This window comes from Cyphomyrmex costatus, unplaced genomic scaffold (assembly GCF_001594065.2).
Source record: "Cyphomyrmex costatus isolate MS0001 unplaced genomic scaffold, Ccosl1.0 scaffold441, whole genome shotgun sequence".
Classification (NCBI taxonomy): Eukaryota; Metazoa; Arthropoda; class Insecta; order Hymenoptera; family Formicidae; genus Cyphomyrmex; species Cyphomyrmex costatus.
The window spans coordinates 1,211,598-1,283,686 of record NW_017278652.1 but is presented as its reverse complement, the minus strand read 5'-3'; the positions used below and the strand labels follow the sequence as shown (position 1 = coordinate 1,283,686).

At 33.9% G+C, this 72,089-nt stretch overlaps 4 protein-coding genes across 7 annotated transcripts in view; 3 read left to right on the top strand and 1 right to left on the bottom strand.

Annotated features, from left to right (window-relative positions):
- stai (stathmin) overlaps nt 1-11,193 on the top strand; it is a 17,805-nt gene extending 6,612 nt beyond the window's left edge. The window contains exons 1-7 of one of the 3 annotated variants that reach the window (XM_018544465.1): nt 1,030-1,289; nt 4,130-4,219; nt 7,496-7,851; nt 7,988-8,128; nt 8,467-8,607; nt 9,202-9,348; nt 10,655-11,193. In XM_018544465.1, coding sequence (XP_018399967.1) covers nt 1,214-1,289; nt 4,130-4,219; nt 7,496-7,851; nt 7,988-8,128; nt 8,467-8,607; nt 9,202-9,348; nt 10,655-10,765 — 1,062 coding nt within the window. In that variant the 5' untranslated portion in view covers nt 1,030-1,213 and the 3' untranslated portion in view covers nt 10,766-11,193. Of the gene's footprint in view, nt 1-1,029; nt 1,290-4,129; nt 4,220-7,495; nt 7,852-7,987; nt 8,129-8,466; nt 8,608-9,201; nt 9,349-10,654 lie in introns of those variants that run through there. The other 2 variants (XM_018544467.1, XM_018544466.1) reach the window with 2 other exon arrangements.
- Nucleotides 11,194-34,778: 23,585 nt separating this feature from the next.
- On the top strand, nt 34,779-54,796 carry NFAT (nuclear factor of activated T cells 3). Its single transcript, XM_018544417.1, has 10 exons — nt 34,779-34,914; nt 45,425-45,738; nt 46,829-47,132; nt 48,672-49,184; nt 50,445-50,906; nt 51,189-51,767; nt 51,919-52,296; nt 52,512-52,879; nt 53,072-53,446; nt 54,194-54,796. The coding sequence occupies exons 1-10, from the start codon at nt 34,779-34,781 to the stop codon at nt 54,794-54,796; spliced, it is 4,032 nt and encodes a 1,343-aa protein (XP_018399919.1).
- A 4,078-nt stretch (nt 54,797-58,874) lies between these two features.
- LOC108777547 (endoribonuclease LACTB2) lies at nt 58,875-62,193 on the bottom strand. Of its 2 annotated transcripts, XM_018544469.1 has the most exons (4): nt 62,163-62,193; nt 60,950-61,156; nt 59,175-59,814; nt 58,875-59,099 (listed from the first exon to the last, which is right to left on the bottom strand). In XM_018544469.1, exons 2-4 carry the CDS (start codon nt 61,075-61,077, stop codon nt 58,974-58,976), a joined length of 894 nt encoding a protein of 297 aa, XP_018399971.1. In that variant the 5' UTR covers nt 61,078-61,156; nt 62,163-62,193; the 3' UTR covers nt 58,875-58,973. The 2 variants fall into 2 exon arrangements, with proteins under 2 accessions (XP_018399971.1, XP_018399970.1); XM_018544468.1 differs by lacking the exon at nt 62,163-62,193 and having other exon boundaries at nt 60,950-61,400.
- A 7,150-nt stretch (nt 62,194-69,343) lies between these two features.
- LOC108777545 (Krueppel-like factor 3) overlaps nt 69,344-72,089 on the top strand; it is a 3,516-nt gene continuing 770 nt past the window's right edge. Inside the window, exons 1-3 of the mRNA XM_018544464.1 lie at nt 69,344-69,622; nt 70,389-70,586; nt 71,863-72,089. The exon at nt 71,863-72,089 is cut by the window's right edge and continues 770 nt beyond it. Coding sequence (XP_018399966.1) covers nt 69,569-69,622; nt 70,389-70,586; nt 71,863-72,089 — 479 coding nt within the window. The 5' untranslated portion in view covers nt 69,344-69,568. The remainder of the gene's footprint in view (nt 69,623-70,388; nt 70,587-71,862) is intronic.

The window sequence follows — 72,089 nt, the reverse complement described above, 5'->3', positions numbered from 1 at the left end:
ATTTATTCGCTTATAAGTCCTTTTAATAAAATAATGTTGGTATTCTAGTGTTAATTGAAGATACGGGGATCGGAGGAAAACTTGAGAGCGCAAAATCAATTCGAATCCATCATGATACTTCGCGAAGTTCCGTGTCACTCATGTGGACTTTATTTAGACGGATTTTTTTGTCAATTGTTTTGGAAATTGAAATCAGTCCTTCCTTAACGGTAGATCGGAGGATTCTGCAGAGTGGTACATCTTCGATGAATCGCGATGATTCAGGAAGAGTGGAGAAGAATGGAAAATAGACAGATGGTACTTTACGCTTGCACATAGGCTTCCGCACGCGTGCCTAGCGACTGGCTCCGAGCTGTACCGAGTGTTCAGAAAAAAAAAACAAAGGGATCTTGAAGTCAAATCTTTCAAGAATGTAGAATTTCTGAAGAATAAAGAAGTCTTAACATCCTGGAAACTTGAGAATCAGAAATTCTCGATGTCCAAGCATTAGGTTTTTAGGAAATACAGAAGTCATGGAACTTTCTAAAGAAAAGATCTCAGCTTCCCCAAATATCTCAGATTCCTGAGAAAGTTTCATTAAAATACAATTGCATAAAAGATGTCTCCGTAACGAAGCACCCTCGAAAAAAGAATCTCAACATCCAAAGCTCGTAAAATATCTAACTCCAAACTACCTCCAATTAAGTTCCCCTTTTTAATCCCACGACTTTGACCATCCCTCTGTTTGACGTTTTTTCCCCTCTTGCGCGTCCATTAAGTCCTCTTCCACACGTCTGACGCAGTCTTCTTGCGGGACACCCCGTATAGCCAATAACATCCCTCTGACGGCTGTTCTAGTAGTAGTGGCAATAGCAGGTTGGAGTTTGCTAGCTGGAAGGGTAGCTTGTCGTCGGATAGGCTGTTGGTTGCATGATGCGGGGAAAAGCGAGGAAAAGAGGAGGAGAAGGAAAAGGAGGAGGAGAGTGGTCGAATATTGAGCGACGCCGGGCGTCGCGGCGCAGTGTGCGGGCCAGTCGCCCTCCAGCCACCGCCCCAGTTACGACTTGAGCGACATTTCCGGCGTGCCTAACTCTTCTCTTTTCTGGTCTAGTCCTCTTCTTTTCCCTTCCAGCCACCCGCGACTCAGTCTCGCGCGACCGATCCCATCGTCGAGATCACCTGTCCCGAGACATCCTCCGCGAAACAACCTCCTCTTACGAATCGAAACGACAATATGCTGATCGGTCTCGTGCGCGACTCGGTGCTCCAGTGCTTCTGTCACAGCTGCAAGGCCCCGTTGGGCGTCGTAGGTGAGTGAGTCCCTGTCGTGCGAGGACCACTACCCCTATCTACCACTATCTGAAGTCTTCCTTCCGGTTTTTCAAAATTCATAAAGTTTGGATGATAAAATGAGCAGCTGCTTTTAATACTCGATCTTGAAGTATTTGAAAATCACTATTCAATTTTTCATGATCTTAAGTAATCATATTTCTTAATGAGCTTAATAATGTCAGTCTTTTTGAAAAATGGGAGAAATATAGACTTTGTATTTTCAAATTATAAGATATTTAGGAACTTATAAAGGAGTTAAAAATGTTACAATTCACGGTAGAAATTTCAGCACTAATTTGTCACAGAGCTTTCTCAGGGTGGAGCTCTATAGAAGTAGTCCTTCATAAAAAATCGGTGGTCTTTGCAAAAGATTTTAAAATTGTTTTAAAGTTTCACGAATATATATAATTTCTTATTTCTGAATAATTTTCTGAAAAGCAGTTTTATGATGGTCTTCTTGACAGCGCCAATCTTTGTACAGCAATTTATTTTTTTCTATATAAGATTAAGTCACGTAAAACAAAATTCGGTTTTAGAGAGAATTTATCCACTTATCCAGTAAACAGAGTATAGTAATGGTTCTTCACAGAGCAGTCGTGAATTAATCTAACATTTATTGAGCCAAATTTGCTCAGGTAGCTTTTATGTTATTTATAGAATAATATTGAATCGCAGTACGTAACTTTTCAAAGATCACAGCATCTTTATTAAAACTTCTTATAAATCAATTTTGAAGTTAGACACTATTGTGAACTATTTATGGTTTTAAAGTGCATTCTTTTTCTTTAAATTTAAATGGTATTGCTTTTTTTTCGGTGGTTTCGTATTCTTTTTATACATTACTTCTACTTGCATTTTTTAGAACAAAAATGTAAAAGTACTGAGTATTTTTTCATGATTACTTTAAATTTGAGATGATTAAAGAGTAAAATTTAAGGGTCGGAAACCGGAAGAAAGTAAATGTGATCTTCAAGCACCAACTACTGGACATATTCTCAGAAAAAGTTCCTAATACACAAATTATCCTATTTCATCTTGCTTTATCCTTTGAGAAAGAAACTTACGGAATGAAAGTGTCAAATGCTTGGAAATACATGCGACCGTTTTTTATCGATAGGAAATTTCCGCGGAAAAATATACTTTGATCTCTTGATTATTAAATTGTGAATCAAAATTGGTATTACTTTTACTATATATTTTATAAATATTTTATTTAATCAATACAATTTAATTGTATGCTATTATTCATTCATTTTTAGTTATATTCTTTTTATGTCATCTTTCACTTTAATGATTTATGAAGTTCTCTTGTTTATTTAACATTCTTACTAATCATTCTGATGAAATTACTTTATGTATTTTATTTTATGAGATATTCAATTCTGGCTATGTATGTAATTATTCATGATCGATAAAGAGACATTTAAGAACTTTGTTGAATTTTACCAATTTTTTCGGAGAAGAAATTATGCTTTTCGTGCCCTCTGCACGCGAAGAGCACTGTCCTTACCGCAGTGCACGACGGTCGACGTCACGGTGGTATCGTGACATTATCCTGGGGCACCTGCAGTTCGATCAATTTCTCAGACCGTCCGAATCGATACTTACGGTCTACCATTTTTCTCTACGGGGTGTCGCAAAACATCATTTCTTCGTAAAGATCGAGACAGTTTTTCGTTGACATGACTTAAGATAATAAAATTATCTCTGTGTGAAAAAGATCGATGCAACGACCATGGAAAATAGCTTTAGAAATAGATACTTTATATACTTGAAACAAATTATGAAACAAGTTATTTTCAGTGACAAAGTATTTTGTAAAAAAACATTTTTTATTTTTTTTTAGCTTGCAATTTTATCAAATTCAATGTAACGTTTACTTGGTTCAATAAATTAATACAAGACATTTTTATCTTATAAGTACCAAAAGAAAAATTAATATTTATGTTTTTATATAGATAATGTGTTGCGTTTTTACATTTTCCAATAATATATTTATAATATTAATGGGCAATATCTACCGTCTAGCTTGCGCATTTTATTAATAACGTTGACACTAATATTAAGAAATAAACTAACGATACATCTTCTTTCATATTTTTTTTTATTTTTGAAGAATTATTGGTGAATTGAATTATCTTTGACGAATTATCTTCGACGCAGCGATGTGTGCAATGCTAACGCGACAACTGTTGGTTAACTGGTTTTTTTGTTAATCACTCTAACAATATCCTGAATTTTATCACCGATACGCACGTGCTCGGTTCACCGAAACGATCAGGGTGCGGTCCAATATGGCTACGCGAAACGGTCGCATCAATTTTCCGATAATTAACCCATTGAGATACCAATCGATCTCTCAGTCGGACAATGACATACACGGTGCTAATTTCGTCCCCTTTATAACTCCTACGTTTTTAAAATACTTATGCTTTGATTGAAATACGAGCGAAGTTGTTATGTCATGCAAAACACGATCCGTAGACGTTTCCTTTCCGTTTTATGATTATTGCGTCATAAAACCTCCATAAATTTTACACGATCAATATTTACATTGCAAACAAGAGATAAAGAAGCAAGTAAAATCGATATTTGTTACTGTCATATTTATGGTATTTTGAATTGTCGCAAAAATGTTATGACTCTTAAAAGTTTTTATAATTGCGGCGTTTATCTTATGCAATAATAATTGCATAAACGAGTGAGATGATCTCTCAGTGGGTCAAAGCGCAATTCCGGCTCTATTTCTTCCTTCTTCCTCATTAATCTGTCTCGAAAACTCTTTACGAGTGCTTTGACCGTGTCTGAATTTCCGAAGCGGGACAGAGGAGGAATAATGCGCCGTTTAAGAAGCCGAGCGGCAAGGGAAAGCCGCGGACCAAGCAGCCGAAAAAGGTGAAGTTCATCAGTGAGTATCTGGATAATTGAACGAGCTTTGGATGACGTCAAAGAAACGTATTTGATGCATCTATATCCCTCCGATCGAATTGCATCGATTTCCTTAGAATTCTAGGATCTTTTCGCTAAATATCACAGAGAAAAAATTTCAAGATACTTGACAACAAAATTTCAACAACAATTCCAAAATAAACTTGACAAACATTTTGTGTCATCGATTATTACTATTTGTTATTATTATTATGTGTGAAGATATATATTTTTTATTACGAGAAATTATTTCTCTGGGATGTTTTGTTTGTGTGAGAAATTTTATTTTGTTTTTAATCGAATAGTTATGTTGATGACGATTTGATTGATAATACCAAAAGTTGATGCATCAGGGAACATCTTGTTTCTTTTTCCCTCTTTTTAGCCGAGTCCTATTCTTTAATTGTACCTTAAACGATTTTATTTACGTGATCGCCGCGTCATTGCACCTGCGTCGTGTAGTTTAATTCGCGTAATATGAGAATTCCTGCGTCTGAGAGTTAAAAGGGAGCACCTTTGCTGTGTTAAAGATCGGTGCAATGCCCTCGGCAAGAATGGTCGCGCCAATGTGTCGCCGCTGAATTATAAATCGAATGCGGGGAACATTTGCAAACTTGTATTATGCTGTACTACGTGGAGATATACGGCGATATCGATAACTTTTCATAGTAATGACATTGCAATTCTATCTAATACGCTGTCCTGATCTATCAAGTAGAAGAATATTAGAGGCGCGAAGTCAAAATTTCATTCGGTTATAAATTATATTAAAATGTGATAAAACAATTATAAACGACGATTATGCCAGAAGGTTTGCGGGTTATTTGAATTAAATTAAAAATGAAGAAAGACACGGCGATAACCCGCAAACCTTCTGGCATAATCGAAGAAAATACCCGTGAAAGCCTCAAAAGTGTAATCAATTATAAACGACGTTCAAACGATCAAACGTTCGTTTGAACGTCAATAATTTATGTTTTGTCCATACCTGAGACACGAAGTGGCGAAAAGATAGAGCAAAGAAAGGAGGTACTTAATATAACGGATTACGAATCACTTTTCACAATTAAATAATTACTAGAATTTCCAAAAATTGCCATGGCAAGAAAATTAATGCAACACGCTATGATATACCGTAATCACGATATGGCTGGCAACAGCAAGGTGTATATAGTGCGACGAGATGAGAAGGGAGGTATAGAAGAGGTGCGTGCGACGACGCTAGACGTCGCGGCGCCTACGGCCGATCGTTCTCTCTGATCGATCTCTCCTTGCTGCGCCGCTCTCGTGTCTCTGAGTCATGCTTCCGCAACCAGCCGGCGCCGGAAATCGTGAAATTGTGAATCTCGCCAATGGGACTGTTGCACCGAAACGTGACGTCGATACCAATCATTCGAAGATTGAGATATCTGAAAGTTCTAACATTCAAAGAGTACTTTTCAGCAAGAGACACAGCGTAATACAGTGAATCATTATATGTCCTTGTTGTTTGCCAATGTTAATAAAATGAAATGATTCACTGTGTTACACTGTGTCATCTGTATTTTTTTTTTTTACTGAAAAGCATTTAAAACTAGATAAAAATCTTAGAAAAAGATATTAGGACCTTAGAATTTACTCCTTATCTCTTTTCAATTCTAGAATTGAAGAGATGAGAAATAAATTGATCCTCGGTCAAACTGTGAGTTGTAAAAGTGGACCTAAATATATTTGGATTTTTTTATCAAACAACAGAGGAATTCTATTTTGCAAGATAAAACAAAAATTATTAGAACTAAATACCGATGAGAACATGCCGTAAAAAATTATTATATTTTCATTACTTATAATTAATATATAATGTTATTATTGATAATTATCTGTTTTTTTCTGAAAAACATCTAAAATTAAAAAATATCGATCTTGAGCATATAAGTATGTTCGGATATTTTTGCCACACGACAGAGGAATTCTATTTTAGAATAAAACAGATAAGATAAAAATTATTATATTTTTATAATTTACTATTATAGTATTATTGTTAATAATTATTTTATGATTGTATGTAATTTAATAAATTGTATAGAATGTCACAGAAACGTCACTATTTTTAATGTAAAATAGCAATATAAAATATAACTAAAATGTTAATTTTTTGTTATATAACAAAATATAGGAAATAGAATGCTATTTGAGTTTATCTCTGATTGTGAGTATATTTAAGTAATGACTGCATTCAATAGACAAAGCGGTTCCGACAAGAACCAGTCATATTGAAGAAAGAATCAGGAACGCTTACTGAGTTACTTTGTCACAGTCTATATTCAAAGTCTCTGTGAAGTTAGCAACCTCAACTTTAAAAATCGGAAATTTTAATAACAGTACTGCTTGCACTCGCAATAGTTCTAGAGTTCCTGATAGGTTTCATCAATACTGTTGATTTAGGCCAAAAATTCTAAAAAATAAAAATATGCGGTGCTAACTTCGCGTGGCACCGCAAGATTTGAAAAAACCGATTTTTATGACGGAATCTCACAGTACTTCGAAGAGTACTACAGTTTCTGATCGATTATAACAATAGTACCGGCCATTAAATATTTTTAAATAAATTTTTAAAAAAAGGAGCTCGCACCTCAACTTTCAAAAAAATTATTTTTTTTTGCGCCATTTTGTAGTACTCGAAGAGTACTACAGTTCCTGATCGGTTTTAGTGACACTACCCACCTTTTTAATATGTTTAAACAATTTTTCGATTCGCGCGCTGACACCACACATCAAGAGTAAAGTGCCTCCAAACAGTCAGTACTGGCTTCAATTTCAATAAAGGATTTATTATATCACACACCAACACCTTGTGCAGACCCGAATGACATTACACCTCATATTTTAGATTATTAGTAGAATTATTGATATATAATATTACTAATAGTTATTGATATATATAATACCATTAATAATTCAATATATAGGAAGTGCTAATAAGAGTCGACAGTTGGTGTTGATATGTTTAATTTTATTCAAATGTAATTATCTATGTATATGAATATAATTTTCCAGCAAATGTCTTATCGATGTTTACTGGCACTTCTCATTTATTTTGTCAGAACCTATAATCTCTTAACTATTAATAATTATATAATAATTAATGATAGATATTAGTCATTGATGAGAATGCACGCTTCACTGAAAATAAGAATAATGTTCATTATATTTCGATATGTAAGATCATTATGTTACATCGAACACTCGTTACATTGCATTGATGGAAATTTTACAGCGACCGAGATTCGATGCCAAGAAAAATCCAAGGGCGGGCTGTGCTATGAAGTGATCCTGGCAGAGCCGACGGTGCCTAAGAGAGCGCCTTCGCCGCCGCAACCGAGTCCAACGCAGCAGACCGCGATTGAGGACAAGTTGAAGGCCGCCGAAGAACGAAGACTATCCATCGAGGCGCATAAGCTCGCCGCCCTCGCTGCTAAGCTCAGCAAGATCGAGGAAGCATCCCGCAAGAAGGACGAGCTCAGTGCGGCCTTCATCACCGCCACCCGCGAGTCCTTGGACGCGAAAATGAATAATACGGAGGAGAAGCGGGAGGCCCATATCGCTGAGCTGAAGAACAAACTGAAGGATCATGTGAGTAGAGTTGTAGACGAGATCTAGATCTTTTTAATTGATTATTAAATTTCGCTTGATTGTACAGATGATTAAACAATTATTCAACAAACCTTCAGATGACTGTTGCGGTAGTTAATTTGACTTTCCGTTGCAGTTGGAGAGTGTTGAGAAGACTCGCCTGAATCTCGAGCAACAAACTGAGGAAGTGCGATCCGCTGTCGAGGAGAAACTGAAAACTGTCGCGGCTCAGCGTGATGAAAATATCAAGAGGATGTTGGATCGTCTCAAGGAACACGTTAGTACAAAATCAAAATGAACGGTGTTGTAAACGTGAGGATTAAATAACTAAATTATAAGCTGTAGGCCAATTTTGCTATATGCGAAGAATTTAATTTTTTAAGATTCATAATTATTTATTTAACACACGATATTTTTTATTTATATAACACTCATTATATTTGAAGTGATTGAGGTAACAATAAAACGCTTTTAAATTTGTATTTGTAACTATCATTGTTTTTTTCTTTTTTGCAAAACTTCGTTTTGCATATTTTAATATGCATAAGAGTATATAGGTAGATAATAGATTCAGCAAGAATAGACTTAAGTTATTGATTCGCGGCCTCTTTGTAGGAAGAGCAAGTTGCTCGTGTACGTCAAGGTATGTCAGAACGCGTGCAGCAGTTGGAGTCCCAAATCCAGGACAAGTTGGAGCAAGCACGCGAACGTCGCGAGAGCATCGAGCGCGAGCAGATTGAGAAGCTGCGCAATCATGTAAGTTCCCGGCCGAATGTAACCTTCGGAGTTGATGTAGTAGCTTTAGGCAGTACGTCAGTTTCTATCAGGTTGTTACGAAACATCGTCGATTTTCAGATCGATAAAAAAAAATTAAATCAGTCTATGTTATATTGCAAAGCTTTGCGAAACTTCGTGTACTTTAATTTTTTTTATTTAGTTGATATTGTTGAGATTTATGACTTCTAAAAAAATCGAATAAGTTTGAGGATCCGAGAATCACCAAAGTTTCAAAAGTTAACTAAAATGTATTTATAAAGAATTCGTAAATTAAATGAATATAAAATCATTAAAATTACACATGAAGTATAAACCTGAAATTTAATTAATTTATAAATTTGTGAAATGTCGATATATTTAATACTAACAAAAGTTTTCCGGTAAATGATTGTAAAAAAAAGCGACGAAAAGTTGCGTGACAACCTAAAATTTTTAACCAAAGCATTGTATTCCTGTGCTTTTAAAAAATAGATAGAAAAATATAAAAAGCGAATCGGATTACCTCGGATTGCGAGGTTTTTCTACGTAAGAAAGCACTGATCGAACGTAGGCGTTTGTGCGATGGTGGTTTAGAACACGGTGAAGATAGCGAAAATGCGTCAGATGGCGGCGCGCGAGCTCCTGATGAAAAAGTGCGAGTTTGACAAGAGGGTGTCGACCGCGGAGATGAATCGACAGCGAGAGATCCAGCATCGCGTGCAGGCGATTCGCCGCCACCATGTAATTTCGTCCCCACACGTATTTTTAACCGCAGTCGCACCCCTGCAAATAATTTGTCGTACAAATCGATGCTTGCAATAAAAAAGATTGCTAGAAACATTTCTGAAAAAGATTGCTAATTTCCTAGAATTTTCGTTTCTTTTATTTAGTATATTTATTAATTTATTAGTAATATATTCATTTATTATTTATCAATATTAAATAATATAGTCTAAAGAAAAAAAATTTATTTTATAAATAAAAATTTTTATATAATTATGTAACGTCATAGAAGCTTTAGAAATTAAAATTTTTATTAGATACCATGACAATAACATGTTTATTTTCCAAATGATAAAATCAGATATTAAATTATAAATATTAGAGGAGGCATATTTAATTCGCAGATATTTCAGAGATATTATTTTAAAGATATATTATTTCAATCGTTATTTCTAAATGGTTAAAATTAAAATCAGAAATTAAATTTGATCTTTCTCTACAGATATTATTTTAGAGATTATTAAATATTTATTTTTTTACAGAGATATTTTTTATCAAATATAAACAAACGAATAACAAAAATGGAAAAAGTAACTTGTGTTTTGCACTTGTATTTATACATTTTATTTCGTATATTTATTATATATTTATATTTTATTTATAAATTTATAATGTATGTACATGTTATATACAAAGATAGTGATTTTAGAATTGTGATTAAAATTAATATGACGAAGAGAATAAAATAGTACGACAAATTGTAATGCGTGGGTCGCATTAAATTACGTATCAATTATTTTTCTTAGTTTTATATACCTTCTTCCCTTCCACCGTCGCGACAAATAGCTTGTTATATTTTATATAGAATCACGAAGTCATCGATAGTTGCATTTGTAAAAGGAATGCTGTTGTCGTGCTTTCGCTGGATTATGTTGGATTATGTGCAGCCTTCATTTCATATCAGTTATCTTTCTTTCAGCATGTAATCATTTATAACTCATACGTGACCATTTTACGTACAGGATATGCCGCAGAAGACTTGGTGCTAAAATTTTATCTGTCACGTAACTTACATGAAAGATTTATTAACAATTAAACTTCACTGTCTGCAATAAAACCAGAATTAATTTAAATTGAAAATTAACGATCATATAATATTAAAATGACTAAGTTTGAGAAATTCCAAAATATTCTTCTTCGACTCATCCTGTGTAAACAACTCGTCAGCTTGTTAGAAAGCATGGCGTACTTTTTGACCTTTGTCTTTAATAGGACCAAAGAATATTATTTTAATTCTGTAAATCCTTTTTTTTTCTTTTTGTAGGAGAGGCGCGCCGAGATGGTGAGACAGAATAAGAAGGACCGCCAGGATAATATAATGAACATAGCGAATCCGATCTTACCGGTAGAGAACGAGACCGCCAGTTCCGGTTAAGTATCCGGAAATTCTTTTCAAGGCCGCTCGAATGCCCCGCAAAGCTCCGTTTCGCTTTGTTTTTTGACTCGAAGTAAAACGGGAGGTCGATCGCCGCGCATCAGACGTGTTCGTATTTCGAGCAAAAGAGGTATGCGGAGCCGAATCGTTTCTCCTTGTGCGGTTACTGGATGTCGTATGGACAATACTGCCTTCATCATATTCTCACTTCGGTAACGATAGAAAGAACGCTTCTTGAATTTTGAAGGGAAAGAATGAGGATAGTTTTGAGATTGCTGCGAAAGTTTAATTTTAACTGACATACGACAGAATTGTAGGCGTTAAAAAATATGGGGCACAAAGACATAAGAATGAAGTTCTATGAATTGTGTGAAAAAAAATGTAAGAATTTTTAAAAGAATTATTACAAGATCGAAATATTTAAAGATTTAGAAGAGTTCAAAGTTTTCAAAATCTAAGAACTTTCTTATATTTTTTTATTCATTATAATTGTAAAAATTGCAAGAAGCTATTGTAATATCGATATATTTCAAAATAAGAATATCGAGAATGTTTAGAAACTAGAAATTTTTTTACAAGAATGTTATAAGAGCTTATGACAGATCCAAAGAACTTTTGCAGCAACCTGAAAATATATGTTTCAAAGAAATACGCATTTTTTACATAAAAAATAATTCAAATTGAAATTGAAATTAAAATCACATTTTAAAGCATATTTAATTTTGATTTTTAATTATTTTTATTAATTTGTAAAATACAACGTACTAAAACATTTTTATTGTGATTAATTTGATTTGATTGAAAACATTTTTCATTTTGATTAATTGACGAAAAGTATGTCCACAGGCTCCAGAGAAAAATGAAAAAGAATCCAAAAATACAAAAATGATCTTTTTAATTGTTTATAGATTTATGTATATATCGAATAATTGTGTCTTTGTAATATTTTTTTTTATTCACATATGTATTACTATCTACAATTTTGTTCACAATGAAAACAGTATAAAGTCTACGAAAAGATCTCTATGATGGCTAACGATCGATTAACCGTTATTACCGTTTGGTCTTTTTGAATCGCAACACAATGCATCATTTCCTAAGAAAGAAAGAAGAGAATTCGATTTGATAGAGATTAAAACTGATTATTATAAATCACTATCGCTACAAGTTAGGTACTAAGTGGTGCGACTGCAGCTTTGTGTGCATGTGCACACACAAGAGGATATGATGTGTGCGCGATGTGTGCCAGCGTGTTCAGCACACATTTATGATTATATATATAAATATAATATACGTATAATTATAATGATATATTAATAATAATAATGATAATAGTGCTTTATACTAGGCTTGAAAAACTTGAGAAAACATTTTGTACTCATTGTAATATTACTGCGCTAACCAAAATGAGAATAACACTCCCACTGAGAAATGTAGTCTAACAAAATATGATAATGTGACGCTTCTGTGATGACTTTAATTATTTGTCAAAATGTGTAACATTTAAGTGTGAGTGAGAGAGTGACAGAGAAGGAATGAAAGAAAGATTGCATGAATGAAAGAGTGCGAAAAATGTAGGAAGAGAGAATGAAAGACATTTTGTTTTTTTTTTTTAAGTAGCACGGTTGTGACCAGGAGAAGTTTGTTTGCATGGAGGATTTGAAACACGTATGGCATATAATATAATCTTGTTAGGAGCTAATCCTGACCCACACGAAGTAGCGTCTGTTACAATCGCTGGTTTATATGCTTGCAGGGAAAAAAATAAAAACAAATGAAAAAGGCAAGAGCAGAGACGTTACAATATTTTCTGACGACGAGAATTTCCGGTGGCATCTAAAGCAAAGTGGTTTTAAAGCTTAAGTAACTTCTAAGTAATCTTCAGAACGTTTTGAGATTAATAGGAATAAAATGTAATAAAATTTGGCATATATAAACTCTGGCTTGTACAAGAAATTAGGATTTAATAGAAGTCGAAGCTTTGAAGAAAAAAAAAAGAAACAAACTTTGGAGTCCTAAAAGTCTACACAGTAAAAACTTGCGAGGTTCCCCAAAATATTTAGAGTACTCTTTGAATAAGTAAAAAAAATGAGAAACAGCTTAGAAAACTTAAGCCTTAATCACAGTGCCGCTGCAGTTCCAAGTAGTAGGACACAACAGATCGTAATTATATAATCATAATATTCATTAGCTTTCATCTCATAATCCTGATCAGTAGTTCCCAAGCTACTCTTTAAGATTTCATAAAAGCTTCTAAGTTACTACGATATCTCCTAAATCTAAGAGGCGAAGATTCTGAGGGCTTCTCCAAGAGTCTGCCAGAAGTAATTACCGCATTTCGTAATGAATAATTAAATTAGCTTAATTTTTAATTACGATGTGTATGTTGCACTTTCATTAATTTTTGTAAAAATTCAAATATAAATAATAGATCTTGTTATTTTTTCTCTTTTATATGTATTCTTGGGAATGTCTGATTGTTTGCATTATTGGCGCGCATTTAGCCCTTCTGCACTCCTAGATGTTCCAAACATTTAAACAGAAACTTAAAAACTAGCTTTAGAGAATAATTCTATATAAATGCGCTTTAGAAATTTTTATAAGTATCTTTTACTAATTGAATGATTATATGTATATACACACATACACACGTGTTCACACACGTACACGTGGTATTTTATAACAAAGTTTTTGTGGGTAGGGACAGGTAGAGTGGACTAAAGTCGAACTTCGAAATTATTTAGAAATATCTTACGGAAGTTTCTAAACAGCTTTTAAAGATATCTTAAAGTTGTTTTATGCATCAATTTTAGATGTTCTGTTGGGTATCTAAAAAAAATTGGAAAATAATAGAGGATTTTCGACTCAGTTTAAATCAGTCTACCTGTCCACAAGCGGTATGTCAAAAAGTTTGAAACATCCTCTATAAACGTTTGTTCCTTCTGACCTTGTTTCCGAGAGTTACAGACATACAAATGTTTTCGTATTTTATTAATTCTTGTTACAAACTAAGCTAACATAACGTTTTTTCACACATTTCTGTCTTTAAAGAAGTCAAAACACGAAGACGCAGTGAAGATGCTACGCTAGCTGAATTTGTAACGAAAATTAATAAAACATGAAAACGTTTGTAACTCAAAAATAATGTAAAATAAATGTTTATATAAACTTGTGTTATTTTCATATTTTAAAATTTTATGTTTACTATTCTATTTATTTTATAATATTTTATATTTATCTTTTTTTACATTAATAATGATAAAGGTGAAAAAAAATTTAAAATACAAAGCAATTTTTTTACTTTTTATTTACAAAATTGTTCTTAACAAAAATATCTTGCAAATGCTGTCGTATTTTTCTCTTATATTTACCGTATGTTTGATTTTGTTGGAACAAAATTATTTGTGATGTAACGTTGATAGAGAATAGGCGCCATAACTCAGGTTTAAAAACTTATATGATTTTTGTGAGAAATCCTTCACGTATGTACCTATATATTCTTAGACTAACCGTATCTTATTCCACATAAACTGAAATTAATTTAATATTCGTTATTTAGTGACTACATAATTACACTTAAAAGTAATTGATTACGACTTAAACAAAGTGGGCTAAACGCGCGTTTTTTTCCAAGATGTAAGTAGATCTCACTGAGAACGCCTAATTGCATAAATACTAATTAAGCGTGGAAGTGATGAGTGGAAAGGAGAGAGAGAGAGAAAAGACGGTGAAAGGGTGAGCGACGAGAAATTTCCGGCGTACTTTCAAAGAAGAGTCGAAGAGAAATTTATCTTGCCGTGTCACGACGAGTAGTGGATAACGTCTATATTTTTGCATCTCGTTGTAATCCTTTGGAAATTGTATTCTTGTGTAATAATTATAGACGCTACGTGACGTATGTCTCTTGACTTACGTTACAATATATACTGGGTGATCCACAGAAAGAAAAGCAGGTAACAGCGCTAGAAAAATTGTTTCCGATCGAACTTCCGGTGTTAGGATAATCTCGTATCTTTTTTAGGGACAGCCTGTATAAATATTGCGCGACGACCCGTGTAGTGTGGGCCAACAGTTGTAATCTCTTAAAGCTTCAAGCTTCTTTATTATATTGAAAAAGATAATAAATTACAAAAACTATTTGAGTCATAACTCCTCTTAGTACCAATTATATCATTGCAAGCAATTTTATTGCATGTATAAATTACTTTAGATACGTGATTTTTTTTATTACCGACGATTGTGTTCGGTGTATAAATTATAAAAAACGTATATTTCTGTATATCGTTGTTGCAGATCAATTCTTTTTTTTTTAATGGCTTTTGGTCCACATTCGATATATCGCGGGTTTCATGGGCTTTGATATCATCTCGTGATGAAGATGTATATTATAAAATATAATATATACATAATATCCTACAGTGTTTAAAAAAAGGTTTTATGTAGTAGATATATCTATGTGTGTGTGTGTGGAGTAAAAAGTTTTAGTAATCATAGGTCGAAAACTGAACTGTTTTGTAAGATAAACAATTTTGTATGTTAATAACTAATTTATTAGCTTTTACGTATTGCATGCGACGTGATTTACCTGAATGTTCACAAATCGCGTTCTAAATGCTACCAAATAGACTATCAATTGATATAATTAGGCAATGTTTTGACACGGTCCGGGTAATACTAACATTATATATAGCAAGGGCAACTCGGACAATACCTATATTCATTAACATTTTCACCAAGAAATTATTTCAGTTGTAAGAGCCTATGCCTTCAGCTGAAAGATTATATATTCATATAGTATATATGCATGGTGGCGTCGAGTGGCTCACCGCTCTGTGCGATTGACTCGCGATTTGTAGACCCGAGTTCAATCCCACGTGCGCCCAAACGCGATTTTTCGCGTTTAATGAGCCAAAAAATGGCTCCATCTGGTGATCAAAAGATCTATGATCATCAGCGCCGTTCGGATTCGGCGTTAAACTGTAGGTCCTATACATCAGTATACATATCAGTAGATATTTGTCTCTAATATCTGACTGAGGTAGGATTCTGTGGACCAATCACCCACAAATCCGAAAAACAATCTGATTCGAGAAACGAATATAGGCCTCGGACAAAAGAGGTCTATAGACGTCCTATGCTCCACATAAGGAGATAAAAGGAGTCGTTATCGTTATATATGCATGACTCCCTTTATTCATATATAAGGGTATACTTAAACACGGTATTTGGTCAAAGATAAATTGGTAGCTAGACTATAAGTTGCTTTGCTTTGCTGATTTAAGTTCCTTAGGCTAAGTTGATTCCACTTTTTGGTTAACTTTCAATTCTCTATCTTACTCTTCTACTTTGTTATGCTCTGACTCTTTATTTACACACACACACACTTTTTTGTTTAGTCAATAGATAAATTACCATAGTTTATCCGAAGATGGAACAACCGACTTTCAAATTTTTTTTATTTTTATGAGCATCGTATATTCTTCGCCAATAAATAACTCAAAGAATTACGTGATCGAATCCAGCATGCTTGTCAAACTAGAATTTTTATTTACAAAGATCTAGAGTTTACTTGGAATATCAAGTGTGCATAGAAATGAAAGGGAGATCCATATGGAATACCTTTGTAAATGTTGAAGTAATAAGATTTAGGGCAAGATGAAAGATCTCTCTTTTTTTACGTCGCATTCAACATGTAAAAAATCGATTGTCAATGATAATACTAATATATAAAATTGCTTATACGAGTAACATCAGAACACATAGGTTTTTAATCTATGTCTATTAAAACTTTTACTTAAGATGTATTATCTACCATATAAATTCTGAGTGGTTTTTTATGAACACCTTATTATAAATATATAAATAAACATATTTATTTATATATAATTATATATATATATATATATATATATATATATAAATGTAGCGTTTTTGGGGACGAGATTATCTTGCTGCGATATATCAATCGTGTTTTGCTTTGGCTGCTTTCGATATAATCTTTTGGTTTCTCTTTGTTCAAGGTAGTGTGTGTCAAACAAGAATCCGATTGTGTGTGTGTGAAGTAAAAAGGCATACCTACACGCACCAGGTCTTTAATTATTATTCCATCATTATCTGTGAACTCATCATTGTTCTTTACAAATTTAAAAAAATTAATTACTAATAGCGATTTTTTCTTAAGTAGAATAAATTTCATACTCTAATAAGATGTGTTGCTTTACTATTTTTTATTTATTTTATTCAATAATTAATATTTTATTAGAATTAATTCTTGTTAATCTTTTCCAACAAGTTTTCGTTTAACGTCGGAAAAAAAGAAGATACAAAAATACATATTTGTAATAACATCACGCAATTTATTAAAAAATTGTTTCTTTTATTTAATCGAAGAAAAGATGTTAAACAATTTTAAATAAAATAAAATTTCTCTTTTGCAAGAAGTGATAAGAAAATTCGGGGCAGGGAAGGATGTTCATTCATACATCGAGAATGTTGTGACAGGCAGCTCGCGCTGATCATGTGACGGGCGCGCGCATGATGCGCGACGGTCCTGACACGTGGCGGGTGCGCGCGCGCGCGCGATTTATCGTGTGACGTCAGCGCGCCCAGCGATGGCATGGCCACGAGCCAAAGGCCGAATCGAGCGGGCTAAGCCGAGCCGAGCCGAGCGCCGAGCAGCCGAGCCGCTGTGAGTGACTGCGAGCGATGTGGGGCTCCACAGTCGAGCAGCAGAGAGCAAGCAAATATGGCTGCCGGGCGGCCACATAATAATGCGTAGCGGATGCGCCGCCGTTGGAAGCGATCGCGTGCGAGTGCGTGTACGATGTTGCTGAAGGGCCGGACTGCGACGGCGAAGAAGTATCGTAGGCATCATGGGAAAAACGGTGCCAAGTCCGCGGCCGGTAAGTGCAATCTCGCGATCGCCGCATGATTTCAGTCGCTCCACCAGCCCGTCTCTCTCTCTCTCTCTTTCTCGTTCGACCTCCCGCTCGCCCCCTTCATGTATTAGGGTGCCCCCGCCCGCTCGCCTGTGCCTCGAGGGCCTCCTGCTCCGCGCGATATCGACCATGTATATAAACACACTGAAACCACCAGCTGGGAGCGATGCACAACAGTGGCCGCGTGATAAATCAGGGATCTGTGTTAGACGCAAGCGCAAGATTCAAACTTGCGAGGGACGTTTAATTGTTAGATACACCTCGCGACTCTCCGTGAGTGTCGCGGATATTTTTCGAAATCGCCTAGCCGTTCGGCTCCACATTTATATATATATATATATATATCGCTGAGACGAATGCCTACGAGACATCGTGTTACGTTTGGACGTTGTTCGTATATGGACGGTCGCGCCGGGATCTCGTAATCCACGAATCCCGTAAGATCGAGCGTTCTTAAGCGCACAGGTGCACACGTACGCACGTGCGCGCGTGCAAGGTGCGTAGGTACGCGTGTATGTACGGTGCGTAGGTATCGCGCGGTATGGCGACGAGAGAACGATCCGGATCGCTCTTCCCGGATTCGTTCTCTCCATCGATCGGCGAGCCTCGCGATATCAATCGTTTCGGCCGGAGTCGGATCGCCTCGCGACTCTGTTTACTGTCGAGCGTGATTAAGACAAAACGCTGAACGGTCCAAGTGCGTTTTCGGCGCCGCTCTCCCCCTCCTCCTCCCCCTCCCCACCACCACCACCATACACAGCTGGGGTCGCTATGTCACAATTTTTACAACTAGAACTTACGAGCTAGTGCTCTGGTATTACATTTGTCGGACGACAAAGATTTTAAGTTCATCGATTGGCTTTCTCGTAACCAATCAATAGGCTCGAAATGCTTTTTGTCGCACGACAAACGTAATATTAATCGAAATATTTCGCTTGCAATCCGAGACGCATACAAAAATGCGTGTAAGTTAGTAAAATTGATGAATAATTATTTCACAATTAATTGCTCGTTAGGGCTGCGTTCGGAAATATTACCCGGAGTACCTCCATGTATTGTCTTATCTTTGTTTAACATTGAATGAACAACAAAGCGATACTCGGGGAATCCTGAAAAAATATTTTCGAACGCAGCCTAGGAGTACTAGTTCAACGTAGAAAAACTGACCAGTCATAATCGATTTTTTTCCTCACATTCGATTGTGATCGATCAATTTTTTATGCCTTAAAGCCATATCGCATTAGCGATTACGCTATTGTGATTGACGATTACTTTTCAACCAATTAGAACAAAGTAATCGGCGACTGTTTTGTTCTGATTGGTTGAAAAATAATCGTCAATCACAATCTAACTAGTATAATTATTCTTTTCACATTCGACGTAATTGATTAATATCTTATGATTTAAAACTTAAAACTTAGGTAATAGCTTATTGTAGAAAGTTCATTAAGACTGCTACACCTATTGGATTAATACAGGCTACCGCGGGAAGAAAACAAGATACTTAGAAGATTCCTTGAAATCTCGGACATTGAAATAACCGGAAAAATATAACGAGGCACTATAGTGACTCGATTGGACTAAGAAAGCAGCAAAAAAACATTGGATTACGGAGAATTAAGTCCATATCAGATTATGCAATGAATAATTGTGAATTAAAGATTAAAATTCGATTGCTATACAAGATAATTTTAATCCGCTTCGTTTTGAATTAGTTAAATTCTAATCTCAAATTCTCTCACAATTCTCAGTGTCCATTGCATAATTTGATACGGGCTTTATGCAAACTGTTCAAAATTCAATTAAAAAAGTAAAAAAAATTGCGATATTACGTACTCCAGTTTCAATTTAATACTGTGTTTCAAGATCGACGAATAATCGGCGAGCAGTTTACTTACTGAAAATTGTAAGATTTGCGTAAAAATATTATTGCACTGAGAAAAATAGCTTGGCCGGATTAAACGATAATTCTAATAGGAAAAATGGATGAATCAGCATATTAACATACTAGAATTATGTTTGAAGTAAATATAACTCTGATTGATATAATTATTCTGGTAAAAAGAAAAATTCCATTATATGTATTGACAAGAAATATTGTATCAGAATTTCGGTTATCTCAACTAGACCTCTAATAAAATTTAACCCGAAAATTCTGATTCGACCATATTTTCAACTAGAAATTTTTTTTATTATAAGTGCCAATATATTTAACCGAATGAAAAAAGAACCGTGAAAAAAGGAGAGGTATGACGCAGATTTTTCCCACATCCGGCTGCAACGGTTAGTTGCAGCGCGGCGGTCGAATTCGTTAATAAGAGTTCGTTAAAAATATCTCCGGAGACGTTTCGGCAGAGCTCGCGGCTTGCTAACGTCGCTCGCCGCGAAAATGCATTCTTGGCGAGCCGCGATAAGAATAGAGCGATGGGCGGCGAGAGGGGAAGTAAGGACGATTCGTAATGTGATAACGAATACAGGAGAATACACAGAGAATCACGTGCGCGTAATTGAGTCGCTCGTTGCGGATCGTCATGACAGATAATTCAGTTACATCACCTCGCACTTTTTCTATATATTTCGTTGTTCAGTTATTTATCAAAATATTTTACTCCGTGAACAATCATCGATGGTTCTTAACGATGTTGAAAAGAATTAAAACATTAGAATAGACTACGCTGTTAAAAATAGAATTTTTATTTTAATTTCAAGACGTATAATAGACTTTCTTATACATGCAAAAATGTTAAAATTTACATTTTTTTATACAAAATGTGAATTTGAATATTTTTGCACATATTTCAGAAAGTCCACTATACGTCTGCAAGTTAAAATTAACATTTATTTTTAGAGTACGTTTCTCAATATTTAACACTGTCGACACGCTATTCATCTATCTTTTTCTACTTTTCGCACGTAAAGTAAAAGCAAAATGATAAAAAAATAGATACCTATATGTATAAATAAGATATATAAAAATAATACTATTCATAAAACGAATAACATTAATATATCGTTTGTAGCATATTCATAAGCTGGTCATTATCAGAAATAGCTGCTAACACGTTAGTCTATTATTTGCGGCTGCAGTATGTTACACTTTCTACACTTAATAAAATGAGATGTAGAATTTTAAAAGCTCGAAGAGCTAAGAATTCCAATAATCTAAATCCGATAATCTAAAACTGTTACGCTCCAAAAAACTATCGTTTAGACATTTCATTATTTCAAGATTTGAAAATAGAAATTTTGTACACGAACAGCATTAGATTTGACCGATTAAATTTAACTGTTACGGTTTTATGAGATCAAGATTGATACAAAGTCTGTTTTAAATTCGCGTCGGATTTTAAGATTTTTTACAGAATTCTATTACAATTCTATTTGTGTGTACATATTTGTATATGTTTTAAGTAATCAAAGATGTAGATATATGAATTGCGTAATCCGTGTATATAGTTGGTCGACAAAAATGAGAGAGATAAAGCGCGAAGACGACCAATCTCTGTCTCTTTTTATTCAAAGGTGTAAAAGTTGATAGAGAGTTTGGCCTTCTTCACTCACGCTTCTTCTCTCATTTTTATTGACCACATTAGATATACTATTTAGATATGGATAGCGCGGTGTTCGTGTTCTGTGTCTTTGATATTAATGCGTATTTTAGGTTGTATTTCTGTTTTTTTTCAAATGTTTCTTGTATCAAGTAAAAACAACATAGACGTAGACCGATATTCACGGTAGATTTTTATATTTGAGAATGTCTTAAGTACAGTTTTAAGATGTCACAACAAATCAATCAGAGGATTGCATTAGCATCTTAGGATACTTACTTAAGATGATCTTAAAATAAGAAGGGACATGATACCATAAATATTCTATCTGGAATTTTATATACATTAAAGATTGTCCAAAGTAAAGCCACTTAAAGTGGACGCAATATTAATAAAAATCTTAATAATATAAACATCCTCTTTATAGAAATTTGATACTAGTACTAGCCAATTAATTATTTATTTGAACATTAAAAGTACATTTTGTTACTGAAAATAAGTGATTGATTGGCCAGTAATTCAATTTTTATAAGAGATATCTTTATGCCGATTCTTTATGACACGTGAGGAATTAGCCCACTTTCGGTGAGGCCACGTGATTGTCTCGGCGATCACGTGAACGTGTATAAGTTAATACTGGATGTGCGGCACGATGTATCAAATAAATTTGCGCGTTTATTATCGACGGTGGTACTCAGGCGTCAGGTAATGATTTTAAGTGCCCGAATTAAGTACTTCGCGTTATCTCGAGGTAATGTGCCCGACGTCGTTAGTATTGTCGTAAATGTAAACGAATACCACTTAACGGGTGATCGTAAATCATCACGCAGTTGTCTGCTTGAACTTGGAATTAAAACCGAGCGAAGTTAGAAGTGTCTTCAGTTTCCTTATTTTTTCGAAAAATTGCTATACGAACTTCTGTTCGTTATTCCGTTATTATCTATTAAACGTATGACCGTTTGAAATTATTTAATTTCACAGTATATAACTACATATTTTATGTTTGTTTAAATAATTGTAATTAAAGTTAGTTTTAATAAGTAAAGATAAAAATTATTTAAATGTTATTGAATATTTAAATATTTAAATGTAAAAGTATGCGGTAAATAATTAAAAATAAGGCCTTTTTTTAAACGTTGATTTTTCGGTAAGATTGAGATATATATATTGGAAGATATTTTTAAATATATAAAAATAAATATATATAATAATTAAATATATATAAAGATAAAAATCTCAATGTCTTAAAGAAGTTGTTAGATTTAACGCCCGCAAAGAGACTAATCGAATGGCGAGAGAAGCTTTTTGCAGATCACACAAACGGCGCGATGCCAGCGCGTTAAATGTCTTCAAGGCCTTTGCAATGTAGACTCAATCACCGTCAATCTGCAGGGTCTTAGCAATTTGTTTCTTCGAACGATCTCAAACGGCATCTGCGAATCGCAAAGTATCGCAGATGCCAAATAAGGACGCCTGATTCAATTACTTACTTTACTTTCGCTTACGTCATTGATTCTTGAAGGAATCTCAAGTATCGATGCGTTGAATATCTTTACAAAAAAACATTTGAATTTCTTATCAAATTTTATCATCGATACTCGTACGAACAATTTTGTTTGTTGGGCTTTTCTGTTAATAATATCAATATTTGGAAAACAATGCAAATATGGATATTTAATGATATCAAAGTGGATGTTCTTTTTTGAAAGAAAAATTCAATGGTCTACAGTAACAAAAGGCTATGTTTATTATAATAACGGTTTGTTGTAAAGATATAAGACTACACTACATTATATGTGACTACACAATAGATATTATATAAATTATTTTTTAAAAGAAAATCACCGTTGCGTATATTTATATCATTCTAAATAAATATATGCAAGATAAATGTTTGTAAAAAGTGCTAGGAAGAGAGTTTCAAGAATTATTGTCATCATTGCAATAAGATCAATGATTTCTTGAAACTAGTATTCTTTATTCACCGAATTCAGAAATAATAGTTTATTCAATCTTTTTCTAGTTTCGATTGTTTGATTGGACCGTTGTAATTACCATTTTTTAGAACAATCTTTTTGCTGAAACTGATGTAAGGTTGATAAGGTATTTTTATCATTATGTACAATGAGGAATATTATATCTCTTCAAGCTCTTCCATTTCTCTAAAAGGTTGTCTTTCAAATAAGCTAATGAGCTGACCAGGTATAAAGACAGCTCGTCCTTCGAAGTTGTAGCTCGTTCTTCATCAAAATGTCGTGATGGAGCCAAAGATCCTACTTGGTATTTCTTGCTGCGTTCATACTCGCTGGATGAGTTAGACTATTTATCATGCCGCGCAACAAGTACTTGGCATCAACCAGAGCCTGCGCGTTCTGAAGGTAAAGGGTCTTGAAGTTATTGTGACGATAGAAATTGGATTGATAAATTCTACGTGGATCAAACCACATTTTCAATTCCGTCAGGATTTTCTTTCAGTTTCACCGACAATTCCATCGTTAAATTACGCCTTTATAATGAGCGTATTATCTTCGATATTGCAATATAATTCTCAGCAACAATCCTGAGCGAAAAATTTTGGTGGTTTGGAAGCAGATTCAATATCTTCTTTAACGTGACGAACTCAAAACGTCTGCAGTTATATGTTTTGCAAATAGAACTTTGTTGATCACGTTCCATAACTCGACAAAAAGTTTTATCATGTAATATGTTGTTCCACTCATTGGAATGTATTTCTTCTTCAGTTCATCTTCAAATGTACCTGTGTCTATTTCACATTGATATAATTCGTTCGTTAGCTGCTCTGCTTGTCATAAATTTTATAAATAATCTGACTTTATTAACGAGATTATTAAGTTGTGTATAATTCTTTTGTCATCAAATTGATAGTATGAGCAAAACAAATTATGCATCTGTCCTGACCAAATGTCGAGGTGACGACATTAACCACACATGTCTTATTATTAATCACACTTCTACAACTTTATCAATATTAATGCACTGTTTTCTCAAATTATCTAGGATTGTATGAGTAATATAATTCACAATGTATTCAAATAATTCGATAACTTTTATATTTCCTGATTTTATCTTCCTATCTCCGTTCGCTATGAAATGCACCATGAGTTCCAAAAAATTTTTTGCTAATTCTATTTCGAACACAAAATGTTTTACAGCGATAATCATATTCATAAAGTTTCATTCATTTGCTTAAAAAATTGGATCAATATGTCTCAGTGTCAAATTTTTTCTTGATTACATCTTCAGTACATAAGGAATTTTATAAAGCAATCAGATCAGTTTGATATCAGATTCTTGAATCTCTCAATGTTCGACGATATTAAACGGTTGATGATCGATATAGATAAAATAGAAAATTGCATCTAATAGATATTTTGCTCGATAGTTATCTAAAAGATAATTTAATATACAATTTATAAGAAATTACTTTTTTTAATTTTTGTATCATTGATATTGATTACATTTTTAGTCTTGCCTTTTTACAATTATCTAATTATCAATGTAAAAACACAGTAGATAATGTACTCATTTGTACATAAAGTTGTTTTTTTTTATAATATGAACCAGAATAAAATAAAATTTAAACGCATTCACAAACGTATAAAATTAATTGATTAATGACCATAGTACATGTATCTCAATTTTGATTTCATAACTTGTTCTAGCTCCAGCGTGTGAAGTCGCAGTGTTATCAACGTTATTTCTCTTCAGCCCAGTAACTGCAAGTAAAAGGGGATTTTATAAAATCCATTTATAAATATGTGTATAGCATAAAGAGAAAATGTATTACTATAATTATTTTATGTGTAATCAATGGACCTTCTCTTTCTCTTCATGAATAATTTTGATTCCTTGTACTGAAAGAAAAAAAGTCGTGAAAAAAAACTAGTAATTTGAAGATAAATAGCGTCTCAATGTATTATAAAGTTCTATTAATAAGAACAAATAAATAAATAAGTTATTTATTTATGAACCAAGAAAATATTGTCATATTAACTATATACAGTTATATTACAAATGATTAATATTATTATATTTTCTTAGTTAATTTTATTTATTTATTGTTTTTATTAAAATTTTACAATGCATAGTTGTGCAAATTTTATATGTATAGATAACTTCTAAGAATTTTTTAGTTATTGAATTTTAATACAGAATTAAAAACTGCGCTGTCGAGATACATCTCTTAGTTACTTGTATTTTCATATTTAAAACCAATGCTGCGTCTTTTGTTGTTCTTTAAGGGTTTATTTTTTTTAAATTGATCTCCCTGTGTTTCTCTAATAATGCCACATACTGTTCGTAACTGAGTAACTTTAATGAAAAAGTTTTAAATGTATTTTTTAAAATTATCTCAATAATAATAAATTATTTATTTATAATATAGTGTGCTTTATTTAAAAAAAGTGTTCAAACTAGAAAAATATAATTGTTATGTTTTATTTTTATGAGGTCTAAGTAACTGTTTAATATAGTTAAGGTGCCATTTCACTATCCATTAATAGTATACAAATATTATTGCTATAACTATATCGTTACAGTGTTAAGTGCTAGATTAGTAGCTGTCACTCTATAAAACTAGTTACAGATACTATAATTGCCAATATTTCCAAATTTATCACAATTATCTCGTTTTCTCTCAGTGTAAATTGTCCTTTCTGTCCAAGGTTTCCTATCGTAAATCGTGCTTTATCATGTTTGTTGTGTTACTATAGGACTTAATACGTTTTTCATATAAATTACATTTATATTTATTTCTTGGAAATAACGCCACACCTTGCTCTTATGCATTTTTAAAACAATTGATATGATAATACAATAAATCAAGGTCGGAGTAACTGGCAATCTAAGAAAAAAATTATTTGTATTTAGTTTGCATCTATTTTAATAGTATTTGAATATTTCGTATTTTATGATTATAAACTTCCGGTTTGAACCCATACAAGGTCGCCACAGCGACGGTATTCAGATTCTTATTATGTGATCATATTATAAATCTGAAAGAATAAAGGGAAAGTGGAGCGAATTCACCAGAAGTCTGCTATTTGTATAGGTAACAGATATTTAAGAGGATTCTAAAGACGATTAGTGATATTGGAGATAACACTTACACACACAGACGATTACGTGTCATTGACACATCACTACATCAATATCTTATTCCACGCACGCCACATGTACATAAATTTTCGTATCGCAATTACGTTTTAATTAGACATCTAAATCCAATTTTAAGAACTCCACGGCTGTTTCTTCATGCAAACTACTAATCTGTGGACTACTATTTCGTAAATACAGATCGCATAGCTTTTATATGAAGTAAATGTTGTCATATGATGATGTGCAACGACGTGACAGCTCTGGAGTGCATATTGGATTAAGAAATGGTAAAGTAAAACTCAATTTCGAAATTTTTTGCTGTTTTCAACATAGATTCTACCTTGCAGACACGTATTAATATATATACTGTAATCCTGGAAAAAAATTTTTGAATCTGTGAATATAACAAAAAAAGTATTTGTAATACGAAAATTATATAGTTTAGTCGGTAAAACAGACGACTTTAGGATTTTCTTTAAACTTTAGAGCCTGATTACATTTAGGTTGCACTTTGATAAATAACTATTAGCACTGAACATTTATAGTTCACATTACGTATATTACCGATTTTTAATACTGGCAATGTATATCGGAAGTATCTAATACAGTTATGGTCATGGCAAAAATATTAGAGGGTCCAGTAAATGAGAAAATAGACTGAAATGGATTGATGGATTTAGATTTTCACACAGAAGTACTTATTTGCGGACGTTGAAATGGATTTAATTTCAATGCATTTTTATTGATTTATACGAATTACATGAAGCACATTTTTATGCCTTTTAATCTAAAAAAATTTCAGTTTTGATCTTCAAAGTTAAAATGTCAAATTAAATCATCAGCTCTATTATGTGCGCGCTGAACTTCACCAATTTGCATGATATTTTTTTTATTTAAAATCCGATTGCGTAATTGTTTGAAATTAACGATGTTCGAAATAACCATTTTATAGGCTAATGAACAGTCTTGGTTTATAAATCAGTGGTGCTCAGTTGAGCGAGCAGCTGATCGAATAGGCAAATAATTTGAGCTATGTACGACGACGCACGTGTTCATGAAACGTGATAGCTTTGAACGCAGCAGTGATGCTCAAATAAATATTTTTGCTCGAAGATAGTTAAGGATCTTTGAGTAATTTTAAAGATTCTTAGACCACTCACACAAAGATTCTCTGCAAAAAACTTCCAAAATTATTGAATAAATAATAGCATTCTTAAATTGCCTTATATGTATATTCTCATATTTTCAAATGTCTTTGAAATTTTTCAGGATTTTTCAATGAATTTTTATGTTTTCTAACTCTTTCTTCAGAAATCCTCAAAGACTATAAGAAATTTTCAAGAGTTAAATATATTTAACTTTTCCGAATTAAATATATATTTTGAAAGATTCCTAATAAGATTTTCAAAATCTCTGTAAGATTCATCAAAAACGGTATTATTTGATCATATTTTTAAGATTTTTAATTGTTTCCAAAGTAATGCTATGAAAGATACTTAGAATTTTTCGGTTTTCAAATATTCTGAGTACATGCGGCGAATTGGTAAAGGTTCTGGGTCTGTTCACGTTTGTATCACGCGTGCGTTATCAGTTATTCTATGAGAACCACCAATGATAGCAGGCCGTCCACCTAGAGATAAAGTCCCAAGTCCAGTCCACAAAAATGCGTCTCTATTTAGTTCATTTATTCATTTTACTCTCATGGTCGCCACGAAATAAAATCCCACTCTCCCTTTCCTCTCCCTCTTTCGAACAGCGTGTTTTCTTCGCTTAATCGAATGACTTACAGATGCGTAGTTTCAATATACATATAATAGTTTCGCAACCTTACGCAGTGAAGTGGAGATGTGTTGTAATAATTAAATGAAGCAGGTAAAATTTTTCCTCCAAATTGAATCTATCGCATTGAAATATTTTTTATTGCGTCCATTCATAGCAAAGTTTTGAAGTGTTTGCAGGATTTTTGGCACTCGAAGACTTGTAAAGAATACATTTATTCGAATTGCATTTAAAAATTAAATTAGCTAAATATATTTATAACTTTCTTCAAATTGAATCGATTATACTGAAATCTTAGCATATCAAATTGTAGCAAAATGTTGAAGTATCTACAGGATTTGTTGTATTTCGCTAAGGGTACATTTAATAATGTGTTAATGTACAATAAATTAAATTATATTGTATAATGTATATATTGTCGTAAATGAAGTAATATATAATTATTTAAATTACGAGAATATACATGTTTGTTTCTATCAATGTAATTTAATCTTAATCTTGGTTCAATTGAGTCTTTACCTTTTCCTAGTCCTATAAGAACTAGAAAAAGATGAAAATTAAGTTGAACCAAGTAATCTATTTTGGTAAAACCGAGGCATAATTATTTATTTAAGTTTATTACTTGAGGGTGTGTAATTAATTTGAAATCATTTTGCTATTACATTAGATTGTAGATATTTATAATTGTCACAAGAGTACTATAATATTTTATCTAAATGAAAAACTTGATGAGTTTAAATTATTCTACTACATATGGTAAAATGTACAAATAAGAATACCATATGTGAATAAATAAACTCACAATGAAAACAATTTGCATAATAAATATCTACCATCCATAGATCGTATCGATAGATCGAGGTAGCCAGCGCAGCGGCGCGTGCTCATGTACTTGTATGTGTATGCGTGCATGATGAACGTCTCGTAGTGCAAACACCGAATAACAATTAAGCCGTAAAAGCGCGACGATAAATAAGCAAGACGGGTCATCGTCCAGTGGTAGACGAGATTCACGTTCAACGAGTCGTGCTAGAATCGCCATTGTTCATGCACATACGCGGACGCCATGACGCCCCGACGTTATTCCGATAACATCAAAGTATCAATATCATCGAGCATTGATATTTTAGTTAGATTGATGTAATTTCTAAGAATTAATATTACAATTATGTCGGATATCATCATAATTATTTGTTATAATGTGTGGTATTCTCAATAATTCACAGTTTAATCTTTAGTTTGTTTTTTGATACCTTCGAGATAGTGAAGATAATATTATATCCAATATATTGTCATACCACGCATTTTTACGATACTCTGAATTAAGGATAAACTTTATGTAAGTCGTCCGATGCATGACGTGTTCCTAATAATCAACATCTGGGGAAACACGCTCGTCCGCGATCGATTTTTCGCAAAAACTCGTCACAGGTTTTCCATGTGACCCATCACATCATCGAAGCGACTGGTAATCGTCTAGCGTGACTAATGGGAGTAGCGAGCTTACAGACGTTTACCGCGCTATCAGCGAGCATACAGAAGTCCCTCCTTCGTGGGTGTACGTACACGTGCGTATACGTGTATATGTATATGTGTAGCGCATAATTGAACGGTAGGCGCGTGTAAAGAGCGAAAGGAAGAGGTGGCGGTGGAGAAGAGCAAGCAACAAACATGTCGTTGAGCGCGATTGTCTTGCGCACATTGGACTTTATTGCATTCGTTGCCTTTCCGTGCGAGTGCGACGGAATGACGATCAGAGGAACGATCGCAAGGATATGGGAGAGGGATAAACTCGAATTATTCATACTTTAGGAGATTATAAAGCAGTTGAATGAAACATTTATATCTGTAAGGTTCATCTTACGAGTAAATTTGAATAGTACATGTATATTTGCATATATAGTGCATTTAAATGTCGTTTGGTTTGGCATTCATGATGGCTCAGGTATGAGAGAATTGACTCGTTTGATATGTGCGCACGCGAATACGCGCATATGTATGTGTAATATATATAAAAATCTATATATAATATTGGATTGGCACGAAAGTTTGTAGCGTTATTTTATTTTTATCTTATCTATAATATGTTTTTAAAAAAATTAACAATTTAATTATACGTTTGATAGAGCAAAGCTCCGGCTTTAAGAATTTGTTTTTTTTTTTAAAAAAAAAAAGCGGTACGATGTTTTTAACAGAGTCATGAGCAAATAAAGTCAGCATACTCCTTTTATTTAATTTACAATGAACTCAGTAATAAAAAATTTTTTAAACATTTTAAAATTCTTTAAAATTCTTTGTAGGAAAAACTTTTTAAGTTTTCACGTATTAAAAAGTCGACAATTTTTGCAAGTTTTTTAGAGAATGTAATAAGTCCACAAAGTAGAGAAGGAAAATTTCCAAAATGTGTCCAACTCGTAGTATTTTACTAAATATATCAAAATTATCAAATTCATAGCAACTCTTAAAAAACATAATGATTCTTTGAAAGTAGAGAGATTTTAAGCTTTAAATTATATATTTTTTTAAATTAAAATTTTATTTTTCTCGAAATTTTATAGGTGTTTAAATTTTGAAATTTGTAACGTTACGAACGTTTGTTTTGATCTAATGTACGTGTATAATTATGTATACATAGAATTTAAATGCTTTTTGATGGAGATTAAGGTACATGTAATCTATAATTACGTTCAATTACATTTGCAATTTACTCAATCTATAATTTAATTTAAATATTAACTATATTAATTAAGTTATACAGTCACATTAGTGATTTGTTTGAATAACCCTGACTTAACGTAATCTCGTTGAAATTAAACTCTATTGCGTTTTAATAACGCTAATAATTTAATCTAATGTATGCCAATGTTCAATGCAGGTTTGATCTTTTTTACGAAAAATGTTTTGAACTGGTGTGAACTGGTGCTATGAATTGGAGTGAAATAAATATGTATGGTTAATTTCATTCTAACTTATTGTACCAGTGTACACCAGTTCAGAACATTCTTTGAAAGGGAACAGAGCTTATATGATGATATATGACTGATATGTAACTAACACTAGACAACAAAACAAGCAGAATATCTGAGAAAAACATAGAAAAAAGGTTCAATCAAAAGCTATTAATTTTTTCTTTTAAACATTCTTCTTTTTCCTATTCTTACTACGTCGGTTACTTCGTATTGTCTAACTCCCATCTTTGAAAGAAGAGGCAGACAGTTACTAAAAATAGAATTAAGAATATCACACACACGTAATAAGACACACGTTACCAAATTCGAGCCTGCTGAAAGAATCAGGAGAGAAGAGTGCGATTTTTTTCCCTATAGACATATTAATGTAGGAAATAGAAATAGATGTTAATAACAACTGTTATAAATAATTCTCAGTTGGCGCATTTCTACATTTTTTAGATCGGTGTCTGGAGTTTCCGTGACGACCGAGATAACAATAACGATAAATAATAATAAGCATACCTACACGCTTGGTATGGCGCACCAGTAACGTCCATGCGAGTCTTCGCGCTGCGCAGATTGTGGATATTCGCTGCGATGTTTCGTGACGAGCGAATTTTGATCGCAAGAGAGTCGACAAACCGATCATTATATAAAAATAAAAAAGTAGGAGAAAAACGGCTACTTAAATGGCGTCATTAGACCGATACATATACAGACCGCAAAGGCACGGATTTACGAAACCAGATCAAAATTAGTTCGGCAAATGTGATATTGTGAACGCAGATTGCGTAGGAAAAATCCCCCTCTCTTCTCCTCGACTGATTTTTGTGTCTGGTGGCGATTCCGTGAAAATCAAAACTGTCCACCATACGCAATTTTTCTCTTGTTACGTAATATCTCGGGAACGTCGATTTACTGGAATCATTATTTTATTGTGCAACCATCTCGCTAAATTATACATACAGAGTGTGCGTTTTATTTTGGATATAGTGACTACCTTATTTTTTTTTGGCATTATTGAACGAAAGTTTTTAACTTGTATAGAGTTGAACAGAATGGTTGCAACACTTATTTTTTCAATGAGTTTTGGAAGTCGTAAATCGGTCGAATGTAAATGGTTACATCTATCAATATAAAAATCAAATCGCTCTCGTGAGCAGGCTACATTCCGAAACCCATTGAAAAAAAGTATTGTAATTATTCTATCGTTACACGCTCACTTTCGCGAGCGCAATGTTATTTAAGGAGAAAAAAATAACTTTTTAGTTCCGAACGTTTACAATATCCTTTCTCTTTATAGAGCTCCCGATGTTATCTCGAGAAACGCGGTTTTTTTCCTGCGCCTTGTGCATTAGTATTGCGGCGATCCACGTGTAGGAGGGAAAGGAGAAGGGATAGGCGATGAAATCTACTGAAACTGCGGAATTATGGTTTCGTGTAATAAATAACAATTACGATAGATTATCCAACAGATTGATAACCGCACGCTATCGCGCTGCATCTCGCATTAAGTCGCTACGCGGTCATAAATGAGTCGCGTATTGTAAACTTATAATCGACCTTTGACGTCACACGATCGACGCCACAACGATCGTGACGTTTTGGACACGTTCCGGAACAGTCCGGAACGAGCGAGCGTGCGCGCGTGTGCATTAATCGATCACGCTCGTCTCGATTATTTAATCGTCGTCGTACGCCGCGGCGCTATGACGGAACGAAATTCTCTCACGAGCCCGCGAAGTTGAAACCTTCTAATCAGAATCTGAGAATACGAGACGCGGTTTGTGTGCAGAGCTTCTGGTTTTAGCAAAATCAGACACAGGAAAACATATCTCTCCCTCTTTTTTTTTTCTATTTCATCTTTTCTCTCTCTCTCTCTCTCTCTTGTATTTTTTTCTTAATTTTTGTTATATAGTACAAATGTTTTCTATAGTAATATTTTTCTTTATTTCATGTTTCACAGCTTTGCAGTGTTCCTGCGTTTAAACAGGATGTAAACATATTATAAATAAATGATTCATTCGTTCGTTCGTCACTTCTGTTTTTTTAATCTAATTTTATTTTTCTTTTAACTGTTTTTTTTTTTCCATTTATTGTATTACTTCAGCTTAACACACGCAATGTTCATGTAAATATACATAACGTTGTATGCTTATAATTAATTTTGACGCTTTAGAGCACAGAGAAAAGGCTTCTTCAAATTAAACAAATTTATGCATTGAAATAGTCCACCCAAATGGATGTTTAAATTAAGAATGTGCATTATAAAACTAAATTTTTGTTGATTAAAAAAAATATGTGTGTTTCATTTAAAAACTTTTTTTCAATATGAAACAAAAATGTAAACAAAACTTTCGAGTCCAAACAAATTTTCTTTTTCTCCGTGAGGATGCAATTCTGGAGTTCATAATTAATTAAATAAATAGCAATATCTATCTATCTATTACTCAAGAGTTGTTAAAACATAGGTCAATTAAAAGTGCCTTTGATTCTGATTAGAATGCCGAATCGAGGCGCGCGACGTTTAATAAAGAAAATTTCGCACCGAATTTCGACGCTCGAGTTCTGCGTAAGCATTTTCTGCATTTTGGTCCCTTCGGACCTGCCCGGTTCAACTACTATAAATTAGCGTTTATTTTATGTAACTTCTTTAATGTAATAACTATTTACAACGGTGAAATTATAGCGGCGGGAAGGGAATCATATACCCGCCGTAACGTTCTCTGTTTATTACGTTTTGAATATTGTAACTAATAATTACGGAAAAATTTCTGGAGCCAATCGTTATCATGTTAGAGCCATTTGTGCGGACGTGGATACCTTATTAAAATTGGACCTTATCGTTCGTCCTTCCCGCAAGGACCGCCGGGGGAAGAAGGTATCGGGTACTCAATTGAATGCGAGCATTGCGAGCGGCCACCGAGCGCCAATAGGCCGGGGTAATTAGCGCCTGTTGATTGGTCACCTTCGCCGGCGCGCCATCGCTATGCCGCCGTCGACGCCGTCGACGTACGTCGCGATGCGGGGGTGGGGGCTTATTTACTCGCGCGCCCAGGTCGTGTCGATCTCGAGCGAACGGCGTGGCGTTAGTCCGCGCGTGATGCGCGTCGTGCTTTTTCGTCTGGTGATTCATTCTTTTTCTGCTTCCGCATTCACACCTGCTTCTCTTTTTTTTCCCTCTCGTACCTTCTCGCTCGGACGATGTCGCGACGTGTCTTCGTAGAAATTCGGACGATGATGCGAAGCGCATTATTAATTGATATGGAATCGATATCTCGCACTGAAACTCGGACTACGGGACTTGGGGCTTAATATAGTTTTAAGGAAGGACGACTTATTGACTTAAGCACTTTAAAATGTCCCATTAGTTGCTAGATCGCTAAGTGACATGTGACTGTATCGGACGATTTGTATGTGGAGTTGAATAAGAAGTGGAAAAAAAAATCGTAGTACAGACTTTAGGACGATCTTAAGAGGAGATTATAATTCGTGAGAGAGTCACGTACGAACGGATTATCGAACGATTTATCGAATTCAGGGTTTTAGAACGATTTGAACATGGACGAACAGAGAGAAGTTTTATTAGCTCGTTGAGATCGTTCAGTGATATTTGTGAGCGATCTTTCTCGCAGCGACAAGAGGACGACGCGACCGCGAAAATATTCTTAGGAGTCTGATGGCACCTGATCTCGAGAAAAGACGCCAGGAATTAAGGAGGGGCAGCAGCGGGACCTTGGAACATGTTAACGATCATCCGGGCATGCTCTTACAGTTGAGGTGTGCAGGCGGCACAACGGACCTTCACCGTCATGGTAATTAGACAAGTTATGGCCGCGATGTTTTGGAGTGTGTCATCCACGTGTTTAACGGCGTTTGTTTATCTACCTCTCGGTCAGAGACTCCGAATTTATCCATTTTTTTTATTTATGAAATGTCCTTCTGGCACACGAAAAAAATTAGACAATAAAATGTAAGCACTAGTAAATTACTCCATACACACATTCGTTACCATAACAGTAACTTTAACTAAGACGTACCATGAGACATAACAAAAGTCGATTCTAAATTGTAAGTTACGAGAATTGAACCACTCATTGATTGTTCTCCTCATATTTCATTGTGGTTGGACGATTCTTATGGTTTTTGGCTTATATTTTAAATTGGCTCGACATGTTGATCTTCTTATGCCATGCTTGCGTCTTCCTCTTACTACTTAAATTTTCTGTGTGCTTTCGCCCTTAGTCTTCCCTTTTGCTCCACATTCATTAGTCGTAGCTTAGGATCGCTATATACGGCAAAGTCTGAGCTTAGATCTCTCTTTGAAGTATAATTTTTAATGAACTAAACCAGTTTCAACCAAAGTCGGTCGATTTCTTCGACTTTAATCTTTATTTGGTTTGATTCATAGAGAATTAAAGTCTTTTCGTAGAATTACTTAATTTGTTTAAGGATACTAAAGATTCGTTGGTCTTATAATTTTCAAGGTTTCTTCGAACTATTAAGTGCGAGCCAAAAACAAATTATCAATCGCGTTGCGCAACAATATTTATTACTGTTAGACGCTAGCAGCTGTCGTTTACATTTGCGGAACGAAATATTTATCCGATGTTCATATCGCAGTGCGTTATTAAAGATGATTAGGCAGTGATAAATATTTTTTCTCTCCCTGCAAGTCATCTACGTGCAATTTTTATCTTAAACTCTCGTAGAGGTTAGGTTTTTCCTCCGATTTTCTTCTCGTGTTTATGAGAGCTGCAGCGCGCGCTTTTTCAAATTGTTAAATGCGTGTCAGAAACAAATTATCAATTTATGATTGCCAATTCGCTTTTACTTTTCCATCCTTTTTGATATGACATACCTGGCTTTTTCCAATGCTTTTTCCATTGCTCATAATTTTTCTTATTAATAAATATACTTACAAATACATTTATTAATAAATGCATAGATACGTTTAGTCGATACTATTGTATTCCTTGACGTATGATATTTTGATATTTAAAAAAAATTTGAATTTAATTTTAATAAAAATTATAAATTATAAACAATTAAATTAGGTATGCCATACATCAGTATATTATTTTCGTAATATAGCGTTTAAGAGTTAAAGATGTATTACATTAATTTTTTAACATGAAAAATGACAGATTGTTTTATATTATATTTGAAAATAGTATAAAAATGTGATTGACGGTGATTTACAACTTAATTGGGTCAAAAATTATTTCAATAAGAAGTAGACATATTTTTTACAACAATAATTAATATAAAAAATTTTATTTAAATTGTAAAATTGTATTTTTAATATATTAAATATGATTTTTATTAATCCGTTAGATATATAACATTCATTTGTATGTGAAAGTAGAAATTTTCAATTCTAGTTACTTTTTGTAGAGAAAACTATTACTATACGTATACATATAATTTAAGAGATGCTTTCATTCTTATTACGCTTTTTCTTTCATTCTTCGCATTTTAAAGTCTACTTGTTATTTACATCTTCTCTTTTATTTATAAGTATCTGTTCGCTCGTTTGTTTTTTTATTACTTCTCATCTCATCGAGTAAAAACAGAATAGAATTTCTGACATTATAATTCAGTACGTATGACGGCCACTAACTCGAGAAAAATAAAACATTAAGTACAGATAATTTCTTTCCTGCAATAAGATTTAATGTTAACTATCTATTGTAAAAAGTGGAATAGAAGTAGAGAGCACATTGGAAAAAGATATGGTTGCATTAATTGAAAATCTGACAGACTCAACCGATATATCTATTAAAAAATGGAGGAATTGGAGTTCTTGTCGAAATTAAATTTATTATTAAATGAATATGATTCATTCCTTCCTGTTATACACTAGAATTATACACTAGAATTTATTTATGCTCGATTCTTAATGATTGAAGTGAACAATGCTAATATGCACATATTTTATTGTAGGAATTACCAGTTTTTGTATTTTTAACAATGTTTTAGTAATTTTTTATGTGTCATATTAATACATTTCAGCACATATAATCCAGGAATTATCACACACACGTACGCACAGAGGTTCTTGAATTAATTTTTGTACAAAACTAAAAACTGTTCTATCAAAATACGTCTCTCATTTGCTCTTGTTTTCTATTTTAGGGACATAGTCAAAAATCAAAGTTTTATATATTGGTGAAAAATCTTGTAATGCTACGCCTTTTATTTTATTCTGTGTAGTTGCTTATTTACGAGAAATAAAACTCCACCGTGTCCATCTGGCGGTGTCTCGTACGATAGTTCGCAAAAAGAGAACGTTTAGTGAATATAACATATAGTTACGGCTATCAAACATTCTACTTATAAAATATCGAGATGTATAAATATTATGATAACCATAGCTGTTTAGTTTTACCTAAATACATTCTATTGTATACGTCTTATTGATACAATGAAAACATTTTTTTTAGTGTAATATCCTTGTTTTCAACTTTTTATTTCAGACGTCATTATATAAAAACATACAAGAGAGCTATCGCGTCTAATCTTTCTTATGCTTTAAATCCACTTTAGACCATCTATATTATTTGTATTAGAAATCAAGATAAATCTTATTTATAATTGTCATATGTGTATTTAATAAAACGATTAAATAATCAAAACCACAAAAATGTATACTAAATGTAAAGTGCGGCATTATAAAAATTAAAAATAGAATGTTATTCCGTGTGAAATCTGCCATGAATTGTAGATTATCTAAAATGAACTTTATGAAACAAAGCTTGCGTGAGCGCTCTCTTTTATGGGGTTAATGGACTTTTGATGAATGTTTTTCCGCACTATCTCCCGCCGACATTATTATTGTTGAAAATACTCAGTGCTATAGTATCGCAACCGGCCAGCGAGGAAAATGGCCGTATAAGTATATGCGCGGCGATTCTAGATAACCTTCGCGATTCCCGATATACGTCTAAGGGTCGAAACGCAATGAAATATGAGAACGAGATATAAGGAGTAAAGAATAGATGCGGGAGGAGAGTAATCTGCAGCAAACACAGTTAATTGTGGATATTAGAAGTAAATTGGTCGATGCCACACAAAAATGGCGCTAGATCAATTGCTAATAGAAAAAAAATTCAGATAATCAATAAACTCATTTTTTGTCAAATTGTTATTAAAGTTTTAAAAAGGGCAACTTTCGAAATTCTTTTTTAAGTTAAACAAGCGTCTCTGATGGGATTGCACTCTTTGAAAATATATGTATACCTTTTGAACATACTGAGTTACAAGATGTATTAGAAATTATGAATTGAAAATTAAGGATTGACAACTGAAAAAAGTCACAATTTGCGAATTATAAATTAAAAAAAATAACAAGTTAACTCCCAGATATGTCTCTGCAAGGCGAATATTAATTAATGCGGTTATATTCCTGTCATTGTTTACGAATATGCTCGTAAATGACGTCATTAACGTCAGCAGTTGCTTTCGGTTGGAATCAAATCGATCGTACGTTGAATGAGAGAATAAGAAGATTGATAACAAAAAAGAGATTAATTATTTATACATTCTATTTACGTCTCTACAAGTCTCAATTAGTTGAGTAAATTTGTGAACTGATGTAAAAACTCGGTATTAAAAAGGAAAAATACTTATGCAATTGTTGAGTAACAACGTTGTATACTTTTATATTCTTCCTACATTAATTAGATTTATTTACCGAAAAAATTGAACGATTAATCGTTGCTTTTCTCAACGCAATCTGTGAAAATTTCAGACTTTTAGAGATTAGAATATGTTTATTAATAATATGATACTTTCTTCTCTCTTCGTCCCAATAGGGACAAAATCTGAAATAAAAGGTGAGAGAGAGAAGGGGGGAAGGGGAGGGGGAGAGAGAGAGAGAGAGAGAGAGAAGGAAAGAGAGGAAAGGATGACGTCTGTGAAGCTGGCCCCTCATTGTCAAAATTTTGAAAAAATAAGCAGAGTTCTGGTTGCCCCCCCGAAGAGTTCTAGAGTTCTCTATCAAATTTAGGAAGAGTTCTATTGATTAAAGCAGCGAAAACACCATTTGAAATTACCAAAGAGTTCTATCGAGTGTCCTCTATAGACCAACGTGCTAAAATGAACGGTTTAGAAGTTATAGCTCTTCAAAGTTGCAGAATCGTGAAGTTGGCCCCCCCCCCGTAATTTCAAATGGTGTTTTCGCTGCTTTAATCAATAGAACTCTTCCTAAATTTGATAGAGAACTCTAGAATTCTTCGGGGGGCAACCAGAACTCTGCTTATTTTTTCAAAATTTTGACAATGAGGGGCCAGCTTCACAGACGTGAAAGGATGAGCCCGAATCTATGATTTCGAAAATCTAAGGTTCCAAGGTAGTCCCAAGGTTTCGACTGCTCGAAAATGTTACGTAAATGTCCGAGGTGACTCAAGGGTATTAGTCCAGTCTGAAAAGTTCATTAACTGTAATTGCGTTATCATAAACATGTATACTTGTTACCAAACGCTTTTGACGATCTGCATGCAGCGTCACCTCCAATTGACACGTAGAACACGGAGTCTTCGGCTTGTACTCAATGATCGCTAAAATTGTATGTAAACACGAACACGCGGTTCATTAACGGTCCGCTGTATGCGTAGTTGAATAACACTTATAATTTGTTGAATAACGGAGCCGTGTACACGAACAAACATACACGACAGTTGACTCAATTGGCGGCAGATTGATAAATTCGATTAGACCGAACCACACGAAACTGGTTTTTCGAGACGACTGTATAGTTAGAGCGCGGTAATGCTTTGGTTGCTTTTTTTGAGTCGAGTATTTACGAGATTATGTTAATTGTCAACATGTAACTTCTCTCAGCGAATTACAGAATTTCGCGATCAGAAATTTGTCGCATTGCAATTTAATTAGGATTATAATGCAATTATTGTAGCGATTAAAATTGAGATGTACATTAGAAATGTATTAATTGGAAGAAAACGGGTTAGATTGAATTATTTTGAGATGTATAAAATATAATTATGTAGTCTTTAAAAAAGATATGTTTTTTAAATGTAGACAGTTTTTAAAGATATGTCTATTTAGATATAATAAGATTTTATTCAAGAAATTATTATTTTCGTTTATTTTAAGATAACTCGGCAGAATAGAGCAAAATAGAGCAGTTTTCTTAAAATTTTTAAGGTAGCATATTTTATTTGTTAACATCGGTGATTTTATTTTGCTGGAGTTTGCTTTCTTATCCAATGACATGAGCCAATACAGACCGCGATAAATTAATATTTACATTGATACAGTTGGTTAACGTAATTATCTTCTCAGTCGATTAGTACAAAGTTAGATGTTCTCATTTATCTTGAGACAAAAATACAATTTGATATCGACATCCGTTTCTTACTAAATTTTAAGTAATCATTTTAACGATGTTTTAAAGGCTATTTTAATAAACCCTTGTGCAAAGTTTACTGCTACTTTTTTATTTCTGTTATTTTGATTTTAATTATAAAATCTCGAAGGATGAGTGATAGGAATTGATAATAAACTGATTTTTCTAATTTAAATTACGTGTGACATTTTAACTTATTATTTTATTTGGAAAATCTTCGTTTTTAGTAAAGAGAAGATACATGTTTGGGACGTGTTTGTGGCTTCAAACATGATTTCTTCTTCTTGATTATGGATTTCTGAACCACAAGGTCGTAACACAACGGTTTATGTATACATGTCACTGACATCGCGACGAAATCAGATAAAATTGACGACACCGTTACTATTGAAATCACAGAAATTCAGTGAATATTAATGATGGCAATGCCAATGTGGGGAAATCGAAATTCATCAATAAACCGTAAATTCCTGTTATTGTTCCAAGATCTTGTCTGACCCCTTTTTCGTCACAAACGTGCCCATCAATCATTGAAATCATTATCCCCTTATCGAGGTCCCTTCGAATAGATATAATACATTCTTATCGATATAAATCATCCTCGCTTCTAATCAGTTATAAGTAATCAATAACAATGATATTTCGCTTTTTTATTTTCTTATTCTTTCTCGCTACGTTATTGCATTTTTTTTACTGACCCACAAACATCTCGTTTTATGAATTTTATTTAACTTCCTCTGTTTTATTCTTATTTACATTTTGAGTTCTCTTAGGGCCAACTATTTCATCTTCGATAAATTATATATGGTAATTTAGATTTATTTCTCATCTTTTTCCTAGAATTAGAAAGAGATAAGAAATATGTTGAACCTCGTTTCAGAGTAAACCATGAGTTGTAAAACAGCCTAAGAAAATAAGACAGTGAACTGAAATTTACCAAAAAGTGGAACAGCCCAGACTTAATATAACTGATTTAGAGGTGTTAATGTCGCAAGACATTTGACATGCTTCTTAAACTCTATTACTTTCGAAATTGTAGGGCAATAATAAATATACTGCTTTTCTATCACTTTGCATTATTTCTTGCAGTACTGGTGCCAAGCAGTGCCGAGCTCCTGGAGACTCTTCAGCTCCTTATCTCGACTACTTAAGTAGGCTATCAGAGATGCCATTAAGTGTACACAAACCGCTAGGCGAGTTTGCATTGTCACAACGAATTGTTCGTCGGAATCCAAGAAGGTCCTAAAGTATTTGCGCGTGAGAGAATGGGAGAGAGAAAAAAGGGATAAATGTCTTACTGAAGTACCGCTCACCAGAAAAAGTTACACCAGTATAGATTCGTATAATAATCGATAAGTTAATAATGGTGAATTTAAGTGGATTGCAGCGATATCGAATTTATATGGCTCGGTGATTATATATATATACACACACACACACACTTTCTGAAAAAAATTAAATACCCATCAGATAGCATAAACTAGAAAAAATTGTAAAATTTACGATAAAAATATTATCAGGCATTAAGATCCGTTTTGATCACCGGCTTTTTTCGCTTATTTGTAGATATTCAGATATTTCTACTTTGTAATATTGAAGTTTATAACAAAGTTTCGAACGTTTTATATATATATAAAATACAACAATATGATTTACCATTAAAACCAACGATTTTATTTGACTTAAAAGAAAAACTCCCATTTAATCATCTTTATAAAATTCTATTGTCTGTTGTATTTATGACTCAGTACACTTTTTGAACGTCTGCATGAATGTCTAACTTTAGAAATGTGATATCTATGGCTCAATCTACTACTTATCATAGAGTTTGAGAGTTCTGTTATAGAACATTAATCACCTATATATATTTATAAAATTCTATTATCTATTATCTGCTATCTATGGAATAACAGACTATTATAGAATTACAATGTTCGTTTTTTTTTTTTTTTGCGGTACTCTTTACATGTTATGTTCTCCGCGGTTTTTTCGATCGTAGATTCATGCAAAATGAATACTGGAAATCGAATCAATCGGCTCGTTTCACGTTTCCAGAACGTTCAATGTTGCCACGACGATCGATCGGGCATCAATTCGTCCATCCGTCTGTTCCACTCGTCCTTCCGTCCGTTCGTCCTCGTAACGATATATCCTTGAGACTCGAGAGGAGAGGCGCCGTAGTTAGCGCGCTCGCGCTCTGTTTGTCGTGTAATAGTAACGATGTTTATCGATCCTGTTATCGAGGGTACATTCTCTTTCTCTCTTTCTCTATTCCTTCTGTCTCCGTCAGGCTCGAGGACGCGGTTAGAGAGACGCAAATACCGGCGGGAGCCCTAATTCGTCTTGGCGGTACCCTTCCATGCGCTCGCGCTCGCGTCCCGCGGCGCGATAAAGAGATACATTCACCTCTGCTCGCAGGTGTACAGAGACGTTCTGCGTTTATCTATCGGCTGGCGAGATTGCCAGGGTAATTAAAACCATCGGAGCGTCGCCACCCGCGAGACCTTCGCGATTATTATCTTTATGACATTGCCGCTTGATTATATGCAGCTATCGGTTATTTGCGAGACATCCAAAGGAGGGACAAGGAGTGGCTACGCTATTCTCGAAGCAGATGCAGGAAAATGCGGGCGAGCGAGGAATGAACTGTGCTCAGAATTTGTAACGATCTATCTTTGAAATAAAACTGTTATTCGTTATCGGGATATTTTTTTAGAATTTTTTTGCAAAATTGTTTATTTCTTTTCAATTTTCGGTAAAATTGGAAGATTCGTGCAAACACTGATTTAAATGAATACTGAAATTGAAAAGAAATCAGCTTTGGAACAGATGTTACAAATTATGGGCCTATTGATCACATAATAGACGGTGTAATTTAAAATTGGTTTTTCGATAGTACGAGTAGATAAGAACGTAATACAGAATTGTATTAAAGCCAGTATTTACTCATCTTAGATAAGATTTTAAAGCACTTTATGAAATCTCAAGTATTAGAATTTCATAGATAATAATAATTTTGTTCACTCTTACTCCAAATATTTCATGAGAAAAAAAAAGAGTATACTTTTTACTCATATATCACAGATCTTCAAAAGAAGGCCAAAAGACATTCAGATATCTCTACTGAGCTAGCTGAACCAAATCAGTAAGATAAAAATCAGACCTGGAATATTTAGTATAATTTTCTTGTATTAATTTATATCGTTAAAGATAATTTTATACTACGTGCTATTTTCTAAAAGTGCATATCTATCGAAGGAATATTTGTTTTTCTTTTCATAGAGTAACATTTGTGCCGTAAAAATTTTAGTATTTTTTTTCCTATATTTCAAGATGTTCCTTATTGTCACCAGAAACAGAAATATATGTTGCCTATTTCTATAGAAGCAAATTGTTTCTACCAGTTGCTCTAAATTGCTTGTTTTTATAATAGCAACACTAGGTAACGGACAGCAATAAGCAATAGCAAATTCCTCGATGTTCCTTTAGTAGATACGCACTTTAAGCGATGTGTATAATGAGATTTTAAGGGATAAAACTTAAGCGTTAAGTCTAAGTTATAATCAATTATTTTCTTCATATTCGATTTTGATTGATCAATTCGGACCTTTTTAAAACGTTCCTCAAGTAGTGTTGTGCTGTGTGGATATACACGAATCATAAATGTTGATGCAGTAACGCAAATAAAAACAATGAGTAATACCGGAAAAAAGTAGAAGATCGCATACAGGGCTGGTTGAATAATTTAACGATGTATAGAAGAAAAGGATATAATTGTTGCAACGTGACATAATGATCGGCAACAGCGGCCGGCGGCAGCGGCATCAGAAAAGGAATGAGGGGAAAGGGAGAAAGCGAGAGAAACGAGATTGGAAACCGACAGCCAGGTCGTTGACATCGTTCCGTGATTTTCCTCGACGTTCACACAGATGCATCTCTTATGCACGTATGTGCACGCGTCGATTACGTGCCCATCCCCTGCAATCGGTGGTGGAAGCCGGGGTCGGCAGGAGGAGGGGGAGGGGGGGGGAAGGGAAAGAATCGAACCCCGTCGCCACCAGTTGCGTCCGCGATTGCAACTTCACCCCCACGCAATTATCTCGTCCTAGTAGTCTATAGGTGGTCTATAGATAGACCGTCCGACATTGCTCTGCTTCTCTCCCCCCGCATACTCCTGCGCTCGTCTCATTTCTCTTTTTTGTCCCTCTTTCGCCTCGATTCTCGGTATATTTCATATCCTTTTTTTTCCCCCCGGATTTATCTCTCTCTTGTTCCTCGACGTTGCATACGACGTCGGCTTTTCGCGCCTGACGCGTAAATCGGTTGATTAATGTTGCGTCGAGCGGTGTTCTCATAAAGTTGTTTTGGCGAGGGATGGTTTTAATTTCATCGGCAAACGAACCGATAGTTTGAGGACCGCAATGATTCTACTGATTAGTACGGGATTGGTATACTTTCCGCAATTTGAGTGTTTTGATTGAGCTACTCTCAAAAATAACGGGGAATTTGCTAGCAACTTGAAATTCAACCAAATATATTTTAGAAATACAGTTCTAAAAATTAATTCTTTTCTATGAAACCTGATTATTGATGAGATTTGACAAATCTCTGAGAATTTATGGTTTTAATGGCTTTGAGGATTTGTATAGTTTGACTTCTTTGAGGACTTAAAGATTTGTGGTTTTGAGATTTTGAGGGTCTGAGGATTTGTGAGTTTGACAATGTCAAGGATTCATAATTTTAAAGATTCTCTTTAAAGATTTATGATAATAACGTAATATCAACATAACATAATTTATAATGATTTTATGATTTACAAAATCTATTTCTTTATACCTATACTATCCCTTTCATTTGTATATTTATTTGCTCATCTATTTAAAATGTTAACATTGTTTATTCATCTCACTTCAAAATTGGTAGAAGGCGATATTGGAACAAGATCTAATTTGCAGGTAGCAGTGCAGGCGTTGCGTCGTCAACGGTGACAGCATCGTCCGTTTTGAGAAGCACCGTAGGTAATCGTGCTCACTCTGCGACCAGGAGGACTGTCCCTAATCAGCAGCAACAGCAGCAACAAACCCCACAGCAGCAGCAACAGCAGCAACAACAACCAAAACAGCCCAGATTTTCATTATCGTCCTTTGGTGGCATAACTGCGAGGAGTTCTGATGAACACGGACCTAGGATTGTTACGACGCAAGACGACAATTCGAACGACTCTGGTCTTGGCTCTGAGGAACGTCAACAGCACTTCAACAACGTCACTGTTAGTATTTCCTAATGACAAATAAAATTCTGCAAATTAAAGGATTTTAATTAATCTTGTTTCTTTGGACTGTATATATTCTAGTAATTACTTAAGTTTTATTATAACAGTTCAGTATATATTTATTGTAGAAGTTCTAACATCTATAATAATCTATATTATAAAATTCTATTATGTAGAAGTTCTTAGAAGATTTCAGGGGCCCGTAAACTTGTTTTCGAATTTTGTATTTAGGAAATCTTAAGAATAATGGAAATCTGAAGCTAACTGAAAAGGCAACTTGAGTAACATATCAGTTTGAAAAGAAATTGATAAATTTTCCAAGATTCCGCAAGATTACTAATCGAATCTAATGATTTTCGCTTCCGATATATTTCTCGTTTTGTTTTCTTTTTCTCTTTGCTGAAAGATGGAAAATTGAAGAAGAAGAAGGAGGAAGAGAGTTGACGGGCCCCTTCTTGTGGTCCGTGCGCTTTCCTCACTCTTACTACGATTACGGCACTGAGTCACCCTGTCGTTAGAAGCCAGATGAAGTTATTTAATGTGTTCACGAGGGTACGCGTGATCGTCATCAATATCGTCATCGGAGATCGCCGACCGCTCGAACGGTAGTTGAACCCAGCCGAGTTCTGATTCGTTAAATTAAACACACTGACGCTCACGCACATACGGGGTGTTCCCGTTATACTGATCGTTCAGTTTTTTCCCATAGAGCGAAAAATGTGATGCTACACTTTAATATTTCATATTGAAAACTTTTTATAATGATTTAATTTAACTTAATATGCATAAAAAATTTAATTTAAAATAGACAGAATTAATAAGAAAAATAATTTAGTTCAATTTTAATTTAATTTAATAGCCTTGATATTTTCATCGATTAAAAATTTATTTAAAAAAAAGAAATAACGGAGTTATTACTAGTATATTAACTACTGCCAAATTTTCTGTGATACAATATTTCAGGTTTTAGCACTATCTTTCATCTGCTGATTGTTTAATTGTACAATTTGAAAATAATTATTTTAGTATTTATCATAAAACATCCTGTATATACATAGAATGATTAATTCTGTGATTATTTTATTAGCTCTGGAATAACGTTGGCGAGGAGGATTCGAAGAGGAGGAAAATGGATATTAAATTAGAGTCCGAGGACGCAAACTTTGCATTTCCGGAAGTAGCCCCCGGAACCAGCCCCGACAATAAATCACCGACAGTCAGAACCACCGTCAATGGAATCGGTTTGGGAGGAACATCCGGCAATAGATCCGGAAACGCTAATTCCATAGGTAGAGTTGTGGGAGTAACCAGACCTCGACCTGCTATGGGTGTGTTATCCAAAAAAGCACCGATCACTCATCAGGGACCTGTTACGCTTATCTCACAATTATGTACGTCTTTTAGATAAATGTAGAATAAATTTTAATCCCCCCCCCTCTCTCTCTCTCTCATGAATGTATCATATGTGATAGAAACAAATTCAACTTCAAGTTTCTAAGACAGACTGTAGATACTGAATCATTTCTAGCGATTGTTTTAATTTTTTCGAGTCATGAACTCTTGACTTTATAAACCTTTGGTCTTTAGATTACTTAGATTTGTATCTTGGGATTCCTGGACTTTTTCTAGACAATTCGCATTCTAAAAGACTTTATGAAGTCTTCATAATGTTTTTCAGACATGTGTAGTGTCTAGATTAGAAATATGGATTTGCAGACATTTTATTTCTTATCAAAAATAATTTCAATTTTTGTTTCTCTTTTTAAATGATGTATATTTGTTAGATACACAATTTAATATTTTTAAGTGTATTGGACCAGCGCTACTAGTTGATGCAATCCTACAAAAATACCGTATTTTTTGTGATTATTTATTTTATATTCAGTATCAACTGAAGTAATATCAACAAAAATCTTGTAGACTTTATTACATCTCATAAACTCAGTTGCTTCTCTTTAGAAGCTTTTGTTTGTTCTGCCAGAGAGAAGGGGTAAACAATTCATTATTTTGAATCGCAGAAGTCGCATTGACACCTTCAATGTTTTACAACAAGAGCAAACTCGGTGATGGATTTATTTCCGGCAAAATTGCTTATTTTATCGCTTTCACCACCGATAAGCTATCTTCTTCGGTTCGAGAGCCGACGCTTTCTTTTTCTCTTTCTCTTGCAGCGATAAGAATAAAGTACAACATACGCGAAATTCGATACTCCTCTTTTTGATACCAAATATAGGTCAAACAAGTATATTCCATGTAGTAGTTATAAATCTACAAATGTGTGTGTGTTGGAGAGTAATATGTTTTATCATAGACAATTGCGCAAAAATGATAATAGAAATGTTTCTTGCGCGTTATTTTAAAAATTGATTATTAAGGAGTTGTTAATTATACAAACATTGCAAACTAATTTATCTTATAAAATTAAAATTATTAAACTATATATAAATTTTTTAAATTTCAAACTTCCGTGATTTCTGTGTTCTATAAATTAAGAAATAAGAATTATTAGAACTTCAAATATTTTCAAAGTTTTTGTAGACAATTTTTTTAAATTTGTGTCAATTTTGTCGAAATTTCAATATCTTAAATTTAAAATTAGTTTTTATTTTTTTATAGATAAAATTTTTATCTATCTTCTGGATCTCTTCCAGATCTGAAATAGTCAAGAATTTATTAATTTATTATACGTCTAGTTTATTCTTGGATCATTTCCAACATTACAATATAGCTGTCTTTCTTTGGCATTCTTTCAGCAAATCAACAGTAAACATTTCGCTATCCAAAGATCCCAGCAATTTAGCACTCTGTATTTGCTCACATCTGCATGTTTCGTAAATTATTTCCTGACCTGTCCCATTCCTCAGATAAACCCACGCAGTATCCCGATCTAATATTATTCATGATTGTTCACGATGTTTTCTGATTTTTAGCTAACGTTTCCACCAACGGTAAATCTCAACTGCAAATTGTCTGTCAACCTGAGCAACAGCATCGAGCTCGCTATCAGACAGAGGGTTCGCGAGGTGCGGTGAAAGATCGTAGCGGAAATGGCTTTCCCATCGTTCGGTTGATCGGTTATGATAAACCGACAACTCTACAAGTGTTCATTGGCACTGATCTTGGCCGAGTAGCACCCCACATGTTCTATCAGGCTTGTCGAGTAAGCGGCAAGAATTCCACACCCTGTGTCGAGCGGAAGATCGATGGCACTATTGTAATAGAAATCGATATGGATTCGGCAAAAGATGTTACCTGCGACTGCGTTGGCATTCTTAAAGAGCGTAATGTTGACGTTGAACATAGGTTTCCTCAAGAAGCCGGGCTGTTACAAGGAAGAAGCAAAAAAAAGTCCACGCGGTGTCGTATGATCTTCCGCACGACTATTAAGCACGCCGACGGAACTACAGAGACACTGCAAATCTGTTCACAGCCGATAGTCTGCAGTGAGTTCACTGATACAATAAACATTTTATTCAGATACTTAGAAAAGCAATTAAAGGAATTAATTAACATTTTGCGATTCGCGTATATGTTACGTAGTTGCATCTCTTGACTGTAAACTATAGCTATAAAACAAACTGAGCTGAATATTTTTATCATAAATCAACCTGTATCGTTTAATTATGCTGCTTAATCTTTTGAGAAGCTTTCTAACAAAGTACCTTATGAAAGATCTTGCTTTCTAAAAATGTTCAGGATCGCTGAATTTGAATTAAAAAATTAGAAATGGAGATTCGAATTTAATAAAAAACATGTACGATTTGTTTAGTTTTGAAAATAGTATAGAATTACAGGACTTTTAATATTTAAAGTACAAGAAAATGATATAGAGAATAAGAAAAAAACGTTAAGAAATACAATATATTTCGGTCTTATTTAGGCCCTCTTCAGATATACAAAATTCTGTCGCAGATCATATAAATCAATAAAGTAATATAACGAACTTTATTTTTGTTAAAAAATAAAAGTGAAAATAAAAATATAAAAAATAATAAAATGAGTTGAATGTGTTTGGTCAGAGAAACGAAATTGCTCGTCAGTCTATTGAATAACCGATAGCGATATTCTTGTTGTTCTGTGTGAACATAAAGATACGTTATGTAATCAGAACTATATGTAAAATAAGCAAAATACGCCTCTCTGGTAAAACTTTAGGTTTATTTTAGAAGTCGGTGAAAATTCTTTAAATTTCCTCGATGCCTCAATCATCATCAAAGAGAATCATTTGACTTTCGATTGGTATCAAAAACCACCCACCTTTTCAGGCAAATTTATAAATTTTTTTTCAATCGACTGACGAATAATTTTGTTTCTTTGACCAAACACTCGACTCATTTTTTATTTTTTATATTTTTATTTTTATTTTTATTTTTTAACAAAAAAGTTATATTACTTTATTAGGTAAAAGTTCAGATTAGGGGATCTGTATTTTTACCCTTTATTGATTCACTGCGACAGAATTTTGTATATCTGAAGAGAGCCTAAACATAAGGCCGAAACATGCCATATTGTATTTCTCAGCGTTTGAATTTTTTCTTATTTTCTGAAGTTATTATTTTTTTTTATTTTGTATATTATTTATCTAATACATATATGATGACTTAACTATGAAAATATCTTTACTTTTGTATGACTCTTATCAACTTTTATATCATTTTATTGTATTTTGTTCAGTTATAAAATCATCGGTCTTATGTTTACAGCCCAACCACCTGGTATTCCGGAGATCTGCAAAAAGTCTTTGACGTCCTGTCCGTGCTCGGGCGGATTAGAACTCATCATACTCGGTAAGAATTTTCTGAAGGACACTCGAGTAGTCTTTCAATTGGACAGCGACGATCTCTCGAGTAGCTTGGAACCGCATTGGGAGTGCACTGTGCTGCCCGACAAGGAGCATTTGCATCCCGTACACTTGGTATGTGTGATACCACCATATTGTAGGCAGGATCTAACACCTACAGAAACGGTCAGCGTCAAATTGTTCGCGGTGTCATCCGGAAAGACCAGCGAACCACATACTTTTCTTTACACGGCTGCCTCTACTCCCCCACAGCCGTCCATAGGTAAAGTCGAGTCAATCTCACCTCCGCTAACAAATGGTGATGCTAATCACTTGGCCACATCCTCCTCCGCGGTATCGTTGGCTACGGGTGTCCCATCCAGCAGTAAGTTTGATTGTTGGATCCTAAATTTCCATATTTGTAGATCTACATTAATTTTAAATCTGCATTATTAGAATCCTGTATATCTAGGTATTTTAATTTTAAACTCTTATACATATTTAAATGCTAATATTATATTTTTCTATATAATCTATATCTTGAATTCTTCTATTTTTGGCACCCTTAAGTTTCTAAAATTTTCATTCTAATTTTAGATTAAAAAAATTTTTAGATAAAGTAATATTTTAAGAAATAATTAAACATGATGTATTTAATATTCATTAGGTCTATTAACGCAAACAGCTACGGGAGCTGCAAATTTCTTGTCGAATGCACCGACTCAATCGCAACAAAGCACCTCTTCGGAGACTTTGAAGAGCGACCCCAGCCCACCACCATCAGGAACACCTCAAGTAACTCCTGTGATGTTATGGGCCTCACAATCCGCAAACTCGCCTTCTGATGTCATGATGCCACCCCCAGTGCTCGTAGCAAATCCTCTGATGAACCGACGATCTTCGTCCAATCTTCAGCTGATCCTGCCAGATAACTTAAAAACAGAAGTGCTGGATGAAAACAGTCAAAATAGTATGCTAAGTGAAAATAGCATGCAGAGCATTCCGACTCCGACGACGGCCACAAATATACCGACGTCGGTCACCTCTCCTCTTCAACAGTTGGTTAACGAGAACTCTAGAGAAGCTGCAACCTCGCAAACTGATATTATTCGGACCGTTGCTGTTGCGACGTCTAACAACAGTCCTGTGCAAGAGACTGTAAATGGCCTTCTCGGAGTAGTGGATTTGATACGTACTCAGCATCCTCTGTCAATGGTGGCCGCACATCACCAAACTTCGTTTGGAGGTGAATAACGAGTGTTTAATTTGACTGAATAAAACTAAATCGAACAATCGATAAATTCAATCAATAAAATCTTGATTACTTTTACTTTCAAATTTTTAATTTTAATCAATTTCAATTCTTAAAACAGACATTTCTTAATTGTCGATTATAGGCATGCATGAATCAAATCAAGTCCAGGTTCTTAGTCCTCATTGCCTTAAGGACACAAATGGTGTTCTATCAACGGACAATAGCTCAAATGGAGCTACTCTTCAAGGTGCCGGTGTAGTTGATCTTCGAATGAAACATCACCATCACCCAGAATTCGGCACATTATCGAGTTTTACCGGTGCTTCCGGAACACAGCCGTTATCGGCATCAAATAGTCATGTGGTGGAAAAGTACCTGAATCACATGGAATCCTCGGTTGGTACCACCGAGGAAACGGATAATCCAGAAAATGAGTTTGCTATGCAACAGCAGCGAGCTTCTATTATTTCGGGAAGCAGCCAACAGTCGGCGGCTCCCTCAGGAATTCTAGCCAATACAGGTACAATATTGTTTATTCAGAAAGTTATATATATATAATATACAGGGTGTTTTCAAATTCGCGCCCGCGAAGTACAAAACGTCATACTTTATCATAATAAGTTTAAAGTTTTTGACTTTACTAAAAATTTTGCAAATTATAACTTAGAGAAAAAAAGAAATTTATTTTGTGTAATATGTAAAAAAAATAAAACATTGTGACGGCATTTCTTTCAGGACAAACTTCAGTTAAATTGGATGCTTTAGTAAATTCTGCAGCTGAACAGATGGTCTCCCCATTGCACTCGGTGAATTCTAATCCCACTGCAATGATGAGTCATGTCACGGCAGAACATGAAACAATGGGTAACGGTCAACAGACTAGAACTAGTCCACCAATTCCGGTGAAAACGATGTTGCTGGAAGCGCTGATTCCGTCGCAGACGGTGCAGCCATTGGCAGAAATTGCGGGTACAACATCGGTATCGCCTACGACGACAGTAGAACAAACGGGAGATAATCTTCTAACTACTATCAATGCTGCACTATTACCGCAATTGCCAGAAACACAAGTCACTGCAGCAACCGCCACACCGAATTCTACGGTATTTCTTAATCGAAAACAAAAAAAATATGAGCGGTTGAACGAGAAAGTTAGTAGCAAAATCAAAATTTGAAATTTAAGATTAAAAATCTTAGAAAAAAATATAAAATTTTTAGAACAAAGATTTTCCAGTTAGGATGACATTTTTTAATGCAAATGTATAATAATATATTCTTTCTGTTTTTTTTTTCAGGTTTCTGGCAATGCGATGCCGGCAGTCGCGGCAGAGCGTATGCAACAGCAGATTCAAGTACTCACGCAACAAGAGGTAGCCGTGATGCAGCAACAGGTACAACAGGTGGAGCAAGTAGTAGCGCAAGCGCAGCAGCAAGTTGAACAAGTTGTTGCGCAAGCGCAGCAACAGGCGGTCCAAGTAGTGCACCAGGCTCAGCAACAGGTAGTTCAGCAAGTAGTGCAGCATGCTCAAGTAGTGCAGCAAGCGGTGCAACAAGTGCAAGCTGTGCAGCAAGTTCAAGCGGCTCAGGTAGTGCAACAAGCGGTGCAGCAGGCGACTGAAGAAGTGGTTCAACAAGCAGTGCAGCAAGCAACGCAAGAAGTGGTGCAGCAGGTTGATAATTTCATATACATTTCTTCTTTAGTCTGTTTTTATCCACTTGTAAACATAGACCTCTTCCATTTCTTTCTATTTATGTCTAATATTTCTGAATTCGTTTTCTAGATTGTCTAGGTGTTCTTTCCGTTTCATTGTGCGGATATTATAGCTTACTGTTAGGATGTTCTTGTTCGTTCGGCTTTTCTTTTTGGAGTGTATCGATACTTTATCCAGAATCCTTCTCCTTGAGGCAGACTGACGTACCAGTGCGAGATTCTGAGCTTTCCACTCTACTCGCCTAGCATAGTTTTTGTTTTAAATTTCGACATTTTTATGTTGATTTGGAAGGTTTTGGCATTGAAACGCCACATTTACCATTGCGTGTTGGCGAGTTTTTATTTTTGTTGTATTGCTAGAAATCAGTACGAATTACGAAATTTTCTGTAAATATGAAATGCAAAATTTAGAACTTGTCAATTACGAGTCCATTGCTCTCACATGGAGCCTCACAGCATCACATTCAATTTATTACAAATAGAAATATAGAAATAAATGCAAACTTTTAAATACAATATAATATAATATATTTTTCTTTTAAAATATAAAAATATAACAGATAAAATTTTAATATCATAATTCTATAGACTTTCAAAAAATTTTATTGCTTTTCTTTTTCTTTATTATTATTTGTTAGTTATTAAAAATTATGATTCCAAATTAAATACAGCAATTATACGTAATGTTAAATAAAAAATTTTTTAGGTTCAAGCAGTGCAGCAAGCTGTCCAACAAGCTCAAGCAGCCCAAGCCATGCAGCAGGCTGTTCAACAAGACATTGGTTCCATGTTGAACCAGCCTGCGGGTTTTGTGGCCGAAGCTAGCTCTGCTTTGGCTAGTGGAGCTGCTCAGGAACCCTCTCAACAGCGTTTGACCAACGCAGCGGAGCAAGCTATTAACAGTGTCATTACCAACGCCACAAAGGATATTATCAATAATCGGCCGATCTCGACAACTACTGCTCAAGCGATTATTGCCACAAAGAAAATTCTGAACAGCGTGGCGACTCAAAGCGCGCAATTAATGAATAATGCGATGGAGGGAATTCTACCAAAATCTCCTTCAGCACAAAACAACATCATCGAACAAGTCGCCAGTAAATCACCACCAGTCGCACTCCCAGTCACTTCAAATCGCCAGACTGTAAACGCTTCGATTCCCAATTCTGCCGCGAGTACCGCAACCAACAGGAAGACAGAGGATGGAATGCTGCCTCAAGAACTCACCTCCATGTCTGAACATGATCTTCTGAGCTACATCAATCCCAACTGTTTCGAGCAGCTTCCGCAAAGTGGATTCCTCTTGTAGTACTATTGCGTTTCGCAACAAAAACGGAGAGGATAATTTTCTTCAACGAATTTATTTCCGAATGAAAGTTTAAAGAATCTACCTTCCGTGTCCTGCATTTGGTGCATAAACATAGACGGCTGGTTTTAAATTTCACTTGCCTTATATTGAAGAGTGTTTCAAATGTTATATGGAGCTTAGACTAGACCGTATCTAGCTAAATGTGGGATACCAGGATTCAAGAACAATTAAAACGTCTTATAGGTGAATATAAAATAGATGTTCAAATTTAAATAATAATTTAAATTGCGCGTTCAAATAACAATGCAAGCGGTTCGCATTACGTAATGCTCTAAAATTTGTACTTGAAAAAATTGATAGATCTGCTAATTCGAAGTTCGGTAGAAGTGAAAATGAGATCATTTTAAGAGTTACTTGAGATACCTATAAAAATTTACACATAAAACGAGATCGATATATTTGGGTGTTGAAGAGAAAGAAATGAAGATACTGAGTGCAAAAATATAAGCAACGCGAACAGCCTATTAGCGAAAAAGTTTATCCTGTCAGTTGTGTGAAACAACTGACGTTTAATAATTAAATTATTTTACCAAGGAAGAAATAAAACCCTTATGAAATATGCACAAGGGTAAAAGTACAGTATGGCGCGGAAATATTGGATATAAATATTTATAAATGGAGTAAAGCTTAAAGAAGGACAACAGCCTGCTTCGAGAACAAACCACATTCCCGCCGCTCAAGAATATTGACAATAGAGAATACTAATTCAAATAATGAGCTTGTTCATGTTAATAGACGCATTACAATGCGAGATATTGTCTTAATTCTGAATATATATGCATATTTTGTTGAGAATTTTATTCTTTGACAAGAAATGTAATTATATTAGGCATTGTGTGTGTTTCACACATGTATAATATACCTTTCTGCCGCTTTACTAAATTTTGCGCAGATTTATTGATTTTGTCAAGGAAGTACTTACACATTTCACAGGATCATGTGATGTGTACTCACGCTTATTGGGCCGCGCAATTTAAATTAGAATTTAAATTTGAGCGCTCTTATGATGTTTTTTGAACTTTTGTGTTGTCTTGACTTGTTACTGTGCAGGATTAATTTCAACTCGGATTGCAAGGTCGTTACTTTGTTCCGATATTGACAATTCTGTGCCACATTTGTGATGCAAAGTCACTTTTATAAAAGGGAAAGTAGAAGTACAGTATGTTAACTTTGGGTCTCTCAGTACATTTATCTTGAATTCTCTTCGGAGTTATTTTAATTTTGTGATTTTTAAAATCTTAATTTCCAACATTTTAATCTTAATCCTTTTGATACAATAGAATTTAACTGAACAGCGTTTCTAGACAAGTGTTTACTAATAGTAGCACACTACTGTAATATGCGCTTTAAGGAATTTCATTTTTGAAGACGTAAGAATTTTTTCACATACTCTGTCCAAAATTCATCATTATACCAAAAAGGTTAATAATAGATTTTAACCAGTACTATAATAAAACATTTATAAGACATTTCACTATTTAAAGCATTATAACAAATTTCGTAATGACCCAAAGTTTTCAGAGGTACTTCCTGATCGTTCTGTGATTCACGGCGAAGAAATGCCGTAAGTCCACAGCAGTAGATCGTCATAGATCGAAAACTATTAATATTTTAGTATAAGACGGGCGCACGAGAAAGCGCGACAAATTCAGATGTTCTTCTCTTTCACACATCTTTTCTTTCTTTATATGTTTTTTTCTATGAATTGTCAATCTTTCTTGGCGATTCGTTATTTATCCTCAATGATATCCTCAACTAAATACGTTGTATATTATGTTATGCTTTATTTCGGTCTATTTTCAATTATTTTTATTGCAGGACTCTTACTGAGTGAATAATGCAAACGTAGAGAAATATATTGTAAATGTTCAGATAATTAATTAATCCTTAAATGTCGTGTTTCAAAAACTGAATCCCACATGCAATTGGGATCCAACAGCGTGGTTTTAGTGTTAATTAATTAATAGTTTAATATTGATAAAAGAAATTAAGAAATTAATTGAAGGATAATGAAAAAGAAAAATCCGGCTAAGTTTCCAGTTTCATTTCTCGAATCTTGGAATCTTTATTTCTTGCTTTTTGCAAAGTTAAAAAATGCCGGAAACAAACGCGTAATTACATGATGAACTGCATTACCGCTTACGCTGTTGTGGTGATTATTGACTTGATTTCATTGCGAAAGAATGGATCATCTCGTCGCTGTGGCCTCCACATGTTCAAGTATATATTTCATATATTTAGAATATATATATATTGTTTGATAATTGAAGTTATTTTGTTTTCTTTTTTGTTATCTAGTACATTGATAATGATAATATAGTTATGTGAATGCGTTAATGTTATCATTATTTTCATAGAAGAATAGAAAGTTGACGGGGAATGAAAGAGAGAGTGAGAGATTATGTTGCATGTTGAAGTAGTATATATACATATAAATATAAATATATATATAAATATATATATATTTTTTACGTTTATCCAAAGAGAGAGTATAGAGCGGGCTAAATATAACAAAGTGAGCTTATTAAGGACATATACGTCCATATAATTATATATATTAGATGTAACTAAAGTGCGTTGTAAGTTGCGAAGTTCTTTAATTTAACAGTGATTATACTTTTCTTTCTGTATATTTTTAGATTCCCTATATAAATCATCAGGACATCAATCATGTAATTTTTAATTCTTCACTCATTCTGATCTCGCATAAACTTTTTTTTACGAATCACAGAACAATTACGTACAGTTAAAATCTTAAACTTCTTAAAAATAAAAAAAAAATACTTAATTACACGATAAACGATAGATTTACGTAAATCTTTTCGAGACTTTAAAGAAAAATTACATGATCGTGTCCGAATTCTTAATTCTCCGGATTTAAGATCAACGATGATCATCAAATCAATAAATTAGATTTCTGAAGTTCTCGAATTGTTGAATTTTCGAAGTCTTATCGAACATCTTTTATTTTTAATATTTCTGATCTTAATATTTTTATTTTTAACTTGTTAAATTTTCATTTCTCAGGATTATAAACCCTCTAAAATATTCTAGGAATACTATATTCTTAAATTTTATGTATTGTACTGAATTTTCTTAATTACATATTGCTGATCTCCCATATTCCTAGATATTAAAAAATCAACTTCTTGGACTTATTTACTAATTATAATAAAAATTTCGTTTTAATATTCTACGAAACACATTATGTTTTCGCGAAATCTATCCAGCGTTTTGTGGTATATGCTCATTTTTAATTCCTTTATTGTTAAAAAATCAACTTCTTGGACTTTCATATTTCAACGGTTCGCACTTTAGCGATATCTCGTGTACGTATATCGCGACATCGAATTTTTGGGGTAGTTATACCCCACATGTTCAAGACGAGGGGTGCTAATATTCGCCAAGATTATGTAGCTAGTAGAAGAAAGAGAGATAGAGAGAAAGAGAGATTTTATAATGAAAAATGTAACGAAACATTTATTGTCGCGACAGCAACATGTCTAACCAAGTATACATATACAACGCATATATACACATATATGTGTGTGTATTATGTATATATTAAATATATACATATATACACACATATATTTTTTATATTGATTGTTGTAATGTGTCCGTAGCTGCACGCGATGATTAATGATTCGTCTTAACTGGGAAAAAAACTGTGTATCACTTGCGGTATGTATCTCGTGAATTGTCGTAAACGTGTGCTCTTCTCGTTATACGCACGTCATTGATAACAAAACCAGCCTAACTTCGACAGAAATTCGTAACAATGTATCATTATTTACTCCTGTAAGTTGAATAAATGTTTCACAACGGTATTCTCGCGCATTCTACAAAATTTCTTTGTCTTTATCTGAGATTCTTATAATTTTAATAAAAACTTAATTTAGATTTATATATATATAATCGTAATTAAATTTACATTAAAATATATTTTATAATATGATATATTTAAATTATATTTATATATTTTATATACACAAAATACAATTAAGTAGTTTCTTTCCAGGATTAGCATTTTATAAGTTTTCGATCAAAACATTATTTCGGTTTCTAAATACTCAATTTTATCCCATCTTGAATGTTCTTCACATGTTATACCTATTTATATTTTGCCTCTAATTCTTCGCCAACCTTCCTCTTCTTGCAACACTTTTCCCTCTTTCTTTAGCTTGTAAAGATGATGTTTCACAGCAAATGCTGCGGGTAGCCATAAGTTTTTTGGAGTATCCTGTGCAAATATTTTTAATTAATTATTTAAAAAATTAATTATTTGCATAAGTAATTAATTTATTGCATTATTTACCTTATATAACAGCTTAACAATATCCATCTCTGTTATCGATTTATCATTTCCCTGTTGTTGTAGTATCTGTAAAATATCCTTCTCCCTCTGCTGCCTGTGCTTTATGTAATACTGTATATGTGGCAAGGGATCATTAAGAACTGGTCCGTGACCCGGATAAATGATCTTGGGCTGCATCTCCAGGATTTTGTTTAGCGATAACATATAATCATGGAGATCTTCGAAGATTGTTGTACTTTCCCCGAGGATGCAATCGCCGCTGAACAAAATATTCTCGTCCTGCAGCAGCAGACATGCATGATCGCTGGTGTGTCCTGGCGTGTATTTTATTTGAAGCTTCGCTCCTTCTACCTCCACAATTTGATCATTTTTCAGAGATTTCCATTGAATTGATTTCTCAAGATCGGAGATGTTCTTATCATTAGGCGATCGTGGCAATTTCCACACAGTTGGTTGCTTTTCCATGGGAAACAATCTCTTTACCAAGTTTCGTACGGGCTCCACTCCTCCAATGTGATCGTCATGCCAATGTGTGATCACTAAATGCTCAATAGTCGCATTCTCTTCGTTTAATACATTGTCTAAGAGTTTTATATAATCATCAGCCGTCTTTGCTTCTCCAGTATCAACTAGCACACGTCTGTAATAATAAATTACTCATCAAAAAAAATTTATTTGCACTCCTTGAAGGAATAGCGCATTCACTTTTAAATATATCTCAAATTATTTTAAATTACTTTTATTTTAACTTATATATTTATTTGAACTTATATGTATACATTATAATAATTTTTTGTAAATTATAAATTATTATAAATTTATTATAAATATGTACTCCATTTATCACTTTTGTTTACGATTTTCATAAGATTAAAAAATATTTAAAAAAAGATATAGCAATAACTTATTATAGAGCGATATTATTCTAATAAGATAAGGACATTATTTATCACAAAAATGTAATTTATAATGCACGTTATTTTTTAATAGCGTTATTAATTTACTTATTATTTATCTATTTTTATTATTACACTCAGTTTTTCAAAAATATTTCATATAACTTATTGTAATCATTAATAATTCTCCTTAAATATTTTCAACTTCATTAACATCGTTCAATGAAAAAAAAAGTGCACAGAACGAAGATACTCGATTCTCGTATTTTTTCAAGCGATAGAATAATTTAATACCTGAGATGAGTGTATTCACTGCCTAAAAAACTACGAAAAACGATTATTCTTGTTTTCAAAAAATTTGTTGAACAGTATAATTGAGAAGAATGTTTTCGTTCTTTTCTTTTGGAATGAATAAAATAAAATGTGTCTTTTGAAAACTACGCGCTATTTATTAGCGCATGCGCGTATAACGGAGTGTGAAACCTAACTGACCTAACCTAAGAAAAATACACGTTTGTTTGTTATCTCAAAAATTTAAATTCCTCTTTAGTTTTTAAACACGACAGTGGCAATTTTAATCACGATATTTCTTACATATCAAAGAACATCATTTTTCAAAGTTTCACATAAACGTTAATAAATTTGTTTATTTGATATTAGAGCATGATTGACATATATTTTTTAACCTATAAAATGTCTGTGTCAAATATTTCTGAATCAATCGTTATTTAATATTGTTTAAAAATGTCAAACAGATATCATTATTAGTTGAAGAAAATTTTTTTCGATATTTTTTCTTTGTTAAAATAAATTACTTTTAATAGCATCTTTCAGATACACTTCCTGAAAATAGAGTTTATCCATGAATACGTTTGTCACCTGCGTCCAGTGCCTACGAGATAAGTGTTCGTGCCTTGCAACGTCATCGGACCAGGATTACATCCCAGGATTCGAATCACTTTGTTGGATAGCCTTGCGATTGGCGGCAGTTTCGTTAAGGACGTCATAATTTCTTCACTCGGCTCGTTTATTCGCGGAATGTTCGTCAGAAGAAGTAAAAAGAGCAGGCGTACTTTGACACTATGACTATATTCTCGTATATTACACATTCATTATAAGTATTTATCTTTTCTTAGTATGGGCGGTGCTGGCTGAAAGATTTTTCTCTACACTTTCTACACTTATAGCAATTTATAATTATAAGACGCACACATATATGCGTATATTTTTCCAAATTTCTTGTCTATATGTTTATCCGTATTCACTGTCAATGTTGAAAATCTATTGCACATAGCATACGCTGCAGATTTTCAGTACTGACAGTATAAAATATCGAACCTGAATCTGTTTTTCTTTTTTGTCGTATTATTATATATACTGAATCTTTCAAGTAGCACTTACATAAAATAAATTAAGGTCAAGTTAGTGTTATCTTAACTAACTAAGACTGAAAGAAAATTCACTAAATTTATGTCAATTTAACGTCACAGGTGTATTACAATATTTTACTTGGGTTGATATATAAAATATGTAGGGTGTTTTAACATTCACGATTTAAAATAGTAGTATTTTATACTGTAGCAAGAAAAAAAGTTCTTTAAAAAATTAATAAAAGTATATTATTTGTAAATTTTAATTTTAAACACAATAATTTTTTTTAGATAATAAGAGTTTTAATCAATTGCAGTTTTTTAGATGACTACCTGTCTATATAAGTCGCGCATGTAATTCGGCACTTCAGTGCACTAAACTCTCAAATTACAAGTATAATCATCTGAACGTTGTCTATAATTGCCCTGATAGAAATTTTTTACTGAAATTGTAATGAATCATAACATTTGGAATATTACTGAATTGCATATTGATGTCATATATTAATTCACTTTTAGTATTTTTTTATTAAGATTTTATTAATAATAAACCGATATACATATGAAACGAGATGCTCGTCCCAAAAAGACAGAAGTTCTACACTCAAATCTTGGTTGAGGTAATATTTTTCGTAATAAAAGTACTTCCAATAAAAAAAAATTCAAATTAACTAAAATTAAATACTTAATTTTAAATAAAATAAATTATAAAATATATTTACCCTTTCCAATTGTGATCTCACCAACAGTCCGCAATGGAATGCTAGAGATCCAAAACTTTATCCGCAGTCTTTAATCCATTGTAAGATCGTTTGAAACTCTAAGAGATGGCGCTTTGTGGTCTATTGTATAATATTTGAACAATTGCCGCACGTGCGATTCGAAAAGTATTCGTGTACTGGCAAGATAGTGATTCAATGCGCAGAAGCTGGCAAAAGCCACGAAGTCTCGATTGAACTTTTGGACTGTACGCGTGTTCCACTTCGTGGACTTCACGCGATCCATGAACTGTGGAAATTGTAAATTGTAAATAAAATACCATATGATATTATAGTCTCCTTAAAAAAATATAGGCGCGCATCTCTCTTTGCTAAATATATGCATAAATCCAAAGCAAGCATGTTATTTTAGAAGTGGCAAAGAGGCTGAAAAATATTAATATATTCATAAAATGTTGGTCTACATCATTCTAGGTACTCGCATGCTTGTTTGAAAAGTAGCCGATCGGCAATATTGACGTTTCGTGAATGTAATCGTTCATATGAAGGGCTCCGACCATTCCGGCAGCCCGTTTCGACATCGACGTTCATGAAACGGTGAATGGTGGGTAACGCGATCATCCACGAGTGTTCTGCTCCGTGCTGTGAGTGTATAGTTTGATGTAGAATTCTTTATCACGCGATTACACGCGCTTTGCCTTGCCGCGAAAAAACGCGGCGTATCACAACGCGATATTCCCGCGAGGCCGTCAATCATCCTTACACGTGAATTAGACGCTTATCGAAATATATGTATAAAATGTATATGCGCTTTGATAAATACGTGTAACTTTATAAAATGACAAAACTGCATATTTTTTATACAAAAGTGCAAAACTCTGAAACATATTTCAAGAAAAAATGTTTTAATATCTTAAAGTTGATGTTCCAAATTATAAAAGAAAAATATGTCGGTTCTCCAAAATAAAGTTTATATAGTTATCGAGCAACCTGAAAATGACTACAGTGCCTAAATGGATATAAATTGAGCGTTTATTGCATTTTAAACACTACATTTTATCATTGATACTGCATTAGAAAAAGTTGCAGCTAACTGTAAAAAACATTTTTTATTTGAATATTTTTAAATTTTATATTTATCAAATTTTATGAATATTATTTATAATATTCTACGTCTATATAGACAAATTGTTTCATTTTCAATTTTTTAATTATTTATAAAATTCTTGCAATGTAATAGAATTAATTAAAACAAAGAAAAAAATCCAAATTTGTTTAGCTGCAAAAATTTTACCGTCTATACTTAATGAATCTTAAAACGTTCTCATCGAAAGATGAGAGCCGACAATAAAACTTGTTCTCTATAATAAATGCCAAAATTTTGTTAGAAAAAGAATGTAGAATGTGAATCATTGTTTAATCATAGATGTTTTTAATATTTCAAGAAAAAGAACGGTGAGAACATAAATAATCCAATTGTGTGTATTAAGGATTGATAACAGTATTATTAATTAAATATTTAGTTATTAATTAAATGCTATTTGTGCTTAATTATTAAGCAATTTTATCTGTTTAATTATTATCAAACATTTAGCACTTTATTAAAGCAAAAGCATGATTTGTTTTATTATGACTGTAACTGAATTTAGATTATTTTCAATCAATCTGTTGTTAGTTAATGCGTTAATACCGCATAATTTTTTTTCGTATATAGAAAGATTTGTAACGTTACCATTTATAGTTTTATTTTACGCAATTCTCGTGTGTAAAGAAAAAATTCATAAAAAACGTTTTATTATGACGTTCGTCCGATAAGCGGACTGACCTATGTATATGTATATCAAAATTAATTCTTAATTATTTAATGACTAAGGATAAATAAAGTGCTGAAAATACAAATAAAATAAGCAATGTGATATTAATTTCGAGTAAAATAAATTCAAAATTATTGTGATAAAAAATGTGATTACAATGATGAAGTAATAGTGTGAAAATCCTTGTATATTGTAAAAAATAAATCGGAAGTAAATATATATTCGCAAATAAATATTACATATACGTGACGTTTTCTAATTTCTTTGACATTTATTATTGATTATATAAAAAGATTTGAACATGATGGCAAAATATATACACACGTGTCTGTGAAAAAAATATTTCATTAATTGCAAAAAGAATAAAATAAATGATTCATTTGCTAGGAATAACATTTTATTCTTCTATATTTAAATAAGAATTTATTTTAGAAAAATAGATATTTTATCACACAGATAATTTTCTGTGTATCTTGCTCTCAATCAGTGTATGGTTTTTTTCTCAATAGTTGGTTGAAATTTTTTCAAAACTAAACTTGTAAATACACGCACACATGCACGCATTCTAAAGCGAAAATCTAATATGAAAATATTGAGGTTTCAGACTTGATAGTTTTTCAAGTCAGTAGTAAAATTCTTTAATACGGAGCTGACTCTTGCGTACTCAAGTATGATGATACGACAAGTAGTAAAGTCCTCTATCGAGGACCCTGTCAGCATACACACACACTCACTTCAAGATTATTTTTATTTTAGCATGAGAAATCGCAGCTAATAATATCGCTTCTAAAGAAACTTCTTCTAAAGAAAGAAACTGCTCCAAATATAGAAGTAAAAGATTGTTCAACAAAGCGATGAATAATTTATAAATATTACAGAAGATTAAAGCATCTCAATATGAACTTTCAAATTGAGATCCGATTTTCATTCCCACGTCATCGTAACGCGATTTCGGTTTTATGTGTTAAAGTATACGTACGTAAGATTCGCTACATTGACCTATTAACATGTTTATCTATGGACCAGCCATCGATTCTTCCCCTCCCTCACCCCTCCTTCCAATCAAAGCGACCCTAAAAATCGCCCTGACGCACACGATCCACCTTCGCCCCGTCAAATAGCCGTTGTTTGCGTCTCGCAGGTCGCAAGCAGACGTCGCGTCTAAATAGCGTTAATCGTCTCGTAAATTATTTATTGCGACATCATGTCAACGGAAACGCGCGTGACTGCAGCACGGGCGTGCCTCGATGAAACACGGGGGATTTTCAACGCTCAAAGCTGGATTCTCGTCCGTCCTGATAATTGCAACAGAAATAGAAAAATTGAAAATCAGGTATATTAGACTCATCCAAAAGTGGTATGTGCGACAAAAATTTTGCACAGTCAGAAATGCACACTGTAGATAATCATCGATGATTGAAAAATTGGAAAGGGAGTACCAATTTTTTGCGCGTCATTTTATTTCGAATTTCGATATCATATTCGTACAACAAGACTCTTTATCTATTTATCTCTTTATTTATACAACTTCTCGCAAATTTGATTGCTTTGTAAGAATTTAATTGACTGAGAATTGAATCCAAGTGTCATTTTATGAGGTGCTTAATTTACTCGATGGTATTTAACTTTTGTAAAATAAAGTCTCAGACTATTTTTGGTAATTTTTAACTTAGGCGTGATAAATTTATATGCAAAATAGAATATGTCCTTTTATTTTATTTTTCTGACTACTACTGCGTTATAAATACCAAAGTCACTCTTTTATTTATATACATATATATTTATTTTTCCTATTATTTTGTAATCTCTTTCTTTTATTGTTATACATATATTTATTCTTTTATATTTTTTATTGATATAAATGTTTTTAGTTTAAGAGAATGTTATCCTAGAACGTCTGATAAATAAAGCTATCTATCTGTTTTATCCATCTTCTTTATCTACTTACGACAACAATATACTGTATTATTGTAATAATAATGTTGACAAAGAATTCTTTCGCATATCGACTTTATCGATGCTCTTTATCTTCAGGCCCCGAAGATGAAAGTTTCAATAAGTAATTGTTCATTAAGATTTTGCAGAAGTTTCGGCAATCGTGAGGATCGACCGCGTTTTTGCGCTGCCGATACCCTTATTCGCCTTCACAACAAGATCAACGACACTTTTGCGCGCCAGCGAGTTGTTTAACTCGCAGATAGCAGCCGTCGAGGCCTCCGCCACGCGATCGACGATCACGAGCACGACGGCTGATTCGTGGTCGTCGTGTAGAAACGTAATGATAAATAGTAACGAGATATATGGATTTTTGAAACCAAATAGTAACGGTTTCATAACAAAGGTTTAATTTGGGATGAGGCGTGGAGTCTGTATCGGTTTTCCTGTCAAGCACCCGTTACCTTAAGGGCGATCAAATTTGACAAGAGTACCAATAAATAACGTCGAGTCGAAGTGCGCTCGACATTATTTATTGTGTGACAATTATCGTCAAAAATATGGTATGGATTTGACACCATGAGGTGTCAATATAATTCTCAACGTGTTGGTTAACACGACAGGGATTTTAAATACACACCATGTTGGTGTTAACATTAACATCAACATTATGAGAATTATGTGGAGGTACTGCATGGTGTTAAATCCACACTGATATGTTGAGTACATAGTAATTTGTGAAGTTCATTCGAAAACAGCGGATGATCGTGATTTTTGCTGAAACATGTATCTAAAAAAATTTTTTAAATAATAAGAAAAGTCATTATGTTAAGTAACTACTGATATCATGTAACTAATATAGACAGAATATTGCTTCATATTTAGCAATATCTTCTGAATACACCATAATCTGTCTAATCTAATCTGAATTAAGCAAATTGCACTCGCGAATCCAAATCCATTGCGTTCGCTATTCGAATTGAAAACAAGCCTGAGGGCGAGAGAGAATGGAATTAACCATTCTGCGAAGTGGGCGGCCGATATATTTAACACAATCGTTGCCGAGAAGCATTTCTCGTTATAGCTTCTTATAACCAGAAATCTCGGTTTTTTCCAAATTTTTCAAGTCCCTTTTAATCGCAGTTTTCGCACCTTTCCATTTAAATAATAAGGAAAAAGAAAATTGTAGAGGAAAGATTTACAAATTTTACTGCAATGTGTATATACAATTAAAAAAACTTACATACGCGAGTATGTTTGTTAAATCTAACGAAGAACCAATGAAATGCGGACATAAATAATTTTAAAAAAAATAGGATAAAAGTCATAATTACTATAAACAGTATCAGCTAGATTGCTAGTATTTGGGACACAATCAGTATAATTGAGTCTTTTATTCTATTCTGGGTAAAATATAATATAATATATCAAAATAATATTAAAATGAATCATGATTGTTCAAAACATAGTTTTTAACAATCATTTTGAAGTTGGTTTGGTGTCATCGTGACTTTTTGTTCTACTTGAGCAATTTTCGCAAAAACGTACGTATTTTGTATGCATACTTATTATTCAGTAACGAAAAATCACGCCACCAATTGTTGAACGCATCCGATGTAATCAACGACATGCGTTCATCGAATCTGTTATCGCCACAGGAAGGACGAAGACGACATCAATCGTCGAAGCGATTTATCTCGTGGTTATTACGTATACATTCTTCATCATTCAATTACTAATTTCGCTATATATCTCTCACAAATTTCCATTTTAATTTTGACAATAATAAATTAATACAATAATGTCAACGTCGAAACTGCTAACAGTTTTTAGCTCGAAGATGTATTGAAATGAGAATATCAAATTTTTTTTTCTAAAATATATTTATCTACTTGGTTAATGTTTAAAAGGTCACTCGTAAGGTTCTGCAATGTGGCATTCAAAACGCGAGGTATTATATTATATATATTATATTTCTACATTTAACATTCCGATGCGTCATTGTTTTGACGGTGTATACAAGTGGCATAGAACAAAGTGTTCGTTTTAAGGCATCGCGCGGTTGCCTCCATTATAGATCGTCGATCTGAAAAGGCTCGTGCGGGCTCCTTCCGGCGCTTGTTGCCGATTATTCCGGATGCGGGTTTGTCGCTACGTGTTGAGTCATGTTATAAGTAACGCGATAATGTAGGAGTATAGAAAACTATTTTTTAAATAATTTGCCTACGTGAGCGGGGACAGAAAATTTAATTGAAAGCTGACTAAAGATTATATAAATAAGGATAAATATATGTATAATCGATATTATTTATTTCCAATAGTCTTTTTTATTGTATTCATTGAACAAAAAGCCACATTTATTGAATTATCTTAGGCTGGAGTTGGATTACGCATTGAAAATTGATATTAAAGATTAAAAGATTGAAAGTTGACCAATCAAAGCAATAGGAGCTAAACTTCTTTCGTCCTCATTGGTCAAATTTCAATTTTCAATCTCAATCTTCAATGCGTAGTTTGATTCCATCCAGACTTCTAGACCATCACATCGAATGTTTTCTAAGAAAATATTGAAAGTATACGAAAGAAACTTCAATAATTATTAGACAAGTATAACTCAGAACTTAATTTATGGAATCTGCTTTTTCTCTCTGGAAAGTTGAATGTGATCGATTTCGATTCGATTATAGTTTTTTCCAGTCGAATAATATTGAAACGAAGCGGAAGAAATAAAAGAGAAAGAATAAAATAGTAATTAATGTTTCGAAATTGTACATATCTTTAAATAGGAAAATAGCAATCTACAAAATACAAATTTAATAACATTATATAATTTTACAAGAAAAAAAAATAATCAGCTATAATATAGCACGAGAAAAAAAATGTGCACATCTTATTATTGCGTAGGACGCGTAGTCATTGCATTCGCATAAAACGAGCAACAAAACGAGAAAGTTAAAGGAAGGGATGAAGCAAAACAGAGAGAAAGAAAGAGAAATTTGTAGTGAAGGACGAAGAGATTCGCAGAAGAAGCGAAGAGAGACGAGGCCGTTCCACACGGTATGCGAACGAAGACGGAGAGAGGCGAGAATCGTGGACCCGACGGAGCAAACGACGTACACAACATATTAGAATGGAGGGGGTGCGGCGGCATGACGCTCGCGGGGCGCGCCATGACGTATCGACCGTGTTCGCCACGCGCGCTGACGTCACGATCACGGCCCGAGTCGGACCAAGTCAGACTGGGAGCACGTGAACAGCACGCCCGCGATCACGCGGCCACGGGCTGACCGGGCGGCGCCGATTGGCCGGCCGCCGGCGAGCCCCTCGTCGCGATTGGCCGCGCCCGCGCGCGCCGCGTGATCACGCACTTACACACGCAACGGGCGCGGGTCGGCGCGTCCCATAGCCAAGCGCGCCGACCTGAGAGAGCCTCATTGCACCGCGAGACACCCGCAAGTTTACGTGTACCGATCGTCGCTCCAGTTATCTCTCGACGAGGGCTCGGCGTGCGCGCGCGCGCGCGCTCCGTTCTTCCGCTCGTTTCTTTCTCTCCTGTTTTATTCTGACTTGAGAAACAGGGTGTCTGGTTCTCTCATTTTTTTTTTTTTTTCTTTCTTTCTTATCTGAAGCCACGAATCGTGCTCATCGTTCCGCATAAATATGGATACGAATCAGGCGCCTCTTTCCCCACCGGCCTCGCCCCAGTTGAAACATGTAAGTGGCAGCGAATTAAATATACCGCCATAACATCGCCCACCGTTGCCCGCGAAACTCGAACGTCTTCGCTTCTACAGTGTTAAAGAAGTTTTGTCGTCATTTTGTGATGGTGAATCGTTAGATTTATGGTGAAACAATAATTTTCATTTACGACATCAGGATAATTATAAAATTAATATAAGCTTTATACATTTTTTGTATTCTATATTAATTTCATTAATATAAATTTAATTTTTTAATATTTCACATTAACTTTTAAATTTTATTAAAGTTTGAAGTTATCTGATGAATAAATTTTATTTGATGGTGATGATTATCGATGTTCTTCCTCAGAAATGAAAGAATTACGACATAATGAAATGTGTGATGGAAACTTGAAATATAAGACAAAATAAAAAATAACAGAGATATATAAATAAAATATTTATATAGAAATTTAATATTTATTAATAAATGTGCATATTATCAATGTACGTACATATTAGAAACAGATGCATGCCTGTACATAATTTTTATAATAACTCGATTATCTTTGGAAGAAAGTTAGAAAAATAGAAGTATATTCATATATTTTTTAATCGCGCGTTACTGTGACTTTTACGTATTGGAAACGTTTTTTTACAAACACAAAATCCTGGCTTCGTATATTTTATTTTAATATTTCATTGTGTGTCTTGAACCAGATAATATGGCATTCGGCAAGCGTTTACACGATAAAGCTCTTTGGCGAAATTGTACTCTCATGCTTTCTTTTGTTTCGCAGATGGAACCACTACAGTTATCGTTCAGCGTCGCGGCTCTATTAGGGGAGAAGCTTTCGGATCAGTCGACAAGATCCAAGCGGAAAGAAGAGGACGCGGGTTCCCATCCCGTCCTACCGCCTACCCCTCAGCCCTCCGACTCGGAGGAGGATGAGCCACCCCGAAAACGGCGATGCGTCGAGCAATGCGAGCTGGCGAAGGTAAATAAAGCAGATTGTATTATCGACAGACAGCTATATTTTGCGACATCTCTCTCTCTCTCTCTCTCTCTTTCTCTCTCTCTCACAGTTAACGTCAAGTATTTCTGAAATATTCGTGAAATGTTTCTAAAATCCTAAAAGAATATACCAGGATATTCCAGAATATCCCGAAATATATTGAAAGAGTAATATTTAAATTGTTAAATATTTCATTATTTATACGTCGATCATATTCGGAGAATGTCTCAAGTATGTTCCGTAAAATTAAAATTTTCCCAGAAATTTCAGATCTGGAAAGCCTTGATTAAATTTTTTAATAAAATTATACTGTCAAATATATATATCTTTTACTTTCACTTTGCAGCTCGAACAAGCAAAATGTTGTGCTATTTATATTCTCGCCTATTATTTTTATTTTTATTATTATACGACTTTTGTGATATATATACAAGAAATGTTCATACAGTATTTCAAACATTTCATTATTATTTGAACATTTTGTGAAAATTCTTTCGCTGTTCCGGAATATTCGACACATTAGGAACTTTCCACGAACGATTATAGCGTAAGTCTCTTTTATTTCGTTCTTCCTTTTTTCTTAGTTTCTCTTCAATTTATCGGCTTGGTTTAATCGAGTCGAATAGAGAGCGAGCCAGAACTGTTGTGATATGCTTCCGTTTGAGTGCGCAGCGTTTTATTCCTTTCAGCTTTTTATCATTCGAGTAATCATACCTTCCATCGATATTTTCGACAAAAATGCTGACTGCTATATCGGTTCCTTATCGATAAATAGCTTGTGCTATTGTCTGTATTCAGTAGAGAATGCAGATATAATAATTGTCTTGTCCTTAGTTCTTCACTGGAACTAAATGTATAAACTAATCGTACTAAAGAATTTTACATTTCTAAAAATTTTAAAGCTGTTTTCTCTGCTGAACGCAACTATCGGTGCGATCTAATAAGACGATATATGTATATTTAGCATTCTTCAGTATATATCTATATCTATAGCTTCAGATTATTTCTTCTAGACTGCTGTCTGTTATTCAATGCGTTACGGAATGTTCTAAATTTGCTCTATTTTTAAATCAGAGACATTTGAGATACCGTAATTGCAGTATTTATCCTGTTAAATTGACTCACTACTGAATAAATTTACGACTCTTTTTTTTGTTTCTTCATCGCGAGCACAAAGAAATATCTTTCAGAATATAATCTACAACGTAGTAATAATTTCTCCCGAATCTCTCGAATACAAAGCTTCTTATCTTTTCAGCTGTTGCTAGACGGTACGCCGCCGCCAAGCCCAGAGCCAGCCCGGGTTTCGGTAATAATGCGTGCCAATCGAGACGGTACCTGCAGCCCGGCCAATCTCGCTGGTTGCCCCGCGATCTGCGGCCGACCGGTACCACGTGATTTGCCCGCGCGACAGTCAACCAGTCCGCAAGCGAACGTGCGAGCGAACGTAACGGGACCAGTGGAGGACGTGCTGCGCAGTCTGAA

Coding starts and splice junctions, on each gene's coding strand:
- NFAT (XM_018544417.1), top strand. CDS start 34,779: ATGGCACCTGATCTCGAGAAAAGACGCCAGGAATTAAGGAGGGGCAGC. Junction 34,915..45,424: donor AACGGACCTTCACCGTCATG/GTAATTAGACAA, acceptor TCTAATTTGCAG/GTAGCAGTGCAGGCGTTGCG. Junction 52,880..53,071: donor CCGCCACACCGAATTCTACG/GTATTTCTTAAT, acceptor TTTTTTTTTCAG/GTTTCTGGCAATGCGATGCC.
- LOC108777547 (XM_018544468.1), bottom strand. CDS start 61,179: ATGTGTAATATACGAGAATATAGTCATAGTGTCAAAGTACGCCTGCTC. Junction 59,815..60,949: donor CTCGTAGGCACTGGACGCAG/GTGACAAACGTA, acceptor TTATTATTACAG/ACGTGTGCTAGTTGATACTG. Junction 59,100..59,174: donor TTGTTAAGCTGTTATATAAG/GTAAATAATGCA, acceptor ATATTTGCACAG/GATACTCCAAAAAACTTATG.